The following is a 70345-nucleotide window of genomic DNA, read 5'->3' on the forward strand; positions in this document are numbered from 1 at the left end:
GATCTTTCATATCATTGACTCAGATATGGAATTGAATGAAACAGTTATCCTGACAGATGTTTAAAACTTACCCGCAATAACTTGCAAATTGCAATTCTTTTGTTTTTCCTTTTGGTTAATTATTCACGGAGGAGATTAAATTTAGTTTATTTCCGTGTAAGATGGAAATTTATTACATGCTTATCAGTGAATTATCGAAATTTTAGATTGAAATATGTCTGGTATATGCCTTATATATTTTTCATCGGTAAGAAAGCAGAAAAATGGGTAAATTTAGTCAAAACATGAGAGACAAAGAAAAATTGTTTGTTTAACACATAAGATCAAAATATCTTTCACTCATGAACACCATATCTTACATTTTCACTCCCTGGCTATTTCACTCGAGAAAATATTGTTTATAGTGTTCTGTCATGAAAGATAGTTCAATCTCACACTGAAACAAACAAATATCCTCCATGTCTTTTATTGAGTGTACAAAAGATGCAATATTTTCATGAGTGATATAACCACAACTGAAAATGAATGAAGCAAGAAACAATGTTCAGGGATGAAAGATATTTTGACCTTGCATGGAAATTTTCTTTTTATTTCATGTTTTAACTAAATTTTACACTTTTTTTATAGTTTCTTACTTGTGAAAATATAAGATACATTGAACTCTAGCATTTCACTGTTTCATTGCAAAACATGTTATTAATACAAGTACTGCCACACTATATCCAGGATATATTTGTAGAGCATTTGAGCCGCAGCATGAGAAAACCAGCATAGTGCATTTGCAGCCAGCATGGATCGAGACCCGCCTGCGCATCCGCGCAGTCTGGTCAAGATCTATGTTGTTCGTTAACGGTTTCTCTAATTGCAATAGGCTTTGAAAGCGAACAGCATGGATCCTGACCAGCGCAGGCTGGTCTGGATCCATGCTGGTCGCAAACGCACTATGTTGGTTTTCTCATGGCGTGGCTCATTTATTTATTTATTTATTGATTAGAACATAAAGGAATTCTTGACAGATAAAAAATAATAATGAATTGTGTTAATGAAATAAAACAGTTGTATTATAAGAATGAATAAATGACTTAAAAGTACAGTATTTGTAATTATCATTTTCTGTAAGTAATATTTTCTCTAAGACTGAAAGACTGCAATTCTGTAAACTGAAAATATGTTTGTTTCTTGAATAACACCTGTCCTTTTCTAGTAAAATTAAGTACAGTCTGCTGACCAGATTTGCGACATAGAGTTAATGTTTTATTAAGAGATTCTGTAAACATTAAAATTGGCTTGTTGGATAGAACGTTTTCACCCTTTTTGTAGTGCAGTCTGTAAATTACTGGATTTAGTGATAACATTATGAAAAAGAGCTTTCATTTTTATTAGTCTGGAGACTGAAAACATACATATTTTTATTCATGATTGTACTGTTTATAGTTCTTGTTTTTCAGCTCACTGCAGTGGAGTTTTATATTGTTGATAATTGCTCGGTTGTGTTTTGCCTGCATTTCTGTACCCACCCACACTATCATTCTCGCATGTCATTTCATTTGGTAAATTAAATAAAGCAAATTTTATTGTAAACTTGGCACTTAACCAAAATAAAATATTATTTGCCTTTATATGATGTCATTAAAATGATTGTGGCTGATATGAGATGATTAAATGAAATAATTAATCTTTTGATTTTTATGGTATAAGCATTTGAGTTTGAACTGTATATTCCATAAATGTAAACTTCTTTACAAATCTCTGTTACTATTTCTTAAAACACATCTCTTCTTTGGCCTTTCCTGACCCCACTTGCCCCTTCCTCAGTCCCTGTGTGGCTTGTAAGTATAAGGGCTAGATGTTAATATGTAATTAAAAGTTTATAATTAAACTACAGATGCTCAGCAATTTTCTATGTAAAGATTTGTAAATTAAGACGCATTTCTAAATATGAAAATTATTGAAGAACATTTTATCTCGCTGCAAATGAGCTGGAACGAGAACTGAGACAGTTGCAGCGTGAACATTTAGAGAAAATGTACGGGTTACAAAAGGAGCTTGATGATTTACGAATATTGCTGATGATGCAACGGAACCAGCCCCCACCGCCCCCACCCAACCAAACACGATAATCCACCAGGCTGCTCAGTCACCTGTTTCCTTGGTAACGAGTTACTTGTTTATATTTCTAACTGCTGCTATTTTTATAAAATGAATATGATCATTCTATTTGATTAAGATGGCAATACATGGATTGATATTTGACAGAAAAGAGTATTTGCCAGTCAGTTTTCTTTTTCGATCTAATTATCAAATTGTTTTGGAAAATAACTTTTTGCTTTTACAACTTTAACTGTACTGGAAATGTTGCTTTAATTAGAAGGATGCGTGTTCTTAAATTGTCATACTGATAGTGATATAAAATTGATGATGAAGATGATGATGATGATGATGATGTCAGCAACAACAGAAGCTGTGGTTGTTATATTCTAAAAGGAAAATTAGTGGTAATATACTCTGGGTAAATCACACGGGTAAAATAATTATTGAACATGGTATATGACAATTATCTTGTCATACCTAATGATGGTGATGATGATGATGATAATGACAGCAACAACAGAAGCTGTAGTTATTATATTGTAAAAGGTAAATTAGTGGTAATATACTCTGGGTAAATCACACGGGTAAAACAATTATTGAACATGGTATATGACAATTAACTTGTCATACCTAATGATGATGATGGAAATGATGCTAATGATGATGATGATTATGATCACTCTGGTGATGAAGAAGGGAAGAAACTGGTAACATATTGAAGGTATATCACTGCAAAGTACTAATTCACGTGTTTGATATGGCATAGTATATTATTAATATCACTTAAGTGTCTTAAAGAAATACGTTTTTAGTGTAGCATAATTGTTAAAATTAGTAGCATTATATCACTGCATGTTTTCTGTGTAGCACATCATGTTTAAGTACTGATTCTCAATATAATATAATGAACGCCTCGGTAGCCTAGTGGTAGAGCACCCGCTTTGAATGCGGAGGTCGTGGGTTCGATCCCTTGCCGCTTCATACCGAAGACGCAAAAATAGTACTAGTAGCTTCCTCCCTTGGTGCTCAGTATTAAGAGGGTATAGTTCAAGGGCTGGTCAGCCCGGTGTCAGTATAATATGACAGGGTGGGGGTATCATGTCACATATCTACACTATGAAGTTGGGCATTGTGCTCACTGCTAAAAGTAGACACCATCGTTTATATGACTGAAAAAATTTGAAAAAGACATTAAACAAGAACACACGCACGCACACAAACACACACACACACACACACACACACACAGAATATAATAAAAGATAATGGAAGATAATTTTACTATATTTGTCCCTCAATGTATCACATCATGTCAGTGCAATTCTCAATATACTGGGCTCGACAAATTCTTTGAAAGCAACTGATTCTGCACGACAAGTGCCCATCCTGCTACAATCTGTATTGTCCTACAATTTTAATTTTACAGACAGGGTCTATTTTAAAGTCTGTTAAAAAATTATATATACTTGGTAGTCAAGCGTCTAACTTACGGGATTATTATGCGGTAAGTTACAGTGTGGGATAGATTTAAGGATTACAAACAAGAAATTAACTTCCATTTTAAGTCTTCCATTTTAAGTCCCCGCCGTTACATGACTGAAATACTGTTGAAAAACGGCGTTAAACCTAAAACAAATAAATCCATTTTAAGTCTTTCAGCAGTCCAGTTACTGTACCGCTCAGTTTTACTTAGATTTACTATATTTTTATTAAAAAATGGCCTTCGTCTTGCAGGAAGAGTACTTAATCATGTTCTACTCGCCTGAAACTGATTTCTGTTCATGCGCAAAAAGTGGATTTGCCGAGCCCTGAGATAATGTCACGATATTTGCCTCTCAGAGTAGACAATCATTTTAGTACATTATTCTCAATATAATATGTTTGGAGGATAATGTCACAATATTTGCCTCTCAGTGTAGACCATCATATTAGTACATTATTCTCAATATGATATGTTTGAAGGGTAATGTCAATATATTAGCCTATCAGTGTATAAGACTATCATGTTAGTACATTATTCTCAATATAATATGTTTGGAGGATAATGTCACTATATTTGCCTCACGGTGTAGACCATCATGTTAGTATAATTATTCTCAATATAATATGTTTGAAGGATAATAAAACTATATTTGTCTCCCAATGTAGTCCATCATGTTAGTACAAATATTCTAAATATAATATGTTTGGAGGATAATGTCACTATATTTGTTTCCCAGTGTAGTCCATCATGTTAGTACAATTATTCTCAATATAATATGTTTGAAGGATGATGTCACTATATTTGCATCTCAGTGTAGTCCATCATGTTAGTACAATTATTCTCAATATAATATGTTTAAAGGATAATGTCACTATATTTGTCTCTCAGTGTAGTCCATCATGTTAGTACAATTATTCTCAATACAATATGTTTGGAGAATATTGTCACTATTTTGTCTCTCAATTTAGAATGTTTTGCACAGCTGTTTCTTATATATATATCAAGTCAAAGTAATTACTCATCTCGTTATATTTAAATCATGTTCCATTAATGTCCCCTTTAGTACATAACCATAGTATAAATCAAGTTGTGATGAAATTATTCCCATTTTTATTGCTAGAGATTTTTTTCAACGAAATCAAATTGTAGCCTCAAGTTTCGTTTGCGTTTTAAATAGTTGAAGGGAGGGATTTAGAAATGCTGTTTATACAGCTGATGTCCATCCGTCTGTCTGTCTGCCACAGATTCTGGAGTCATAAATACACATCCATATATGTAGAGACTAACATTCTGTTCCTATTTTCCCTGCTTTATTTTTTCTCTAGAAAAATTGTTTTTTAATTATATGTTACATTTTTACAATCTGTTGTTTATTGTAATTTTCTTTCATTGTTGCAATGTTTTAATATGTTTGTGTGGTTTGTCACATATAAGAAATGAATTGGATTTGGTTAGCTTTGCTTTAGCTTAACTGTATTTGCGTTTGCTTTAGTTTAACTGTGTTTGTATGTAATTAATAACCATCTTTGCTTATATTTTTTTGGTCTTTCTATGCAGTTAAACATCTTCGCTTTAATTAAGTTTCTATGAAAATGCAGACTGTCTTTGCTTTAACTTAGTTGTGTTTCTGTGCAATTAACCATCTTTGCTTCAGTACACTATACTAATGAATTGTTGTTTTTTTTTTTCAATAAAAGTTTTCTTGTATGTCTTAAATAAATGTCTATTCAGAAGCTGTTTGTTTACAAGTAAAGTTGTTTAACTTATAATAAAGTTTATTTAAATTTACACAGAATTTACTGATTATTAATAAGTTGTGCTTTCTTTTCCATGCTTGTATTTTTCAACAGATGATTGACTGTAACTGCAAAAAATAAGATTTTGTTTGTTTCTGTTCTAGTTATTTAAAAAATTATCTAATTAACAAAATTTTTAAAATGTTTGAAGTATTGAAAAGCTCATTTATAAATTTTGTCTGATTTATTGTATTTTGAAAATTGAACTATTTTTCATCAAATAATTGTGTTAAAAGCTAGTAAGTAATGAAACTTGAAACAAATATTATTTTTCGTTGAATTTTCTTGCTAGTGTCAACGTTCATCATCCAAATACTTCATAGTTTCTGTTCTATCCTTCCTTACAGCTTTCTGTACTTACAAAGGTCAAGGTTATTTTGTAACTGTAGTAATAGTTTTTGGTTTATATGGACATTTATTTTCTTTTAACATTTCTATATTCAGCTCTCCTATTCAGCATATATTTAGAAAATGTCTATTTTTTTTTTCAAAAACATATTTATTTCTGATTCCTTTATGGTGTTTCGTTTTCCGTCTTAACCTTGCTAGAAGTTATGAAATTGTCCGAATTATAACTAAATTTCAAATGAACAAAAAAAAAACATCAACAGGAAAAAATATGTCGCTAAAGTGTCCATTTGTGAATATGTCAAAAGGTTGTACAGGTCACATGCAGTGTATCCGTAGGTTAGGACAGTTAGCTCTACCATATTATTTGGTAATATTATTAGGTTTTGAGATAATGCCAGCATTTTCCGAGTTGAAAATGACTTTGCCCCAACTGTAACAGACTTCAAAAACCCTAATGTAGTCTTGTTTAAAGGTTTTGATTCCACTATGTAGTCAGTTATTAAAGCAACATTTCCAGTATTAAGACACTTTTGGATGATGTATAATTGACAGTTGCGAGAAAAGACACCCTGGTTATTACAGAAACCGTATGTCGAAGTGGAACCCATGGCTCCTTATCACCAATAGTAAGTACATTTTCAATTCTTATGTAAAAAATAATATTTACTGTACCAACGTTTTTTTCTTAGGTTTCTTGTGAATTGATTACAAACTGTTCTCTATTTTTGAAAACATGAAAGCCCAGGTGTAAATCCTTTAGCAGGTATCCAGAAACATGTTGATTATTGCAAGCTCCAGACATTTGATTGAGGTTGTGTGTTTTATCATACAATATTACATGCTTTCTTTCAAAATTGATATTAGACAAAAGAGTTTGATCTTGCAATATGACATTTTCTTTTCAACATTGACAGAAGACAAATATGTTTGATATCATAATATGACATGATTGTATTCTTTCAAAATTAATAGAAAATACAAAACTCTCTTCTAGCCTCCTTTCACTTGCTGAATAAATCTTACTTTTCACCAATAAATCTAGTAGCAGCATTTGATAAAGTAGAGAAAATGACATCTAAAAATATAGTTTTATTTGAAAAATGTACATGTAAATTATTGTCTATGGTCATATTCAATGCTTCCACTGTTTATTCTACTCTTAAAACATTGTTACCATGGATCCTGTTACTATATTTAAAGCATTCGCTCTTTAAATGTAAGTAAAGTGCTGTCCAAAAGATAGTTCCAATCTTAATATTTGAAGGTTTGAATTAAACTGTTGAAGTTTGACTTAATATCTTCACTTTGTATATGTTATTTTTTTAAAAATGTCTTTTTCATTTTGTTCATATTTTGTTAATATTTAAGCACAACTTGTCTCATAATACAAATCAATGTCCTTACTGTTTGTTAACCCTTGCCCTGCTAAATCTTTATAATGAACTTGCCCATCTTGCAATTTGGGCAGTGCCATTAACTGTTAAAAGGGGTGCTTACCATAAAGCTACTGACTGAATGGACAAAGTGTTCAGACTGTACGGCAGAATCATTCGTGTTCAGCATGATAAGAGTTAAGTTAACTTTAATTTAAAACATGATAAAATACTAAAGAATACACATATTTCTAAAATTGTCCTTTTATGAAAAATAAAAAAGCAACATGTTTACTTACTTTTTAACTAATTTTGTTCATTTAACGTATTAGTAAGGCCAGGGTTTCCAACTTGTTTAGTTTCTCGGCCAATAAGGAAGATTGTGCTTAGGCCAGTCTTTTAGAAGGTTTCTTAATTGTATCGGAATGAAAAGTTGTAAGAATATACCATCCATCATTTTATTTCACTAATGTAGGCTGTTTTAGTTGGCATTGATTTTGTTTCTTTGTATTGAATTAGTTTAAGTTTTTCAATATGTTTAAAGGATGTTTTGATATATGCTTTAATACCACAGCAGTGTTCATTCCAAATTAACAGACCTTCTGAATGGCAAGTAAAATTCAAAAAACATTTTGTTCGAAGTGTAATTGAGACATCTTTTCTGTATTTTTTAACTACGATTTTACCGATTACTCAAAAGAAAATGAAAAATGTAGGCTATTTAAACAAACCATAAATATATAATAAATCAGTCAAAAAATGTTTTGGCATTTAAAAACTGTTTTTTATCATTGTTTACTTGTAGAAAAATGATTTAAAATATGATGAAATCGTGCAGTTTAACAAATAGGGAGTTTATTATCCTTTTCCTGTTATAGGGACAGTTGTACACTGTGTTAGGGACAGTTGTACACTGTGATAGGGACAGTTGTACACTGTTATAGGGACAGTTGTACACTGTGATAGGGACAGTTGTACACTATATTAGGGACAGTTGTACACAGTGTTAGTGACAGTTGTGATAGGGACGGTATTATCACAAACGTGATATTGCATATTATGCATATTATTATCTATCCATTTTAAGCAATGGTTTTCCTACTTACGTTATATCTTCACGTTCAAGGAGAGTCAAAGATTAGAGATAATCCACAGTTTATCCCTTACAGTATAGAAGGTTTGTTGTCTTGGAATGAAAAGCAGTTAGAATTTTATATCTATATCTAACAGTAGTGTATGATATGCTATGTTCCATTTCTGAATTTCATGTAATGTACTTCACTCAAATTTGCTGAATGCACCATCTTCCAGTTTTATATTTGAACGGTTTACAAATATTATATTTTGAATTCAGAATATTAGCTGTCTTTATAGAAGATTGCTATTCATTCCAGATAAACAACTCTTCAGAACTTTGTAACTGTTTGATGCTTAGCATTTATTTTTTCAAAGTTATAACTTATTAACGAACTTGTTGTTTCAGCCCAAAACCTCCCCCAAGTTTTCACCACACATGGAATTATACCCAGTATTATCGGCCCCAGGCTATACCCCAATTACCACCTCCAAGGAATATTGATTCCTCTAAGGATGCCCCTCAAGGACCTCTTAAAACTGATAGAGTTGACCTGTGATTTCAAGGTCAAAGGTCAGGGTCATTCATGGTTCAAATGATATGGAGAAGTAGTTTTATATGGAATGAATACAAGTCATTTGAACCGCGCCATGAGAAATCCGACATAGTGGCTTTGCGACCAGCATGGATCCAGACCAGCCTGTGAATCCACGCAGTCTGGTCAGGATCCATGCTGTTCGCTAACAGTTTCTCCAATTCCAATAGGCTCTAAAAGCGAACAGCATGGATCCTGACCAGACTGCGCGGATGCAGAGGCTGGTCTGGATCCATGCTGGTCGCAAAGCCACTATGTTGGTTTTCTCATGGCGCGGCTCATTTACTTTTGTGGAGGCTGTATCTGCAGATGTTTCGAGACATGTGATATTTTATCTAGTATCCAGATCATTTAAATTAAACGAACAAAATATTTTCAATATGAATCAAGGAAATAGCTTAAAATTCATGGGAAGTGATCGATGATTTATTAGAATGGCCAACGTAACAGTGACACATTTTCATTTAACTTTATAACCGCTTTTCATTCATGTATCTATACCTTTGTTAACAAAAAATAGCGGACAGGTCGGAGAATATTAATGAAAGTCGGGTACTTTATGTGTACTCTTTGTGATCAGTCTTCAAAATGGAAATGGTGACTATTAACTTCAGCCCTTGTAACTACGTGCCAGCATTTCACCATACATGGAATTACAATCAGATATACAAGAATAGTTTGATTCCTAATTTTCCACGGTCGAGGAATATCGATACAGCAGATCCTGGGTCAGATGGATACCAGCCTGCTCCGGGCTCGGAATAGTACATAGGAGAATGTTAGAAAATGTTGCAAATAAATTAACAGTCTTTGAACTTGCTTGAGTAGAGTTAAATGTATTTCTTTTAACCTAAGCAATTAACACAGTTGCAGAATTTCAAACAGAATAGTACCTTGCTGTATAAATGTCACATATGGAAATATTCGAATAGGCTTAATGAAATATATCAAGTCCTATGCTTTTTAGAGATTAAAAAGTGGAACATTGTATTTTGCAAAAATTTATACATTTGAAAAGGAATGTGGTATTGACGAAAGCATTTAGTAGGATACTTTTTTGACTGAGTTCAGCGCCTTGTATAGAATCATATATTCATAGTTACCATAAACTCTTCCCTCACAAGCATTCAGATAATTTTAATTTTGTGCATTCCTTTATCCATTTGCAAAGCATTTTACTTCACCAGGTGACCTCCTTCAGATGATTTCTACCAGTTTCATTTGGGGGTTGGGGGGGTGGGGGGGGGGCGGGCTTTAGCCACAGATACACTGAGATTTGTACGAGATGTATGAATAAATAAAGAATTTAGGCCATCACTGTAACATATATAAACAAAATAATGAAATGCGTGGTGAAAACTTAGGGGAAGGAACACTGAGTCCTTGACAACATTGAGCATTGCTCCTTTCAGTTTGAACAGGCAGGTAACTGCAGCAGCACGAACATGGGTTGCCGCTCAGCATGTAAAGGTACATGAACGTCAAATGTACCCACTGAATAAAGATGAATTTCAGGATCAAATCCAAGCAGATGATACTAACTTCCTGGTTCCCAATGACTAGCAAGCTCTGCAGAGATCCAGATTAAGGTTCCAGACTCCAGCTCTTCAGTATGATCCGGCCTATCAGAGAACTCCCATGTTAACAGAGTATGCTCATAACCCACAAAGTGGAGTTGTAACGGACTCACTGATTGGTCAGTCAAATACTCATGGGCAGACAACTCCAGCTGCCCCACCAACCAGATCCCCTTAGAAGTGACACAGCAGATGCAAGGACCAGCAGGTCAACTTGGGGTCAGCCAGTTCAGTTTTTTTTACTGTAAGGGGTTAAGTCTTATAGGCCTGTACTAACTTAGATTTTCGGAGCTTTGGTAGCTTTTGTCGCTCTGTCCTTTGCAACATATATCTGAAAATTTTGTAGATTAAAAGAAAAACAAAGAAATGAACAGCTGAGAGAGCCTAAAACTGGAAATGAGAAATTTTGCCCGCTATATCAGCTAAGTAAGTAATCATACAAGACGGGAGGAAGCACCTTTGAATCAGTGGCAATGAGGTAGACACCAAGAAAAAAATAAAGGATCACTGGTTAGCAGTACTAAGATGAAAGAAAATATTAATCCCAATAAATGAACAAATTGTTGAAACTTGAGCTGAATGGATTGAAGAAGATAAAGCATTGCTTCTGTTTCACTTGTTTATTTTTAGTCTTATCTCCATTGTCATTATGGATTAAGATACCATGCAGTTAAAATAGTCTAACATTGAGAGATCGCTGATCTGCTCATGGGTTTTATACATAGAGACTAAGAGAGGAACTAAGTATTACGCTGTCCTTTTTGAAAATTCTGCCACAACAATGAACGCAGATGCTAGAAGAAAGTATTAACTGATATAGCATGTTTTGGTCAACAACACTTGGAAAAATTGCAGGAGGAAAAGTAAGTTGGGAACCAGTAGTGGTGGTACTGTTACAATGCTGGTGATTATTCATATCAGGCTACAGTTACATTCAGTTGTCCATTTCTGTTCCGGCTACAGTTACATTCAGTTGTCCCGTTCTGCCTACAGTTACATTCAGATGTCTGGTTCTGGCTACAGTTACATTCAGATATCCTGTTCTGGCTACAGTTACATTCAAATGTTTATTTCTATAAAGATTATAAGAATCTTTCACTGGTTGAAGATACGGATGGAAATATCTGGCTTTAGGGGAACTTTTCAGGCTGTAATGAATCTCAGCTGAGTTACCGCAGAACAATTACCCAAGTGAGAGATATATCCACTTGCACTTAAACTAGTGATAGATTCTTTTTCGTATATGCTGTATTCCTTAGTTACTACAAGAAATGAAGTAAAAGGAATACTTTTCTATTGAGCACTATCTTATTATATTAGTTTAAGAATATACACATTCATTAAAAAATTGCAGCACCTGAGTCATATTACACCCCATGGGTGTAAGATGATTTTTTCCTTGCACCGGCAAAAATATGGGAAAATCATGTAGAACATGCAAAAAAGAAGGTTTTTGCTTGTTTTACTTTATCAATATACAGTGAAGGGTCTGCTGGGTTAACAAGCACTGCTGTGCACATGTTTGCCCGCTGTGACACCAATAGAGTTACAAAACAAGAAAAAACCGCCTCGGTAGCCTAGTGGTAGAGCGTCCGCTTAGGAGTTGATTATGACTTTATTGTAGAATTTTATGATAGATATTTTGTATTACAGATTTATACAAAAGATAATTTCTTTTTTACAGATTTATACAATAGATAATTTCTACAAGACCCTGACTGTGATAGGGCATGTTACACTCAATGTATTTGTAGAGACTGGGACGGAGAGACAACCTGTTGTTGATAAACCTATGCAAGTAATTTTCATACATCAGCTCTGTTGATCAATTAAACCTTACCCTGCTAAATATCTATAATGGACTTGTCCATCTTTCAATTTGGACAGTACCATTAACTGTTAAAAGGGCTGCGTTTACCAAAAAGATACTGACTGATTGGCAAACAGTGCAGATCATGATCAGACTGCACGGATGTGCAGGCTGATTATGATCTACACTTGTTGCAAAGTTAGAATCAATCGTATCAAGCATGATAAGGGTTAAACCACAGTTATTGTCAGAAGATGCAGTCAGACTTGCCCCAGAGACCATGTCTATTTAGAGACCACTTGCATTAAGAGACCGCGTTTTCAGTTTTCTTTTGTGTTGTAAAAGATAAAGTATGTTGTTTTAAGAAACAGTTTGTGTTAAGAAACCATAGTTTGTCGTTCCTTTAGGTGATATCTTAAGTCAAGTTGCATTGTATGTTGATAATCCAAGTATCTGTAGTATAAGGAGTAGTTCTTCAATGTATTTTGTTTAGTTTTTGTAAGCTATATTTCCTTGGTGTGCTAATGAAATACTGATTGGATTGTAAATTTTTGAAGTAGAATGAGATAGCACAGTTCAAGCATGTTCCGTTAGTTATATGTTTACTTCCATACAGTTTGTGAGAAAACCTCCAATAATTCGGAAAGCAGTAAAGCTTCTTCTTTCTTTTTTGTTAGAGATTTACTAGTACAAAAGATACTCTAACTTAATGCGTTTTATAGAAATACTAGACTTTTTTATTGAACTTCAAGAACGTTACTTATATGAAATAAATTTCTGATTAAGTAAGGTGTTTTTGGTAGTGGTATATTAGTATTTTGGTTGAAGTTTGATCTTCATTTAAGGGAAATGGTTTTTGTTAAAGTTTATGGTGGAAACTTGTTTTCATTACTGTTTAAGGTCCAAAATGGTTTTCATTACTGTTTAAGGTCCAAAATGGTAAATGGTTTTCATTACTGTTTAAGGTCCAAAATGGTTTTCATTAGTGTTTATGGTCCAAAATAGTTTTCATTACTGTTTATGGTCCAAAATAGTTTTCATTACAGTTTGTGGTTCAAAATGCTTTTTGTTCAAGTTTTGTAGTCCAGAATGATTTTTTTTTTCAAAGTTGACTGTACATAATAGTTTAAGTAAAGTTGATGGTCCAAAATTGTTTTCATGTAAGTTTTTTTAGAAACATACAAACTTAAACTTAAGGAAGAAATGACAATTAAAATCAATTAAATTATTATTGTCAGATGTAAATTGCTTTCAGTAATGATTTAAATGCTAACCGGTTTTATTTTCCTATTAAACAAAGAAACTGAAAGAGGGATATTATTATGGTGATAAAGTCATGGTAAATTGATGTTTTAGTATTATACATCATAGCAGTATGCTGAAAAAATGAATACAACACAATACAGGCAAATGTTACTGAAAATGAACAGTGTTTGCTGTTCAGATGTATATCTTTTTTCATTTTATGTTTTTTTTTATGGTTTTGTATTATATTTGAAACTTTTAAAGTTTCAAACAATGGAATTGTCATTAAATAAAATTCACTTTTGCAGAATCAAACTCTTGAAAGCAAAAGAATGTAAATTATGAAAAAATGAATACAACACAAAAAAGGCAAATGTTACTGAAAATGAACAGTGTTTGCTGTTCAGATGTATATCTTTTTTCATTTTATGTTTTTTTTTATGGTTTTGTATTATATTTGAAACTTTTAAAGTTTCAAACAGTGGAATTGTCATTAAATAAAATTCACTTTTGCAGAATCAAACTCTTGAAAGCAAAAGAATGTAAATTATGAAAAAATGAATACAACACAAAACAGGCAAATGTTACTGAAAATGAACAGTGTTTGCTGTTCAGATGTATATCTTTTTTCATTTTATGTTTTTTTTATGGTTTTGTATTATATTTGAAACTTTTAAAGTTTCAAACAGTGGAATTGTCATTAAATAAAATCCACTTTTGCAGAATCAAACTCTTGAAAGCAAAAGAATGTAAATTATGAAAAAATGAATACAACACAAAACAGGCAAATGTTACTGAAAATGAACAGTGTTTGCTGTTCAGATGTATATCTTTTTTCATTTTATGTTTTTTTATGGTTTTGTATTATATTTGAAACTTTAAAAGTTTCAAACAGTGGAATTGTCATTAAATAAAATTCACTTTTGCAGAATCAAACTCTTGAAAGCAAAAGAATGTAAATTATGATTAATAGTTATTTACTACCAAAGTTTACAGCAACAGAAACAATTCCCATATCTCTGATTTGAATTTTGACAGAGCAATGCCCATTACTTAGCATTTTTAGTTTTATAGTTTTATATAACTTTTTCTGGCAAAGCTAAAATTCAAAGACAAACACCGTGAAAGGTCGAGTGTGCTGTAGTACTTACAGCTCTTGTTTTAATTACGTTTTATTATATAACTTGTATAATTGTTTGTTCACAAAAATAGGCAAGTTGGTCACAGATAAAAATATATAATATATGCTGTATCTCATCTGTAGATTGTAGAAATTCTTATTTCTTGGTCAGCCTGTCTGGTGAGCTCATCAGATAGAAAACACTTTCCGTTGAGAGATCATAGGTTGGATTTTCAGACAAGGTATATGTTCTAATATGACAATTGTCTTCAACATCTTATTTATATAGGGGAAGTTATCAATCACTTGTAGACAACTAGTAAAGGTTTATATAGGGGAAGTTATCTGTCACTTGTGGAGAACATGTTCATAATGGTTATATTCATACATGGAAAGTTTATTAATCATTTATGGCAAACAGGCCGACACTTGATTTGGATTCATATAGTGAAAGTCACCAGTCACTTGTTAAAACAGGTTATCATGGGGGAAGTTATCAATGAATTGTGGAAAATATGTTTATACTTCTTTGGATTCATATAAAGTATATTATTGATATGTCTCTTGTGAAGAATATGTTAATACTGGTAAGGAATCATGTAGGGGAAAATATCAATCCAGTGTGGAGAACAGGTTATTAGTCCCCTACTGGTTGAAAACCAGTTTCGGGGACTATAGGAATGCGCTTTTCCGTCATTCTGTCATTCCGTCAGTCCTTCCGCAATTTCTTGTCCGGTCCATAACTCTGTCATCCATGAAGGGATTTTACTTAGCACAAATGTTCCCCATGATGAGACGACGTGTCATGCGCAAGACCCGGACCCCTACCTCAAAGGTCAAGGTCACAATTGGAGGTCAAAGGTCAACAGGGCTTTTCTCCTGTCCGGTCCATAACTCTGCCATCCATGAAGGGATTTTAATATTACTTGGCACATCTGTACCTCATAATAAGACGATGTGTCATGCCCAACTTTCAAACCCCTAGCTCAAAGGTCAAGGTCACACTTAGCAGTCTAATGTTAACATGGCATGAACAGGGTCTGTTTCGTGTCCGTTCCATAACTCTGTCATTCATTAAAGGATTTTAATATCTCTTGGCACAAATGTTCCCCATGAGGAGACGACGTGTCATGCGCAAGACCCAGACCCCTAGCTCAAAGGTCAAGGTCACAATTGGTGGTCAAATGTCAACAGGGCTTTTTTCCTGTCCGGTCCATAACTCTGCCATCCATAAAGGGATTTTAATATTACTTGGCATAAATGTTCCCCATGATGAGATGACGTGTCATGTGCAACACCCAGAACCCTGGCTTAAAGGTCAAGGTCACACTTTGAGATCAAAGGTCAATAGGATTTTTTACCTGTCCGGTCTATAACTTTGTCATGCAAGACATGATTTAAATATCAGTTGGCACAAATATTTCCCTGGATAAGACAACATGTCATGCGCAAAATCAGGGCCCTAAGTCTAAGGTCAAGGTCACACTTAGAGGCCAAAGGTCAGATACAAAAATGACTATGTCTGGAGCATTTCTTCTTCATGCATGGAGGGATTTTGATGAAACTTGGCACAAATGTTCAACACTATGAGGCGGATTGCCGTGCACAAGGATCAGGTCTCTAGGTTTAAGGTCAAGGTCATACTTAGAGGTCAAAGGTTGAATTTAAGAATGACTTTGTCCAGAGCATTTCTTCTCCATGCATGGAGAGATTTTGAAGTAACTTGGCACAAATGTTCATTGCCATGAGGCACCCTATCTTTTAAGAATCACCTCCCTTTGTTGTTACTATAAATAGATTATATTGTTACTTTTTTTATTACTGGCCGTAGGGAAAAATCGAGACCACTTTTCTGTGGTACAACATGCATGTTACATTGAATTTTTAGATGTATTTTGACCTATTTCTACCTGGTAAAGAGTTTTATGTGCACTTGTAATATATTTTTTTCTAATAGATTTTTTTTATTGATTTCCCTTTGTTGTTGTTATAGATAACTTATATGATAACTTTTTCGTAATTGGCCAAAATAAATACATATGAAGGCAACCATAGGTTTTTCATGTATGCAAATTTTAATCCAAGTGTTTTGTTATAACATATTGTATATATAGTACAATATTGTTTATACATCATTGACATATATCAATTCATTATGTTATACTGCTGTAGAAACAATAAGGTGCCTTCCAGTAGGGGACTTTGTATTGCATGGCAATACTTCATTCACTTGTTTGTAAGGGAAGTTATCGATCAATTGTGGAGGACGGGTTAATACTGGTTAGCATTCATGTAAGGGAAGTTATCAGTCACTTGTGGAGAACAGGTTACTAGTTATGATAAATTTAGTTATATAAATTTCCCTCTGGTTATTGTTTTAACATGGTAAATATAAGCTAATACTTAATACCTACTTATGTATATTACTGAATACTATAAAACTGCTGGTACTGATATCCCCGCTCAAGATTCTATACCCAAACCCTGAAGTCCAAAATTGTTTTATACATTTACCAGTAATAATTATTTGCCTGAATCTTTTTCTTATTTTCTGTTTACCATTATTGAATTTGAGATTTGAACAGCAGTTATAGATGTAATATATGGTCTAGAGATTAAGGTGTCAACAAATCACAGTTTCAAGTACTACAACTATGGTCAAGACAGATCATTCTTGCATGTCACTAGCGATTTCCCTATGTTTTTGCCAGTGCTGAAATGAACTCACCTTACACATTGTCGTGTAAGATGGCTCAAATACTAAATCTTCTAAATGGATGCGTAAATCAGTATGCTGCTGTAATGAAATACTGCTTATTGGCGATGGCGTTGGGCAGGTAGATGGCGGAATGGATTGATGTATTGGCAGCATCAAGGTTTGGTGTCAGCTTAATATTTTAATTTGGGTTGAGATATTGAAATGAAACTTGGCCTTCAGGTAGCTTATAGTAAGAACAAGATTAGGGTCGAATTTAGGGTCAGTGAAAAGGTTTCTGCTCAATAACTTGAGTAATTCCAGGGACGTCCATGAAAAGTTTTCCAGAGTTTTTCTTTGGATGTCCATGGACAGTTTTTGCAGCTGTCTAGGAAGTTATGCTGACAGTATTATTCAAGAGCAATACATGTAATTTATGGGACTTTCTTGCTGTATATTTGTATCTATATAGTGAGCAATAACCCTTACAAGCAATATGATTTTGTTGCTTGGGATCACTTTTGCAGTTCCAAACAAATAAGTTACAAATTTTTGCCATTTAAAAGTTTGTGATATATAATCTTCTTGAACCATACACATTCTTATGGACAAAAATTAATTCCAAAATAATAATGATGAAATAATTCAAATAAAAGTACCTTAAGTCATCTGCTTGAAACGGAAACCTTTGTGAAACCAGTTGTTACTGTAGCATTGTTTATGCTATGTAATTTACAATAAACAAAGATACAGTCATGTGTGTAATTAGCATAATTAAAAATATATGTATTGTTTCATAGTATAATAATGTAAATACACTTACTTGAACAATTTATAGAATCCTCAGTATCAACTTTGAATTATATGACCGCTCGTACTGAAGTTTTGAATTATATGACCACTCGTACTGAAGTTTTGAATTATATGATTGCTTGTACTGAAGATGCACAAATTTATACACAACTTGTTAACGTCAGACTTTCAGTTACACATTTTTAAAATTCCTTCTTGAAAGAGCAGTTGAGCTAATTGGCTGAAAGTGGTCGTATGGTATTCCCCATCTAAAACTAATTGTTTTCTATTGTGTTTAAAATCTCTTAGAAAATTACAAACGTTATTTTCCGGAGTTAAATGACTCATATTTTTCTAAGTGCTACCTTTCTGCGGTGTCATTGAACATTTCATGAACATTTTGAAACATATAGTGATTTCCAGAGATGTCCATGAAAGGTATTTGCAAAAATTCTGGACATGTAATAAAACAGGTAACTTTTCCATACTACATGTACCTACTTTCCATGGAAATTTTGCATTTGTCCGCAGTTTTTCCACAGTTACTCTGGAATATGTACAGACTGGTGTGGTCTGGAGCATTGGGCCAAAGCTACATTTTGTGCTGTACAATGGATGTGTTAGGGTTCAAATCCATTTGAACACGTAACATTTTTTGTGTGATAAAAACCTCATTTTAATGCCATTGGATCATAGTCAAGGTCAAAGTTACTAAGAATAGATTTTATAGGTAGCTTATAGAATAACCACATGGTTAGGACAATATTTCTATTATACAGAGACAAAAAAGATGAGCATCTGCACCCGCAAAGTGGTGCTCTTGTTACGTCTCCCACCACACAGTAATGTGGGAGATATATTGATTTACTCCAGTCTGTGTGTGTCAGTGTGTGTGTCTGTGTGTCTGTCACAAATCTTGTCCGCACTCTAGGTCAAACATTTCGCAATCGATCTTCACCAAACTTGATCAATATGTGTTTGACCATAAGACCTCGACCAAATTCGATAACTAGCCAAATTGGTTTAGGTACTTTGTAGTTATGGCCCTTGAATTACTGAAAATTTGCCTTTTTACTCTTGTCTTCACTCTTAAGTCAAACATTTCTCATCCGATCTTCACCAAACTTGATCAAAATGTGTTTGACCATAAGACCTCAGCCAAGTTCGATAACTAGTCAAATTGGCCCAGGCACTTCGGAGTTGTGGCCCGTGAATTACCATAAAATGGGCCTTTTTACTCTTGTCCGCGCTCAGAGTTGAACATTTCTCATCTGATCATCACCAATAGATTTTGTAGGTAGATTATAGAAAAGCTAACGTTAGGATTGCATATTGGGTCAGTGGGGTTAAGTTCAAGGTACGCATATCTTATTTAATGTGCATCCTTTAAAAATTCCATTTCTAATATTTTGTGTGTAGATCATATTGCTTGTAAGAGTTATTGCTCTATATATAGATACAAATGTACAGCAGAAATGTACCATAAATCACAAGTATTGCTCTTGAATAATACTGAAAGAAAGGTTAGGGAAATGTTGTGTTTTCTTTTGCCAAAATCACTTTTAGGTCAACTTCAGTGTTACTTAAAATAGAAAATGTTTGAAAAACTTGGTTTTCATGGGAATTTTCACATCTCTTGTTTCATTTCTTATTTTATTGAAGTGTTTGGCATGCAAGAAAAAGAATCGATCACTAGCTGAAGGTGCAGATGGAAATATCTGGCTCTCAGGGTAACTGTTTCGAAGTCACTCTGCAGAGCCTCCTTACTGCATAAACATTTACCCATGAGCCATTTATTTCCATCTTCAAGCAGTTAAAGATTCTTATTATCCCCCGCCAAAGGCGGAGGAATATAGTTTTGGCATTGTCTGTCCGTCTGTCGGTCTGTCCGCACTTCCATGCGTCTGGAGCAATATCTTGGAAACGGTTTCGAATATTTAAATAAAACTACACATGCATGTTCACCATTAGAATGTGGCACATCAGTTTCAGTCAGAATGCCCAAGTAACAATAGACTGATTGCCATATGGCAATTTCTGCTTCATAACTTGTGACATATTTGACATAGAACTATGAAACTTTAATTGAATTTAGATCACCATAATTTGGTAGAGCACACACAAATTTGTCAGGATCTCTTTAGAAACTTTAGAGTTATTGCCCTTTAATTGTTTAAAAATCCACATATTTGTACATGAAAAAAAAACTAACCAATTGGTAGAATTTTATTAAACTTCTTTCAGTTTTTTTCATGAACATTTATTATCAACATGTGAAGTTGTGTACCCACAACCAGTCACCCCACCACCCTGGTCACATACCCTCCCCTCCCCTCCCACAGGTTTTTTTTTTTTTCATTTATTTTTTTTCAATTCTTAAAGCTTTCAGAAATATTTATCAACATTTACCCCATCCCCCCTTCCAAACGCTATTTTTTTATTTTTAAGTATTTATTTTCCTTCAATATTTATTATCAACATGTGAAGTTTTATACTCTCACCAGACACCACCAACACCTTCTCCAATTAACCCCCAAATGTTTGTTTTTAATTCAAAGCCTTCTATGAATATTTATTTACATGTGATGTTGTAACCTTCCCTCCATTCCAGCCTTCACCACTTACGTTCAAGATTTCTTACTTGATTATGATCTTTTAAGGACATCTGTTCTTTGAAATTCAAATATAATGAAATAATTGTTTCTTAGTAACATCCTTAACTTTTTGCCGGATACATTTCTTTGTCATTCCTCACCACAAACCTATTCGGGGGGATGCCAATTCATCGAATTTGCTGGTATTCATATGGTTTATCCAGTAAGTTTTTTAAACAGAAAGTTTATTTAAACAGGAAAATTACTTGACAGGAAAATCACTCAGTGGAAACTTAACTTTAGAGTGTTCAGTTATGGTATAATCAAGCTTAAGGACACACTTACAGGTCCCAGGGGGAGTGGGTGTGAGGGGTGGGGGAAGGTGTTGGGGATGACCTGCTTTAACATGATATTCCTCCACATTTCTGAAGAAGAAACATGATGTATGGTTCCAAAAATGAAGGTGAAAGATTGAACTATACCATAGTACTATTTCCGTAACATTTTATGCATCATGAGTCTTTTAAGATAAAAAATATATAAAGGCTTATTGTTATCTTCAAACAGATTCAACTGTCTCATCAGTATTTAAATCAAATGTTGTGGGCAGTATTGGCCGGAGGCCCATAAACTACCAAAGTGTACCACATATTTTCCCTAAATTGCCAGAAAAAGAGTTACAGACACATCTATTATTTATCCAAATGAATTAATTTAAAAAAGTGATAAATTTCACGAATGGGTTCATTTATTAAAATTCTGTGATACAATTTTATTGAATATCCTTCAAAGGAACTGAAGGCCAATTTTTATGCAATTTCAGTCATGAATAAAGGGATTGAATCACGTCACACACTTCATTTCTGTTCTGAGAAAACAAAGAAAATTTATAATGAGAACTAAATCCTTAAATTTATCCACTACCTGAAAGCATGGACTTCCCTGATTTTCTACCAACGATTCAGACTACTTCATTTTTCCTTTCCATGTATTAATCTGTCCAGGATTTGAACATAGGGAATAGTTATTCACAAATATTTAACTCTCTCCTTAGTGACAGCCATTTAAGATCAGTAATATTTACCTGATGAAAATCACCAGTAAATTTCAATTAAAACAAGGCAATATAGCTCCCATTAACGCTCCCTCTAGAGCCTTAAATGACCGTATTATATTTATTGACACTGAGGAAATTAAATGCTAAGATGATGGTCCACAAATACTGTCACTAAATTTAAAGCTTGGCTGTTCTTTTCAGAGGGTGTTTTTGTAAACAACTGCCAAATATCTACAGTTATTTCTGGAAATTCATCAACATTTGTAAAGATTTTATATTTGAACTTTTAAATTCATTCGTTTTCGCATCTGACAGAGGAAATTGTGGTGAATTTGTATGAATGACCAGTAAAAAAATGCCCCAAAAAAGTCAATAGACCCCTAAGTGTGTCCTTAGATATATCAGTAAGAATGACAATGTCAGGTATAAACTATCTTAATGTTTAGGACTAACAATCATCAGTATAGTAAGACTGAAATTTATACCAAACCCAAGACTTGCAACTATTTTCTGTATCTTACCATATAATGTGTTTACCATAAATAAAGGTAAAGACTGTCCTTTTGAATCTCCCTGCCTGCGTTATTTCAAAGTTGGTTTGTCCACTTATTTTGATTTGGAACAAACTGAAAGTATAGTTACATTGAGCTGATCAAAATTTCTAAACACATACTACATTGTATTTGTTTCTATAGTATGGCCCTTTGCATGAATTTTTGAAATAATTCTTTTTTCAAGGATACTTTTAAATTCAGACATGTTTTAAATCAAATGTTATTCAAAACCTTCATTTAAAGGTAAATCAGCTGACATTTTTAGAGGAACAATATTTGTATGTGTTTTATGGTAAAACTATAATTTTTTCAGGTGTCCTTGAATGAGGGAGCCCATCAACTAAGGTTGTATGCCCAGGGACCTAATGGCGTGGAGCCCCTGACAGAATCCTGCCTGCGTGATGCTGGTACAAGGATCATACCCTGTGCCTCAGTTCTTGTTAGACTTGTCAAAGGCTCCGGTGGAAAGGCCCTAGAAGTAAATATTTTTTAATTTTTTTTTACCATTTGGAGCCAATAATACTATTTTGATAGTTCAGTCAAGCTGTATAATTGACATAAATAACAATGTAAATATAGGTGACATGTATATCAATATTTATCTTGTGAAAATGGAGATGTATGGTAAAATGGTTAAAATATGAGGCAGATCAAGCTATATAGATGGCAGAGCTTCCTGATGATAGGCAAAACTTACACGTCATATAATATGTATCATTTCAGACGTGTAACTAATTTCTATGAGTAACACAACTAGAACAACCTATGAAACAAAACAATAATTGGTGTTAATAGAACTGAATGCAATTAAATGATTTTATATCATCATAACATATCTATTCCGCAAGTTAACTTGCTATTCACTTACGTTACATTAAAATATTTATCAAACAGTCGAGTAAAGTCCCAAAGGGAGATTGGCTACGTATGGGATTATGGCAGCCACGTCCAAAATACTCGGACCGTGTGTACTACTCTACAAAGGCCATGCCAACACGCGGGGAGACTCGGCTATTCCACAGTATGATGAGGCGGACAAGGAGAACGATTCGAGAAGTTATAGCCCTCGTTGCCTCGGCTAAGGAAAGCTTCCTGAGAAGTGATAAAAACGGAAGAATATACCAGAGTAAGTTGTCAGGAAATAATGATTATTTTTAAAAGTTTTGTATGTTGTTTTTGTGATCGCTCGATGTCTGTCGTCTGTCGTCTGTCGTCTGTCTGTTGTCTGTTTGTCAACATTTAGCTTGTGTATGCGATAGAGGCTGTATTTTTCATCTGATCTTCATTAAATTTTGTCAGAATGATTACCTTGATGAAATAACCTTGATGAAATCTTAGCCAAGTTTGAACATGGATCATCTGGGAGTCAAAAATTAGGTCACTAGGTCACATCAAACAAAACCGTTGTGTATGCGTTAGATGCTGTATTTTTCAACTGATCTTCATGAAATTTTGTTAGAATGATTGCCTTGATGAAATCTAGGCCAAGTTTGAAAACGATACATTTAGGTTTAAAACTAGGTTACTTGGTCAAATCAAAGAAAAACCTCGTGTATGCGATAGAGGCTGTATTTTTTCAATTGATCTTCATGAAGTTTGATCAGAATGATTGCCTTAATAAAATCTAGGTCGAATTTGCATATGGGTAATCTTGTGTCAAAAACTAGGTCACTAGGTCATATTAAAGAAAAAGCTTGTGTATGCAATGGGGTCTGCATTTTACACCGAATCTTCATGAAATATGATCAGAATGTGTGTCTGGATGAAATCTAGGTCAAGTCTGAATGTGGGTCATCTTGGGTTAAAAACTAGGTCACCGGTCAAAATAAAGATAAACATTGTGTAGGCAATCGGGACTGCATTTTACACTGGATATTCATAAAATTTAGTCAGAATGATTGTTTTTATAAAATCTAGGAGGAGTTTGAATATGGGTCATCTGTGATCAAAATGTAGGTCACTAGGTCAAAACAAAGAAAAACCTTGTGTATGCGATAGAGACTGTATTTTTCAATTGATTGTCATGAAATTCGGTCAGAGAATGATAGTCTTGATAAAATTAAGGTCAAGTTTGAATATGGTTCATCTGGGGTCAAAAACTAGGTCGCTAGGACAAATCAAAGAAAAATATTTTGTATGTGATAGAGGCTGTATTTTTCAATTGAGGTTCATGAATTTTGTTCAAAATGATTGCCTTGATCAAATCTAGGTCATGTTCGAATATAGGTCATCTTGCCTAAAAACTAGGTCACTAGGTCAAATTGAAGAAAATACTTAAGAGACCACATTTTTGGTCCAATCTTATTGTAAATTGGTCAGAATATTTGTTTCCTTGAAATCACTAGGTCAAATATGTTTACACTGTTATGGTGTGCTTGTCAGGTGAGCGACCTAGGGCCATCTTGGCCCTCTTGTTTCTTTTCTGTTCATACTTCTTTGTATGCTCTTCAAGTTTTTGTCTTTAATTTATAATGTTTAGTTTCTGGGCTTTATGACTATAAGACTTTTTTAGGGTTTGTCAGTCAGTCTGTTCTTGCTTGTTGACAAGTTAACTTATGTGTTTTTTTATTACTGTCATCCTACTTTGTTATTGACACTGGTCTAACTGTCTTGCTGAAAGCCTATATTGCTACCTAGGTGAACACCAATGCTTGTAATTTTGTCCAGATTGACATCTAGGGTTTTCATCAATCATGAATAGCTGGAAAATAGATTGTTGACCTAAACTTTACTGAAGGTTGAAGTTGAAGATCACACTGACACCAAGAAAAGAACACATTTCATACCAATAACTGGAGGTCATCTTTACTCCATGTTTGTTGTTGTGGGAATGAAATTGTTCCATGTCATATTTTTGGTATTGCGCTATTGTAGTATCATTTCGATGTTGACGATGTTTCATTTAGAAGTTTTCGTTAAATTGACTATATCAGCAACAGGTCAGAAAAGAACAACTTTCAGTGTTTCAGCAGAAAACCTAACATGATAAGATCTACATTTGTCTCTTTCCACGCTGAATTTATGAAACTACAATAAAAACGATAAAATTCTTAGCGCATTTTTTTCATCTTGTTTCCCAAAACATAGCTACATGCAGCTGAAAGGAGCAAATACCTGAGAATGTTGATAAGCAGGATCCTCTCTAGACTGTTTTGTTCAAAGTCACCCTTTCCTCCAACGTCAATGTGGGTTTGAGCCTCACTTTGGGCGTTAAAGTCTTCATGTGACGTAAGGTCGATGGTTCTACCCAGGGGCCAGCTCGTGATGAAATAACGCAAAGAGGGGCACCTTGGGTTTCCTCCACCATTAAAGCTGGAAAGTTGCCATTTGACCTATAATTGTGTCGTTGCGACGTTAAATCCAACAAAAAATATTACAGGAAATTCGATTCTGCAATATAGTATTGATAAGCTAACTTTTGTTTTGCATAACATTTCAGAAGTTGTCTGAAGCAAATACTATAGCATAACATTGATTATATAAAGCAGTTTTTTAACTTTTATTATAATTATGTCCCATACCACACAGTGGTCTGCAAGACATACTGATATACTCCTGCCTGTACGTGTGTGTGTCTGTGTGTACGTCTGTCACATAGTTTGTTAGCACTCTTTAAGTCGAACATTTCGCATCCGATCTTCACCAAACTGAACAAAATGTGTTTGCCAATAAATCCTCGTCCAAGTTTGATAACTAGCCAAATCTCTCCTTGAAACTTGTTTTGATCATCTAAATCAAAGCACTGAAAGTCTGGTAAGGCAGCTGAGGTCTTGAGGCATGGTTGACTCATATACTTTCTACTATTCAGATGATTAAGCAGTTGTGGGAGACATGTGCTTTTCTAAAAAGTTTATTACTAATATTTTGTGACCATCATTTTTTTTTCAAGTATGCAAGATATGATCCAATTTATCATGCAAATAACTTGTAAATATTTGAGAAACAGAGTAAATATGTTCTGCTTATATAGAAATTATATCTATATTACAGAACCAGTTGACCAAAACACCAGATACAAAAGCATTGGAGCAAGATCTCAACTTTGTTTGTAAGTATAGTCCTAAACATGGAATAACGGTTTGATATATTCAGTCGAACTTCGTTCACTCGAACGTAGATATTTCGTAAACCACCTTTCACTCAAACACATCATCAGATTCTTTAGAAATCGCTATATTGTGTATATTGTTCAATAGCTCGAACTGCCAGTCATTTGAACAAATTTTGACAGTCCTGTCTAGTATAGGTGAACAAAGTTTGACTGTACTATCGCATTTCTTCCCAAACGGATACTATTTTTTGACTGGGTACATGCATTTCAGACTCCCGTCCCTAGATTTGCCATTTTAATGCCACCCTTTCCAATGGTTGAGTATTTAGACAATTTTTCCACCAAAATGCCAACAAAATGGTGAAAAAATGCCAACAAAATGGTGAAAAAATGAACAAGACAGTGGCTAACCTGTTTTCCAATAAATTCCACCTTTTTCCACTTTTGTACACCTTTAGGTGGCAATAAGTGGAGTATTTAAACAGTTACACACCATTATGCCACCATTATGGTGGAAAATTTGTTTGCCACTTAATTCCATCAATAGCCACCTTCATGGTGGCAGTAAGTGGAGTATTTAGACAAATTACCACTATAATGCCACCATTATGGTGTAAAATCTATTTTCCACTAAACGCCACTTATTTTCACCAATCGCCACCTAACAGGTGGCAGTACGTAGACAAAATTTCACCAAAACGCCACTATGGTGGCAGTCCTATTTTCCACTAAATGCCACCAAATAGCTGGCAACAGGTGGAAAATACGTGGCAACTAGTGGAAATCGGCTGCATCTGCTGAATCTGAAAAAAAATCAGTAGTAAGCAAAAATCCAATTATATTAATATATTTTTTATTTTTTGCAAAAATCAAAGACCCTTCACAAGAAACCACAAAAGATCTGAACACGAGGATCAGAATGTTGTCAATGCAGTCTTATTTTTTCATATTCCAGGATGACTTAAGTAGATGGCGAATGACTCCAAATTTCACTCCTTTGGATGTACGGTCATTTTTCCAGCACTCAATCTGTAACAGTAAACCATACATCTATTAATAGATATATTTTTCTAACATTCTGATTAATTTTGCAGAAACTTGTAAATTTCCTAGGAAATATAAAATCAAAAGACTAAACTAACTCAGCAACATAACAACAAACTCTACAAACTTAATCTATGACAAATAATATGCAACATCTTTATTAAAACTGTGAGAAGTTTCATCAAAATCTACATTGTAGAAAAATTTCTATGCACTCAAATGTTACATTGTTTTGTGGGAATATATGCATCTTGAATCAATAAAAGTGCAATGACACTGCAAGAACTTGAGAATTGGTGAAAGATGTGGAAGCACCATTGCTCTAAGTGTTTTACACTTGTGTCAAATTTCATGAATTTCAATGGACTACTTGTTATGTAGGAATTTATGGATTAAAAAAAAACAATTAAAGGGCAATACCTCTGGTTACTGAAGTGATCCTGACTGAAACTGCACATACAATGCTGTCCTGTAGTGTTCTACATTTTTTTTAAAGTTTCATGAAGATCCATCAATAGATACAGGAAAAATCCTTATTTTTTACCAAATCAAGGGGAAATACTTCTTTTACCAGATAATAATTGAGCAGTGTTAATGAGCTTATAATAATTACATTAGATTTATTGATTCTATAGTCAAAGCTATAAAAATTCTTTTCCAATCAATTAATCTGACGGACAGATAAAAAAGAAAGGACAATGCCAAAAATAATATCCCTCCGCCTTTGGCAAAAGGTAATAATAGCACTTTGGTTTTTCATCACATTTATTAGTAATCTGTATCATATAATATGTCAGGAAATTCTATTAATCGGTGTATTTCTTTAAAAATTAAGGGTTATTTAAACATTAGCTTTTATAAAAACATATTATATTTACCTGATTCAGAATTAACTTGATATGTTTCTTTTATGCAGTAATAAGCTGTATGTTGCTCGGGTATATACAGTCAGGAAAGCAGATCATTTCACAAAGTTGCTCTTTTTTCACAGAAGGTTCCTGGTATGAACAATTTAAAGTACATATTGTATTCTTAGTGCTAATCAATAATGTAAATAATACAAAATGATACAATTTTACAAGCAGTGTTATAAACATGATTGAACTATATTTCAGAAAATATATCTGGGATTTATCCATCTGCAAAACTTCCTAAGACATAAAAGGAGATTTGTTTATTTTAATTTAAAGCAGTTTTGAAAATGTTGTTTCGTATTCAAGTATTTGTTAAGAGTAAGTAATTAAGACATTGTTAAAGACAGTAATAATTTTAAAAAATAAACAGTATAATATTGTTACCTCTCACAATGTATTACCATTTTCTCCTTGACTGACTCATCAAATGCCAGATTTCAAATTTTGGTATTACTACACATATATTGATTCCACACATACACTTTATTGGTCAGCTAAAGAAGGTGTCGAATACTTAAGTTGAAAAGCTATTGTAAAAACATCCTTTTTATATACACTTCTTTTTTCAATTAATGAATAGAATTGGCAAGAACTATTTCTTTGCTTCTTACCTCATGTTTGCCTGCATATAAAAATCTTACCTGACCCAAATTCCACCTGGGGTTGTTTCTATACATAAGTGTGTGAGCTTCTAACTTGATCTATCATTAATCTTATCTTTAACCAACTTTCACTCATGCAGAAATAATACACTGTAGACACATTCAAACATGATATTTCCAGATTCAGCTAGTACAGCCAATTTCCACTTGTTGCCACCTGTTTTCCACTTTGTCTGTCTTTCAGAATTGTTGATTGAAAAAGTGACTTATTAATATTTACATTGAATATGATACAAATATATAATAAATAATAAATATTCTGTCTCACAAAATAACCAAAATTCAAATTTTCTGTATACCACTCTGAATATTATTTTTTCCAGCTAGAGTCAGCATAGACTTATTCTCATTTTAACGAAACCCTTCCTGTACGAAATTTTACAGCTGTAAAAGACCTGTATTTTTGTTCAAAATAACAGTCATGCTTATTCCATATTTACACCTGTAGATTTTATATAACAACATTGATTTTACAGCTGTAGATTTCAATTTACAGCTGTCAAACGACTGTAAAACAGTTCGAAATATGCAAATGAGCTATAAAAAAGTTTCAGCTGTAAAAATGAAAAACGTTACAGCTGTAAAAAATGCCCAAAAATTACAGCTGTAGAAATATTATAGGTGTTGAAAAAGAGGCATTATTTTAAGGGACGAAAGTAGAGGTGCAAAAAGTTTTAGGATGAATTGCAATTCTCTAGATAAGGTAGCAATGGCAAAATAAATGATCTAGTACGTAAAGTATATCTGGTATGATTACAGTATAGCAACAGCAAAATTCAAGAGTAGGATACAAAGTAGAACATATGCAGATCTTGTTTATAAAACTTTCTTTGTCAGTCATGAAAACATATTCATGACAATCTTGTAATTATATTTTTTAAACTTATAGGCTTCCAGTATAGAGTAAATAGTTAATGTATGTACTTATACATGTCCTTTTACAACTATAATAGATAATTAAACATCTGTACTTACTCCATACCGCTTTAAATTCCAAAATTTTACAAGACGTGATGTCAGTGTGTGAATTTCAGTTATATCCCGCCAAAATGCATTAAAGATGGCTGACAATACTCATGTTTCCCTCCAAAAATGTTACAGCTGTAATTTTGAGACATGACTATTTTACAGCTGTAACTTTCAACAGTAATTTTTTTACAGCTGTAAATTGAGACCTTCATATTTTACACCTGAAAATTTCAACTGTATTTCTGATCATTTTTCTGCTTACAGGTCTTTTACAGTTGTAATTTCAAAATACAGATCTTTTACAGACGTTTTACAGCTGTAAAACAGCTCCTTTTTTCATACAGGTTAAAAGTTTGAAGAAGGAGCCTGGGTATACTGTTTTGCAGATGTCGTTCAGTCTGTCGGTTGTTCGGTATGTAGACAAATCGGTTTCCAGATAATAACTCAAGAACGCTTAGGCCTAAGAGCATAAAACTTTATAAGGAGGTTGGTCAAAACCAGCAGTGACCTCTGTTGACTTGGAGGCCAAATAGGTCAAAGGTCAAGATCACAGTGACCTTAAACAGTTAAACAGTTTCCAGATGATAACTCTAGTACTCTTGGGCCTAGGATCATGAAAGTGCATGGGAAAATTGATCATAACTAGCAGATAACTCCTACAGATTTTAGTTCAGTAGGTCAAAGGTCAAGGTCACAGTGAGCTGGAACAGTTAAGCTGTTTCTGGAAGTTTATGTGAGAACTCTTTGACCTAGGATCATGTTACTAAATAGGAAGGTTGATCATGACCGGCAAACGACCCCTATTGATTTTGAGGTCAGTTGGTCAAAGGTTTAGGTCACATTGACCCAGAACACTAGAACATCTTTTGCCCAATAACTAGAGAATGCTTTGGTCTAAGATCACAATGACCCATAGTTATTGATTTGAGGGCAGTACATCAAACGCCCAGTGCACAGTCACCAAATGAGTTCTGTTTCTTGTACAGTTACTGAATGCATCAGGGGCGGGGGCGCATTTTGTGTTCTACGAGCTGTTGTCAATGTAGAGTTTTAGCAAAGTCAGGTTCGGTGTCAATTAGGCCTGAAGTTTAGAGTTTAGTGTCCATTACACCTTGATTCCAACCTGTGTCCATATGAAGATTTTTGTACAGGGTAATCCAATGTCTTAGAGTTTGCTTTTAAGGTAGTTCTGCACGTTAGGATCGAAATGTTTTCTACAATGTAGAATTTGATTAAACTCTGATTTTTTAAAACTTCCGCATATACTAAGAAAATTTAGCAAATAACAAATAGGGTTGTGTGCTTGATTTTTTGCTAGACTGATTTGAAAAATTTCGACCTCACGCATTTTTTCATAATGGGAGTCTATGGGAAAAACGCAATTTTCAAAACATTTTCGCGAATAGAAATTTTTCTACAATGTAGATTTTAATGAAACTTCTCACAGTCATAAATAAACATATGACCTATAATATGATAAAATAAAATATATAGGTCCGTGTGCTTATTTTTGAGATATTTGACTATGATTAAAGTGGAGCGTCTATTTCAAGCTAATTTTAAGACATTATTTTGAATTATTTAACGTGTAAGATGTTTAAGTATAATATTTTAACTTTAGAAAGATTGTAACAGAGCCATTTTAATACATTTACTCACGGGTTGCCCTTAACTCATAAACTGATTTTCGTTTCCGTACGCCAAATCCAGGCATTATTCTACGTTTTCCGGATAAATGACGTTACGCCATCACTTCCGGTTTATCAAACGTGCAGAACTACCTTAAATCAAATATCACAAAAATTTCTATTTTTTTTTTCCACCCATTCGCCACCAAGTCCCTATTTTCTACTAAACGCAACTCTTTTTCCACCATGAAAAAAAAACTAGGTTCTACTTTCCACCAATTTCTATCTTTTTGCCACCGTAAAGAAAAACTATGTCCAAATTTATACCTAATGCCACCTAAACGCCACCAAAATAAAGTGGCTTTTGGTGGAAAATTTACCACTTATGTGGAAAAAGAGTTGAATTACACCAAACGCCAGCTAATGCCACCTATTTCCACCAATTACCACCTTTTTTCATGGAAATAAGTGGCAAAGAATGGCATTAGGTGGCAAATCTAGGGACGGGCTGACTCTTTGTGCTAGTAAAAGCATTAATTTGCACATCATGTTCCTCTTTTTTTAAATGCAGTACTAAATATTTCAAATGACTCGATCCTCTGGTGAAAATCAGAAAATTTGTTTTTCTGTGGAAAAAGATCAGGAATCACAATTGAATACATTATATATACATATTGTAAAGCAAAATCAGCTGAGGCAGCAATGCTGTAAAACAGCAAACTGATGTAATGTGATAAGAGACCAATTATTTTGGGACCATGTTATTTGATTGCCATATGATTTTGATAATACAATGTATGTGTAAATATATAATTTCTGTTTTTCAGGTAGCATTAGACAGTGCAGTAAACCTGCCATGGTCCAACTTCACCCATGCTCACATGTGTCTCAGTCCACCAGCAGCCTTCTATCTGGTTAGTATGGCATCTGCTGTAAATTATATTGTCCAAGTGACTGACAAGCTCCATTTTATAAAGGGGGTCAAGAGCGGGACAAAATATCCTTTGACAAAGCACAGCTTAGTGCGTTTTGGAACACTGCTCTGCTGTATCTTTCCGCTACAGTTTTTTTTTAGCTCACCTGAGCACGAAGTGCTCAAGACGAGGTTACTTAACATTTGGTTTTGCTATAACTCTGTGATTCCAGCAGGTATGCAAATTTTGATTCCACATCTCCTGTTTTTATTTCGATGTAATTGAGATGTGAAACCAAAATTTGTACTCCTGTTTGGCGCCATATAACCTATACTGTGTTGGTGCACCGTAAAACCCAAATAACTAAATAAATACAATTGTGACTAGTCATTGTTCGGCGTCCGTCGTCGTCCATCGTCAGTCGTCCATCGTATTTTGTCCGTCAACATTTGCCTTGTAAAATGTTTGTCTTGATAATCTCTAGATCAGGTTTGAAACTGGGTCATGTAGGGTCAAAAACTAGGTCACTAGATCAAATCGAAGGAAAAGCTTGTGAACACTCTAGAGGGCACAGTTGCAACCAAATCTTTATGAAACTTGATCATAATGTTTGTTTTGATGATCTCTAGGTCCGGTTTGAATCTGGGTTATGTGGGATTCAAAACTAGGTCACACGGTCATATCAAAGGAAAAGATTGTGAACACTCTAGAGGCCACAGTTATGACTCAATCTTCATGAAACTTGGTCAGAATGTTTGTCTTGCTGACCGAGGATTTTTACATTAAATAAAGAAGGAATTAGATCGGGGAATTGAAAACTGTTCCTTATAACCGAGTGTTCCTTATATCCGAGTTCCTTATAAGTGAGGTTTACTGTACACTCTCAAGGCCACTTTTTTTGCTCCAATCTTCCTTTAATTTTGTCAGAATGTTTGTTTTCAAAATGTTGAAATCTAGGTCACATGGGATCAAAACCTAGGTCACTAGGTCAAAGCAAAGGAAAAGCTTGTATACACTGTTGAGGCCACATTTTTGCTCAAATCTTCCGTAACTTTGTCAGAATTTTTGTTTTCAAAATGTTCAAATCTGGGTCATGCGGGGTACAAAATTAGGTCACTAGATCAAATCAAAGAAAATGCTTGTTTACACTCAAGAGGGCATTTTTTTTTGGTTCCAATCTTAATGAAAATTGGTCAGAATATGTGTCACCATGAAATCACTAGGTAATACATGTTTACACTGTTATGGTGTGTTACTCAGGTGAGTGACCTAGGGACATCTTGGTCCTCTTGTTTTCTAATAATTGGCTGTAGCTGTATTTTCTGTACTAAATGCTTCTGAAGAGTCTGCTCTTACCCTTCGATTTTTGATGATGTGAAGAAAACATCTGCTTTTTGTATACTTTATTTTTATTAGGTAGGACTTTTAATATTGCTAGGCAGATAAAGCTCTTCCCTTGAATTTGATCAAGTATGGACCAAACCCTTCCCTTGATTTTGAACAAGTGGGGGGAAAATCCTTCCCTTGATTTTAAACAAGTTAGGAAAAACCCTTCCCTAGATTTTGAATAAGAAGGGTTAAAAATCCTGATTTTGAACAAGTAGGAGAATAACCTTTCCCTTGATTGCGAACAAGTAGGGAAAATCATTTCCCTTGATTTTAGATAGGGTGGACAAAACCACAGTCTTTATGTAGAACGGTTACTATTATTATAAAGAAAAATTGTGTACGACTTCCAAGGAAAGCACTATGAGAGTATTGGCCTAAAAATGCCAAGGTGACTAATTTTATGTCCAGGTTATGTTAATATCAATCTAGGTACTTTGTCTAGGTCATTAGTCTACAACCTTGGTTTTCTGTGTGGAAATTGTTAGTTCACTTTAGAAATTAATGAAGCATTAGTTCAGCGTACAAGAACACTGGTGAATTGACGTTTTTTACATATTTGAAATGCAGTTAAAAAGAAACATTTAACAATACAACTTGTATGTTAGAAATTTGTAGCTGTAGTTAAGCAATTTGTGTGATTACCAGGTATTTTCCTTGTATGATTTGTGTTTTGATCTCTCAAAACACTGTATGACTTAAGCATTCTCCTCCTCCCATTGTTAGGGACCTCCTTGGCTGAATGATTAAGGTTGCTGACTTCAAATAACTTGCTCTTCACCAAAGTGGGTTTGAGCCTCACTCAAGACAATAAATAATTCATATGAAGAAGCCATCCAGCTGGCTTTCGGAAGGTTGATGGTTCTGCTTAGATTCCAGCTCTTGATGAAATAATGCACAGAGGGGCACCTGGTATCTTCCTCCACCATCAAAAGCTGGAAACTCGCAATATGACCTATAATAGTGTCAGTGTGGCATTAAACCCAGGGGAAAAAAATAAATAAAAAAACAAAGCTTGCATCAATTATTGTTTTACTGTTTATGACAATTACTAGCATATGGCTGTAACCAAGACTGCACTTCATTGTGCGGTTATATATTGACAGTGTGCTCCTCATGCAACTTACGACAAGTTGACATTTACAGAACTTCTGGATGTCCGCAGTACAAACACCTCACCCCAGTGGAAATATGGCTTCAAGGTACTTTTTCCCTTGGTTATATACATGCAAATGTTTATTATATTAATTACAAATTACTACAAGTCGATAAAAACTTACATGTATATTTTATCAATGTCTCATTGTAAAGTGAGTTCATTATTCTGCACATGAGTGGACACTACAAGGGTGGATCAGTTGTTGTAGCCACTTTGTGAGAGAAACTGCCAAATTGAAGCTGAATTGCTGAAATTTAGTCAGACTTTAATAAAATTCTTGTAGCCACTTTCGAAAATCTGTAGCCAGTTTTTTTAATTTGTAGCATTTGGCAACATTGGCTAATGGTAGAGGAGGCCCTGAAAATGTCTGCTCGTTAAGACAGCTATTCTTTAGTAGTTACACTGTATTTGTAAAGTTTACAATAAGTGCAGATGTAATATATTCAATGAAACAAAGCTCACTGCATGAATGTTGTATAGTTTTTGTGTCTGAGATATAAAAATGTAAATTTTAAAATGAGCAGTATTGTTTCAGCATTTTCCCCGCTGTTCCTATCATCGTTTTCCACCATGATCATCCATCTACAAGAAATCTCACTCAGTGTAGCGAAGGAAAGTTACAAATATGGTCTCCTATAGCAGGTACATATGTTATAGTTTATATTTTAATTTGACACTTAGCGGCACTGGCCTCCAGTTGGCTCAGAAGGTCGTTGGTTCTACTCAGTGAGGTGCCTGACGGTGACGAAATAATGCATAGAGGGGTCTTCCTTCAAAGCGGAAAGTTGCCCTATGGTCTGTAATTGTGTTGGTGCAACATTAAACCAAAACAAAATAAAAAAGAACTTAGCAGTTCAAATGAAAATGATGTTAATGAATAACTCTGCACTGGAAATAGTGAAATACTAGTAAAAATAATGCACAATGGGGTACTTTGGGTTTTTCCTCACTCATTAAAACTTAAACATTTTCAATAATCTCCATCATACCTTTATAACCAATATTTATTTTTGTTAAATAATTTTATGACATTTTACAGGCTTGGACAGCAGTGCAAATATTTACGGATAAGTACTGTACAACACAGGCATTCCAACTTCCTTTGTTTGCTGGTTCCCACTCAGAGACGATACCCAAACAGTTGGCACGGGAACCATGCAAGGAATGGATGGAGAGGAACATCAGAAATAATGGGGTAAATTATTATACACCATTTATTAGGCAATGGCGTGCCTTTAGTAGTCTTATTTGTCCGAGTGCCAAGATAGGCTAAGGAGTGTTAGTAACCCTATATGGCACGTCATTTCTGTCTTTTTTTAGTTGTTTATTATATACCTCAATCCAATATTGAGAACACGTAACAACACGGATATAAAAATGATGTCACAAACCAGTGGCGTTACAGTAGCTAGTTACTGTGTATGTTTCCAGTTGTAGGGAAGGGTTATAGGAGTCTGTTCTGTACAGATTTTGTTAATATTTATTATTAGGTATATGATAATTAGATTTATTATTGTCTTTCTGTTAAAGGTAATAGGATATAAGTACTAGATGTCCAAAGCAGGTATTCTAGTTTATCACATACTTAAAAAACATTTTCATCAGTCACACTTCTTTGACAGTATCTACATGAAACATTGAAGGACAATTTTCATTGGTTGCAATTTTCACTGAGAATATTTGCCATAATTTTGAATAAGGTTTTTGCAAAAGATGCCTTGAGATTACAAGATTGGATCTGTTTAAAACATTAGAATCAGCAGTGACTAATATGAAGTAGATAAAATGATTTTTAATTTGCTGGAGTTAAATATTAAAAAATCCTTTTAATAGAAGATATTGTTTCAGTTTAAGTTTGCAGTAGTTTTCAATGAGTGAACACCACATACCACATTCCAGCTGATTGTCGATCATTAGTGAAAAGTAAAATGTTTATCTGACATTAGAATTGTCTCCTTTCTTTACCAATACAATTATTAGAAAATAACAAACAACATATAAATCTGGATTAAAAGTTTTTGAAATTTTTCTTTAGCATTGCATATGCTTAACTCCTATCAAGGCAAGAAAACATATGCAAAAACTAAAGGACTTGTTTCGGGGCCTCTGTGGCAGAGTGGTAAAGGTCGCTGAGTTTGAATCGATGTTGGTTCAAGCCTCAAACAGAATGTTGTGAGGATGCCGTCCAGCTGGCTTACAGAAGGTCGATGGTTCCGCCCAGGTACCTGGGTGTGATGAAATAGTGCAGAGAAGAGCACCTGTGGTATTCCTGCACCATCAAAGCTGGAAAGTTGTCATATGATCTGTTATTGTGTCAGTGCAATGTTAACCCCACCCCTCGCCCCCCAAAAAGAGGCCTTATTTCCCAAAATAAAAGTTTTAACAGATTTCGAGAGACTTCAGTTTTACCAAAAAATGCCGAATGAGTCATTTTACGATGCAGGCATTGAATTCCAGATGAGAATATTTTTAAGCATAATAACGTAAGACTTTGTTCCTGATATTTCTGAATATATTTTTTAAATGTTGAATAAAGCTTACTGTTTTGATGTTTCTATCATATCTTTCTAGTTAATGCTTCTGATTTCAGATACATTTGTTAGACGGATCTGCTATATTTGTACGTGTAGCAGATGCTCGGAGAGACGATGAACTTGTTTCAGATATTTCGCACAACAAACTTGTATTCATACATCTCTTTTACACAGACTTTGATGTCAAGCATGATAAGAACTAAGAATTAAGATTTTAAAGATTTCCTACTTAGTTTATGGTTAGGAAAACAACATATTTGTTCCAAGATAAAGACAGGGTGAAAATTCATCTGTCCCAGCATTATAAGCTGAAACCTGTTTCTTTTTATTACAACTCTTGTCTTTTCTTGCCCAGGTAGTGTGTAATTTTGAAAAAAAAGAACACCTGGTATTCAATCTGACTAAAGTACATATCCTATAACGCTACGCATAGGATCTGAGAACGACCTATTCATTGCCTCGTTCTGACGACCCTTTCGCTAACGAATCAGAGCCTAACTTACAACATCTTGCAAATCTACCTGTAGCCTTGACTTTTGATATTTACAATTCTTATATCATAATCTATCAGATAGCCGGTTAGCTCAGTCGGCAGGCCACTTGCTTTGTAACTTGCTTTGTAATCGAGGGGTCCAGGGTTCGAGCCCTGGAATGATTGCACATTTTTCTTACTCATTGACATTCGAACAAGTCGTCTGATTGGATAAAATAAAAATAGCAATACTGGAAATCCAAAATATACAGAAGACGAATGTGAATGGGTCGTTTTCAGATCTTCGTTTAGAAGATCGAGTACTTAAGTCAGATTGACCTGGTATTGACCATAGTTGTGGAAAAAGAAATCTATGTTATGATCGAGGTTAATTAAAAACTATGTCCGATTGCCTGAAGTGATAAGAGAGATTATATATCTGCTTAAAATGAAATACTAGTATACAGGGGCCGTCAGAAGCTTTATTAATTTAAAGATATAATTTGTTCACTAATTTTACAAAACACCGATGCTTACTGAAAACATTATTTATTGAAAGGATTCTGATGCAATTATTGTTGAAGTAAAGGTTGAAAATAACGCACGGTGGATCAAATGTAAATTAGAATTTACGTACATTATGTTATTACTGGTATTTCGGCTTGTATTTGAATTTTATACAGTAGTTTTATCAATTGTAGGAATATACTAAACCGCTTTAAAATGAAAGTTAAATTAAACTTATATTCAATAATTTAATATCTCACTATATATATATATATATATATATTGTAGAATATTTTTATGTTGATGCATCATCTTCTTAGCTCCCTTGAGCCAGGTTCATTGTTAACCCTTAGCATGCTGGATGGGATTGATTCTCACTTTGCGACCAGTGTAGATCATGATCAGCCTGCATATCTGTGCAGGCTGATCGAGATCTGCACTATTTGCTATTCAGTCAGTATCTTTTTGGTAAGCACACCTTTTAACATTTAATGACACTGCCCAAATTGAAAGATGGACGAGTTCATTTTAGAAATTCAGCAGAGTAAGGATTAAGGTAATGTTTTTGTTGGCTTACAAAAGAAGTTCACCCATGATTGGTACTTGAGCTTCAGGTTTGTAGTTTATGTATTTCTACTGTGCTTTGGCCATTTTTGGTCTGTCAGTGATTTGTTATTGTTGCAGAAATTAAAGTTTCATATTACATAGATTTGTTATCTTCACTATTTTATGGCAATTTTGGGTCAGTTTTACCTGTAAGTTTTTCCCTCTGTTTTACCGAGCTGGTCATTTCCTCATTTTTCTGTTTCGGATCGCTAAACTGTGATGGAATCATTATTCCTGTATCAAAAATATGACCTAATTGCTAGCACAAGGCATCTTCTGCTTTGTTTATATACATGGTGAGACCAGTGCTAAAGACCATCTGTGAATACAGATTATCTCTGAATACAGACTACATGGCATTCCACTTTCTGGCAGCCATATCCCTATCATACTTGAACCGTTTTCCTGAACATACTTTTTTTCTGGTTATAGGTGAATACTGTATGTACAATTTTGGTTACTTGAGATGCACTTTTATATTTCATATTGACTAGTTTTAGCTTCCCGAGAAAGCGTCTGTCTCATTTGCCTTATCAACCTGTTCACCAGAGGTGTACTTACATATATATTTTGCCTGGTTTTGGTGTATGATATATGGCGGATCTGCAATATCCATTTATAACATCTGTGTATGCTTGTTTCGTTCTGTCTCAGACTTTCTCCGCATTAGAAGATGTTTTAGTTAAAGCACTAAATATTGTTGTATGCTTGTTTGTTATTATTAGTAAAATGTTTATTTCGTTTTGTCTGAATTAAACTATTCCCTCTGTAGAACATGTCTTTATCAGAAAATAACTCTTCTTGAAAAATACAAAGTTGTCTTGAATACATGTTTCTAAAACAAACAAATATCCTATTTCTTATTGGCAAACAAAAACAGTCTACATTATAAATACTGTAGGATTTATGTACCACATGTTTTATGTATTCTATATCAATGCTAAAAGCTATGATTTATTTCATTTAAAGTTAAATCATAATGATGTTTGTATTTCTTAAGAATGACAGTTACCTTTTTTTTATCCTGCAATGTCAGTTATTATCTTGAACGTTTTCTCCCATGTTTATGCATGTATCTTTTTGTTATTTCATATTTCCAAGGAGTACATTGCACTTTAAGTAAATTGTCACCATTTATTAACTTTACTCCATCCATTTATCTGTATTTTGTGTGAATGTCAATTTCCTAAATCTGTTCCTGAAATTTATGGAGGCTGCCATGTTGTTTACTGCAGTGTGTAGAAATACATCCATTTTCATATTCTAATGCAGCATATTTGTATCATTTTGTGTAATGTTCATTGATAGGATGTTAGAAACATATTTTAATCATTAACTGTCACTGAAACTTTACATTATTGTTCATTTTTGTGAAAGAAGTGCGTACTATTTGTTAGGTCATTCGCGGTGTAAATTTGGAACTTTCAATCACCGGAATTCTCCATTTTATTGCATCAATTACATTTTATCTACCCAAATGTTACTCATCATTTGATTTAATACCATAAAAGATACATTGTCTTTGTGTATTATTGCTCACATTTTATTGTATGTCGTATTATTCGTAATTTTACTTGGAGATTCCGCTTAGCGTATTTTAGGATGAGATTTCCTACCCAACTCTGATTGGCTTAGAAAATTCCTATGTGCAATCTGATTGGATGAGACATCTCTCCTAAATTCCTAAACGGGTCAAAGCTTATAAATAGAGCGATCTGCCTCACTTTGGAAGAACAGTTGCGAAGGCGCCATTATTCAAATCATTATTGGTCAAAACAACTAACGTACAATTCCTAAATCCAAATTTTAGTAAGTATTTAGGAATCTTTCCTAAATATCGGTTATCCAATCTTAGGTTCATTGAATTAGTATTATATAAATACAAGTATAGGTATACTTGTATACGAAATAGTTTTTAGTACGAACTTTAGGAAATAAAATCCTAAACTTAGGATTTTATCTTAGTTTTTAGGAATACGGTTTAATATATTTACTTAGGCAACTGTCCCCATTTGAGAGCAGGCGCACTTCATGAATATGATTATTTTTAGGATTTAGGATTGCTATTAAGTATTTGTATGTTATATATATATCAGTTATAATGCATTATTGCATTTAATACAGAGTGTTAAAACTGATATCGTTGTCGTCCTCTATATTGAAGTAATACTACTGCTGGTGTATTGAAACTCCAGTAGTCCTGTATATTGTAGTGTATTTCATCAAGGCATCCTGACCCCCTGGCTGAAGTACGCTACAAACTGGTGTCAGAAGTACGGTATTGATGCCAAAACATACTGTTTAACGAACACACAGTCCTAATTTTATGGTCACAATTCAAGGACAGCTGTACCTCATTACTGCAAAACAATTTATTTCTTTTCAACAATCAACCAGTGACGTACGTCAATGATGGCTTCACCAGATCCTGAAGTCACATTTCAGGCACCATCTAATGTAGCAAGAGGCGACCCGGAAGACGAACTTCAGGTAGAAAATAGTCTTTCTGATCATGATATGAGTGACAGAGGGAGTGTAACTGTTTCTGTCAACAGTCAACAATTACCTGAAGGCAGACGATATCTCCATCAACGGGATGGTAATAGAACTAATAATCACTGTGGTGACTATGTTCCACTACCACCTCCGCATCACAGTATAACACACACAATTAAACCTGACACATATGATGGTTCACAGAGTTTTGAGCAATACCTTTCTCATTTGAGGATTGCTCTGAACTAGCTTGCTGGTCTTTACATACACGTGTTCTAACCTTGTCTGCCAGCTTACGTGGGCCGGCTCGAACCTACTACATGACTCTGTCAGTGAGTGAGCGCAGAAACTACGACACACCCTTATTGCTAGGTTACAAGATAGGTTTGGTCATTTAAAGTATCAAGCTTTGTGGCTGCAAAAACTAGACAACAGAAAACGTCAAAAGGGTGAAAGTGTTGCATCTTTAGGAGACGATTTAAGACAGCTGGCACAAAAGGCTCACTCAGATCTTGGAGCTAGAGCACAAGAAAAGCTAGCACTAAATCAATTTTATAAATCATTGTCTACCGACATGAAATGCCGGTGTGTTGACAATGAGTGTACTACGGTAAATGAGGCTGTAACTGTAGTAGAACGTTATGAAAGCATTTTAGGAATTCAGAATGCAGCCCCCATTAGAGCTCTTGATATTAATTCAAAGCAGAAATCAGAAACTGAAGAACTTAAAACAATGATTAAAAAGCTAGAGGAAAAGTTAGAAAAGATTGAGCGCACCTGCAGTAGTAACTCAACTCAGACCTCTAGCAGCAACGCCAGACAGTGTTTCGGTTGCAACTCTGCAAATCATTTGTGGAGAAACTGTCCCCTTAACACTACCACTGACCGAAACAACACTTTCCGTAACAGACAAAATTTCCGTCGCTCTGAAAATTCTCAACGTTACCAGAACCGCAATAATCAAAGTACTGAGAGGCTGACTTCTAAGCAAGGGGAGTCACAGGGTCTCTCTACTAGCTTTCAGGAAAACTAGATGTGGCTGATTCTGCGGGCAAAGAATCAGCAATAGTCAAAGAGCCCAAACAAAGTACCGAGATTCATACTGCTCGAGCAGGTTCGGACCTAAATAAATTTGATAATGGTTTTTATACTACATGTTACGTCAATTCTGTTGCTGTAGATTTTCTTGTCGACTGTGGAGCGACATCCTCCCTTATTTCAAAGAAAAAACTCTTTGAAATTGATCCTCATCAAACCTTATTTCCTGTTTCACCAGTTACACAGACCTTACATGCAGTAAATGGTGAAGAAATGTCTGTATGGGGTAGCGTTGACCTTATTGTTAAACTTGGAGATCAACGTTATGACATAACATTTATTATCTGTGACATGGATACTGGGGGTATCCTGGGGCAAGACTTCCTAAAGCGGAACGTTGATAGCATCAACTACAAGCAAAACTGTCTCCAGATGGGGAACAATATTGTACCTCTTTGGAGTGGTGGTAAGGCATTCCAGATTTGCAGGGTAGAAGTGAAAGATACTATACGCCTGCCTGGTCAATCTAGGATGTGGATTCCCGTAAAAATTCCACATTCTGAACATCTCAGTGAAAACGGATTCCTTGAGCCGTCTACTAATGTAATGGCCAAAAATGAAGTCATTTTAATGAGTGGAGTTGTTAAAACAGAGAAAGAGGTTGTTGTTAATGTCGTAAATTACGGCCAAACTTCAACAACCTTATATAAGAACATGAACATTGGTACATGCGAATCCTATTTTGAAGAACAGAAGCGAGACTCAGCTAGGGTAGCTCACGTGACTGAAACAAACGCAGAATCAACCTTACCAGACCATTTAAAAGATCTATATGAACGAAGTTCTAAAGGTCTTAATGAAACTGAGAAGCAAGGTTTGGTTAAGCTACTATGTAAATATTCAAGTACCTTTTCCAAATCTCAAGAGGATATAGGTTTAACTAACATAGTTCAACACTCTATCAATACTAAAGATGCTCTGCCTATTCGTCAGCCGCCACGTCGTCTACCTTTAGGTAAGCGGGCAACAGAGAAGGAAGAAGTCAACAAAATGCTTGAGAGAGGTATTATAGAACCCTCTAATAGCGCTTGGGCTTCCCCTGTTGTTCTTGTTACTAAGAAGGACGGTAGCCCCCGTTTCTGTATCGACTATAGAAAGGTCAATGACGTAACGGTCAAGGACGCCTATCCGTTGCCTAGGGTGGATGACTGCATCGATGCTTTATCAGGTGCCAAATATTTTAGTTCACTTGACCTCAATAGTGGGTATTGGCAAGTTGGTATGAAGCCAGAGGATAAAGAAAAGACAGCCTTTGCTACAACGGTCGGTCTTTTCCAGTTCACTGTTATGAGTTTTGGTTTAGCCAATGCCCCTTCTACATTCGAGCGGCTTATGGAAAATGTCTTGCGAGGCCTTCAATGGGAAGAGTGCCTGCTTTATATGGACGACATTATAGTTCCAAGTAACACCGTCACTGAGGGTCTCGTAAGACTAGAGCACATATTTCAAAGGCTCAAAGAAACTAATCTTAAACTTAAGCCATCTAAATGTATTCTGTTTCAGAAACAAGTTAAATTCTTGGGTCATTTAGTCTCTGAATCTGGTATAGCTACCGATCCAGATAAGATTTCGGCTGTGCAAAATTGGCAGAGACCTAAGAATGCCAGGGATGTCAAAAGCTTCTTAGGCCTTTGCTCATATTATCGCCGTTTTGTTGAGGGCTTCGCAAAGATTGCCAAGCCCTTACACAAAGTCGCTGAGAAATCTGCCAAATTTATATGGACCGATGAGTGTGAACAAGCCTTTAAAACCTAAAAACAAGCTCTAGTGTCATCACCAATTTTAGGATATCCTGTACCTGGATCACAATTCATTCTTGATACAGATGCTAGCCACGTATCCACAGGTTCTGTACTTTCACAGGTTCAAAATGGCAGAGAGGTTGTCATTGCCTACTTTAGTAAAACCCTAAACAAGCACGAAATGGCGTATTGTGTCACTCGAAAAGAGCTTTTGGCTGTTGTGCATGCGCTTAATGCCTTTCATCATTACATATATGGCCAGAACATTGTCCTTCGAACTGATAACGCAGCAGTTAGCTGGATGAAAAATCTGAAACAACCAACTGGACAAGTAGCAAGATGGCTCGAAGTTCTAGGTACTTATGACTTGACAGTGAAGCATCGACCTGGTATACAGCACAGGAATGCTGATGCATTATCCAGGGCACCCTGTTCCAAATGTGCCAAGCAACAGAGTAATAATGAAGTACTTGATGGAACCAATGACATTGCACCAGATGTCTCTGCGACAAGAATTAATCCTGATGATCAGTCCCTGAATATAGACATCTGTGCTGTCCAAAAGCTAAACAGCACTGAAGAAGATGTCTGTAATTCCAGTCACTTCTCACGAGCTGTAACAAGAAGCCAAAAAGCCCCATTTCATGAATCACTTTGCTCATTGCCTGGGTGGAGCCCAAGTGAGATCTCTGATCAGCAAAAAGCTGATCCGGAGCTCAATTCTATCATGCAAACCTTAGAAAACTCTTCTGGTAGACCTAGATGGCAAGATATAAGCTCACAAACCTCTTCAGCAAAATCACTCTGGAGAATGTGGGACCGTCTATCTTTAGAAAATGGTGTCCTAGTCAGAACATGGCATGACGATGTCAAACATCGTCATAAACAGATTGTGGTTCCAAAACTAAGATGTGCTGAAGTTATTCACTATATGCACGATGTTCCTACAGCTGGCCATCTTGGTGCTGAGAAGACTCTGGAGAAAATACGCCAAACTTTCTATTGGTCTGGCATGAAACAGGATGTTCAGGCCTACTGTAAACGATGTAATCAATGTGCATCTAGAAAGCCAGCAAAGCCAAACAGGTCACCTTTAGGTTCGTCTTATGTCTCAGAACCTCTAGAAAAATGTTCTGTAGATATTTTCGGACCTCTACCCAAAACAAGCTCTGGCAACTCTTATGTCCTAGTTATCTGTGACTGTTTTACTAGATGGACAGAAGCAGTTGCCCTGCCTAACCAGGAAGCATCTACAATAGCAAAAGCTTTTGTTGACCATTATGTGTCTCGGTTCGGTGTACCTTTGACTATTCACAGCGATCAGGGTCGTAATTTTACATCAAAACTTTTCAGTGATATGTGTGAACTCCTACATATACATCACACAAAGAGCACGCCAATGCATCCGCAATCCAATGGTACTGTTGAGAGATTTAACCGTACTCTTGCTGCTATGCTGACCATGTACTGTGCTGATAATCAGCGGTCTGGGACCAGTATCTCCCACAGGTCATGATGGCCTACCGATCTTCCAAAAACTCGACCACTGGTCAAACACCAAACAAAATGGTGTTTGGGCGTGAAGTAGTTTTACCATTACAGGCCTGCATTGGTCTGCCGCCATCAGAAAACGTCCCTGATGATATCAAGGTGTCACCAGAGAATTATGTAACAGAACTTCAAGAAAATTTTAGTGTTATACACAATAAGGCCCGTGAAGTTCTCAAAACCAATGCCGTATACCGTAAACGCCATTACGATCTTTTTGCAAAAAGAAGGTCATTCAAACCCGGAGATCTTGTATGGGTTCATGACCCAACACGACGTCCAGGTGTATGCAGCAAGCTATCTGTCCGTTGGAAAGGTCCGTGTGTAATCGTAAACAAAATTGACGACTTGGTTTATCTAGTTAAACGGTCAGCAAAAGCACCGGCCTCGCCGCTGCATGTTGACCGCCTTATGAAGTACGTTGGCTCTCAGCTCCCCTCATGGATAAAGAAAGAACTGCCTAGTAATGATGCTCATCCGCAGTAAATTTTTAACAAAGCAACAGAATGTCAAGGAAATGTGGTTGTCTGCATCTGGTTTAGCTGATGTTGGTGGCTGGTCCATCCGACAGTGTCTGTGCAACTTTTAATTCGAACCGAGAGATCTCTCATTTGAGTAATGAAGGTGAATTGATCACTCACCAGCGATTTACTCCTTGGCGTCGTGTAAAATCAACGAAGAGATGCAGTTAGGTTACCTTGACATGTTTTTGCTTCACCATTGATGTTTTCTGTTGGATATTCATCTTTAGTTATCTGAGGGTTGAGTCTGCATGTCTTTCATATAATAAATCTAGTCCTAACTTTTTACTTAATCTTTGCATTTCTTTACACAGGAATGAACTGGGGTGACATAAGAAAAGTGAAGTCAACCTTAGGCACATTCAGCTGCCAAGAGTGCCCATCAATCTTCCTGTCGAAAAATGACTTGAAAAAGCATAAGAAGACAGCTAAGCATGACCTTGATCTTGATCGTGTTATCTGCGCATTCTGTGTGCAGAAAGAACAGAGGGAGTTCCGGCGTGTGGGCGATCTTCGCTTTCACATTAAAACAAAGCATGCAACAGAGCTCCTGGACGCTCCAGAGGGACTGCTTACCACACGCACAGTCTTCTATTTCGCTCTGGAGCCACTGAATTATCTTAAGGAACACAGAGCGGAAAAGTTCGATGACCCGGCTGCGGTGTATGCAAGGCAACTTGTGACCCGGTGGTGTACTGGTAGGACACCTGGTGTGTCCAAATGGTTAGCTGGGTGGGAACTGGCGAAAGGATCTCCAAACACTGGCGAAAAGAGACCCTCAACGTCCTTGGAGTTGATAGATGTCTGTATTGCTCCCAAGGAAATCAAAGCTCACTTCAGCCTAGGAGAAACGTACTTAATGGCGAAGGTGGACCTTTCAATCTCGGAGGATTTTCGAGGGATGGACAGCCTCTCACGAAGGCAGAGGGCAATCCAATGTTCAACTGAAATTCCAAGTGGCTCTTGGAAGGTGCTTAACAACCCTGAGACCAAAGCTGAGAGTGCTGCCCTCCTTGGTATCCAGGAACATTACATTTATGTCCTTTTACATAAGCCTAAGCCAAGTTTTCATGCTAAAGTTCAAAAAGTGTCTGAGACTCAGACTCATGTCTCTCCATCAGAAGCACCAGATGCGCCAAATACACAACCGGCCAGCCCAGAGGGAGCTAATGACGACCTCATGCAGGAAGTAATGAAATCGTGTGGTATACTTCCACCGTTTTCACCAATACCATCACCACCACCAATTCACCTGGGCCCTGCTGATGAAGGCACTTCCAACGACACAGAAGACCCCTTTCCACAGGTGACAGTGCTCTCCACATCTGCCAGTTTATCTCCAGCTCTCCCTGATGTCATGACATCCTTTCCAGATGCTAGTGTATCTACACCTGTAGCTTTGCTTCCATCAAACAAGTCAACTCCACCTCCAGAGGTACCTACTGTTGAAGTGGTCCCTCCACCACCAGCTGTATCCAGTGATGAAGTGGTCTCCCTGCCTCCAGTTGTAAGCTCTAATGTTGATGTGGGCCCTCCATCTCCAGTTGTTTCAACTGTTGAAGTGGTTCTTCCACCTCTAGCAGTATCCAGGGATGAAATTGTCTCCCCGCCTCCAGCTGTAAGCTCTTGCAGCTCTTATGTTGAAGTGGTTCCTCCAGCAAACACATCACAGGAAAATTGCCCTTCAGTTGTCAGCATGTCTACTGTTTCACAAGTAATGACTTCAAGTGCAATTGACTCTTTACCACTGCTCAGCTGCAGCAGTAACTCACGCTCGCTTTTCACTGGTACCACTCCCGTTTACTGCTGCTCAAGTGTTGCACCTACTCCGACTTATGAGCCGACTATGATTGGTGGTCAGAGGCCGTCTGAAGTCATCTACAAACCAACACCTATACTCTCCTCCGATATAGTTAGACAGAGAGCTAGAACTTTGCTGACAAAGGGTTGTATGCCCTTACTTCCACCAGCACGCCGTGACTGGAATGTCATACCAGACCAGAGCATCCAACTCTGTCCTGGTCTGTTATGGCCTCCTGCTAACTGGAAATCAATGCTGGCAGACCAAAGGTCATTAGCAGTCGAATTTGCTGCCCTCACTCTTTTGCGCCGGACAGGTACCACCAGTTTCTTCCCAGACCGATTTCCACTTGTTCACCAGTATAACTTTCTGGTTCTTCCTGGAAGTGGGCCTTATAAGACCGATATCAGAGGGAAGGCCCGTGTTTACAATTACGAAGCTGTATCCAGAATCATCAATGGACAAGATATGTCACCTTTATCAGATCAGATGGACTTCCTGAGCTGTTTCAATCCTGGCAGTGGCATCGTCAACCAAGATGTACTTCAAAAGATCAGTGCTGTGCCATTAAGACTAAAATGAAATATTGATAATTCATGATTATGTGTGATAGAACTTTAAAGAAATTGAAATAGTGTTCGCATAGGTATTCGCGCAATGCCAGCGGAATTTTTAGTCTTAATTGTATACAGTAATCACTTTTAATGTTTTACCCGCATTTAATTACAAATGTACACATTTTTTTATGTCAGGTTACTTCAGGAGAAGTAAAACTTTTAAGGTAGGGAGAGTTGTAGGATTTATGTACCACATGTTTTATGTATTCTATATCAATGCTAAAAGCTATGATTTATTTCATTTAAAGTTAAATCATAATGATGTTTGTATTTCTTAAGAATGACAGTTACCTTTTTTTTATCCTGCAATGTCAGTTATTATCTTGAACGTTTTCTCCCATGTTTATGCATGTATCTTTTTGTTATTTCATATTTCCAAGGAGTACATTGCACTTTAAGTAAATTGTCACCATTTATTAACTTTACTCCATCCATTTATCTGTATTTTGTGTGAATGTTAACTTCCTAAAACTTTTCCTGAAATTTATGGAGGCTGCCATGTTGTTTACTGCAGTGTGTAGAAATACATCCATTTTCATATTCTAATGCAGCATATTTGTATCATTTTGTGTAATGTTCATTGATAGGATGTTAGAAACATATTTTAATCATTAACTGTCACTGAAACTTTACATTATTGTTCATTTTTGTGAAAGAAGTGCGTACTATTTGTTAGGTCATTCGCGGTGTAAATTTGGAACTTTCAATCACCGGAATTCTCCATTTTATTGCATCAATTACATTTTATCTACCCAAATGTTACTCATCATTTGATTTAATACCATAAAAGATACATTGTCTTTGTGTATTATTGCTCACATTTTATTGTATGTCGTATTATTCGTAATTTTACTTGGAGATTCCGCTTAGCGTATTTTAGGATGAGATTTCCTACCCAACTCTGATTGGCTTAGAAAATTCCTATGTGCAATCTGATTGGATGAGACATCTCTCCTAAATTCCTAAACGGGTCAAAGCTTATAAATAGAGCGATCTGCCTCACTTTGGAAGAACAGTTGCGAAGGCGCCATTATTCAAATCATTATTGGTCAAAACAACTAACGTACAATTCCTAAATCCAAATTTTAGTAAGTATTTAGGAATCTTTCCTAAATATCGGTTATCCAATCTTAGGTTCATTGAATTAGTATTATATAAATACAAGTATAGGTATACTTGTATACGAAATAGTTTTTAGTACGAACTTTAGGAAATAAAATCCTAAACTTAGGATTTTATCTTAGTTTTTAGGAATACGGTTTAATATATTTACTTAGGCAACTGTCCCCATTTGAGAGCAGGCGCACTTCATGAATATGATTATTTTTAGGATTTAGGATTGCTATTAAGTATTTGTATGTTATATATATATCAGTTATAATGCATTATTGCATTTAATACAGAGTGTTAAAACTGATATCGTTGTCGTCCTCTATATTGAAGTAATACTACTGCTGGTGTATTGAAACTCCAGTAGTCCTGTATATTGTAGTGTATTTCATCAAGGCATCCTGACCCCCCTGGCTGAAGTACGCTACAATACTATAAAGTGAAAAAAGTTCTTAATTTTTACTGCATAGAATCCGTCCACATTGCTATTAAATGTTTGCTTCATTTGCTTTAGTCCTCAACGTACTGAGATAATGTCATGTGTATTAATTTACTAAGTTATTTTTTATATAACGGTATTTTGGTATAGATAAATGGTATTTTGAATTTCACTTTTGTTTTGTTTTATCATATTCATAGTGTTTATTTTATTTTCAGAGTTTAAATATTTGAGAAAAAAAGAATATACATTAGACTTTAATGTTTGTGCCATGGGGTTTCTTCAGTATGCAATTTAAGTTTTATTTACACTCCATGTTTGATCTTAGTTGAAATACAGTACATCTAAATACATGTATTTATTATCATTATTCATTATTAAAGTTGTTGTTATTCAGGTATTTTTTCTTTTACTTTCTTTCTGTTTATCCTAACACCCAGCAACGATACAATGTTGTGATTATTATAAATTTACCTCTGCCTACGTAACTGTACCAATTGTACGCCCTAAATTTTAACTAAAATTGAGGACCCTGTTATTAAAATGGTGAATATCGTTTATTGATGAATAGGTAAGCAGGGGCACTTCCTAAAAATGTTGCTAGTCCAATAAGCTTAAATTTATACATTTGAAAAAGAAAATCAAAGTCACAAAACGTTACAGATGTATTTGCGAGCATATTAAGTTGTGCACGTGCAGAGTGAATCCGCTGCAGTAGAAGTATAGTGTTTAACTTTATCAAACATGCCTGGTAGTTTGTTAATATTTGTTCAAAAAAATGGCACAAGGAAAAATGTAAATCACAAGATTCATGTGCTTTGGCAATACGATAACTTGTAAACACATAGAAGCTTTCTTGCCGCCATTACATTCAAAGCTTAGCGCAGAAGATGAAGATAAGGGAAAGTGTCTGTGAACATCACTGTGTTCTGAAATGCGTTCCCAGTAATTGATAGTCAAGGGGCCTCCGTGGCCTAGTGGTTAAGGTAATTGACTGAATTTCTTCTCACCGGTGTGGTTAGAGTCGATGGTTCTACCCAGTAGCCCGCCCATGATGAAACAACGCACGGAGGAGCACCACTGGGGCCTTCCTCCACCATCAAAGATGGAAAGTCGCTATATGACCTGTAATTGTGGCGGTGTGACATTAAACAAAACAACAACTTTATTATTTTACTATTTAGATAACAATGTGATGAATATTTAACTCTCTGTTGTGTAATTGATCATCATTTCTAAACATGCTGCTATATAAGCAGAACAAAGTCACGTAATACATGTCTATATTCAATGTCGAGGTATTTCAGTTGTCACTGTGTCTTCTTCAAAGGCATTGATTATATACTTATATGGTTCATTTATATTTTTTACCAAAGTATTTTTGCTGCTTATAAGCCTATTTATTTAGAGGTAGTAATTTTAGATGCATTGTCCCATAACTTCGAGCGTGAGGTTTGTGCACCGACTTAAATTCTTGTTTTACCACGAAACGTTCAAAGGCAGCATACGCTGTGTTTCTGTATATGTCTATTGTAAGTGTCTAGGGGTACGGATCCGTAGACACTTCCTTGTCTATTTTGTAGGCTACTTGCTGTCCTTGCTGTCTAGCTTTTATACTACTAGTATATAGTTTTGTGTGTCAATTATGTATACATGCTTTAAACAACTGAAGGTATCCTTACGAAGCATACAGAATGCATCCAAACAAAATTATCTAGTTGAGTTACTGAAAAGGGCAGCATTAATACCGACCAAGCAGAGTAATATTACGAGAATAATAAAATATTGAACACATGGCAACATTAACAACGAATTATTCAATTGTAAAACAATGCATTATTTTGAAGAACTAAAATTATAACTATGTGTATTTAAAAACACATATACAACATTTAGCCGGAATGAAGCGTTCGACAAGAACCTCACAATATTTCGTAGCGTAGTTTCTTGCTCTTTCGTTAAATTTTTGAACATTTGGTTGTTTCGGATGATATGTATCTAAAACCTCAATTTTAGTCAAATCTAATATTTTTCCAGTTTTCTTTTCAAAAGGAACGGCTTTTTTCCAGAATCCATTGCCGCAAAATGTCTCTTAATGTAGTGGTAAGTCCTGTTCTACACTCAGTTCACATTCTTTTGCATAATTTTCAAGTTTTTTTCCTATTTATCTTGACAACTCTGCACACTGATCGCCTCCCGTGTTTATATACATATATAATTGAATAACTCTGTTGATATACAGAATAATGAAAAAAATGAAAAAAAGTTGAAGTATATCAGTCAAACACTTAATTTATATGTCTGAGGATGAAAAGTAGTAACACTTACATTTCATAGGAAGACTTGTTTCAAACATAAGCAATTTTGTGTAGTCGGTCTTTTGGTACATTTCTATATCTGATAAAACCACAACGCTGGTATCCTGAAATGAATAGAGCTATATGACGAATAAAACTTTAGTTGGTTAGGCGAGATTAAATACGTCTGATGTAGACTTGCTCCCACTTGAGCCGCAAGAGACAGTTCTCAAATTCTTACCAGAATGATTTTGTAGATAAAATAGCTAGATGGATTCAGTGTTTTTATATTTTCTGGTCCTTTGGGATCATGGAGTCCATTCAACATATGTGTGATAGAGTTCCGCTTAAGCTGGTGCTAGGGGGGCGTGAGAGGTGTTGCACATTTCATTACCTCTCATGAACAGACTCAATTAAATCGAGTCTGCTATTATTGTTCTTGGTTGCATTCTTTGCTTTCAAAGGATCTTTTTACAGATTTTATTACAGGTCTGTATGTTTGTTTTTATAGTGAAGTACAGATTCTTTTTCTTTGTTGTTGTTTTCTGTTGTTTTGTTTTTTTTAGGTGGAGAGGGTTGTGATTACTCGCAAATAGCATTTAAACTACATAAAATGCTCAGTACAATCATAACAGCATACATAAGAAGTTAAATCCATTCATGAACATCGTAGACAAAATAGGCAAGCCGGTGGTTACATCACAATCTGCATTTTCAGCAGCTTTTGGTAATAGATGAATATTTTGGCATTAAATGATACTATTACAAAAAAATGTAGACACATCATTATGAGGCTATCGTTTTTACTTTTTCTCTAATGTGTAATAAGTTTGTTTCTTTTCTTGAGGTAAAATGTGTCGTCTGAAAGATATAAACAAATTTTGTTGTATTTTAAACTAATAACATGGCATGACCTAACAGCCACACTGTAATTGCATTTGTTTTCTGCTTCACGTAAACGGTTGATTAGTAGCAATTATGCACGCAGTTAAAGACATAAAAGAAAAGTAAAACCTACCAAAACTAGCCCCTTCAATCCCCTTTGGCTTCAATTCCTATCAGTCTGACTATGCATGTGCGGGGTTTGTTACCGTATTTCATGTCGTTTGACTTAATACTTCAAGTAAATATATCATGTAAAGGAAAAAACAGTAGGGAGGGAGTTAACACTTTCTGATAGTACAAGACTTTTTGTCTATGAGTTAAAAGTCACTTTTAACTAGACTTAAAGAATAAAGTAGAGGCTTCGTACATGCGAAACTGCGTTCATAACCATTGATACAATCTGAAATAGAAGAACACTGCTTAAAAGCAAAGTCTAGCACTAACAGTTTGCATTCATTTGAGTACGGACAGCGAGTATTTCTCTAAAAGAGGAATAGAATATATTTAACTTTCTTTAAAAGCTAACAATATCATTCATATATGCATGAGTAAAAAAAAGATCTAATTTATGAAACGCTATGAATAAAGTAGAAAGTAGAGGACAATTGTACAAAGTACCTCGTTATAGTTTATATCATTTTAGGTACTTAGAATTCTGTTCTTCTCATCTTCCATCATTGTATAAACCGTTGAGTTTGGGTCAGCTTTGATGTCCATCTGCAAACCTTCCCTTGGTTTCAATACAGTCGTATTATAGCTGACAACAACCTTGAACAATGAACGCACCATGAATGCAACCTCTGAATACAAAATCTCAGCAGCGTATTATGTAATACAAGCAGGCAATAATTTGCCTTTCAGCAATGGAATAGAAATAAAAAATTGATACAAGTAAAAACCGTTATTTCTTACAAATATATTTACCTGATTTTTGCATGGGGGTCCATCTACTGTGAGAGTTATACGATCTGAAAGAAGACTTCCAGATTTAGTCACGTGGGTAGCTACATCATCCACATACGGTACCATGTCAACAGTGATGACCACGTCGGTATGCGCACGCTTTGCATTTACTAGACCGCTAATGAGTGTCTCCAGGAGTATTTCTCTGGCATAAACCTTTGAAAGAAAACAATAGTTAAGTGTAATAAACAACAGAATAGAGAAAACAAGTATTTGCGTTCTTTTATAATGACGGTTATCTCAACTTATTTCCGATTGCAACTATAGAAATTAGGTAAATTATTAAATGAATGACCAGGAGCAGTGGCATCACAGAAATGTTTTGAAGATCATTTAATTTTGTACGAAATAAAACATAACATATTTTCCAACATCTTTTGTCCGACCCAGAGATCATCATTCATTTTAAAACCCAAGAATGAGCACTTATCTGTATACTCACACTCAAGAAAATTTGATATACTTTTTGTTATAACAAATGATTTGCAAAGTGTAAGGAATATGTGTTGATCAAATAATCAGGTAACGGAAACAGAACACTTTTTATCTACTCATGATCAAGGTATTACAATTTTGTTTGTTACAGAATGTCTAAACAGTTCAAATACAATAATATGAGAATACTTATATAAGGTTTATCAGGTAATCATGTTAACTGTACAGAGAGTTCTTAATTTTTTTCAACCCATTTTTTGTGATCCATAGAATCAGACAGCTGCCGACTTACATCGTATGAAATCAGACCATCAAGCTCATCTGTTGCCTCAGTAATAATGGTCATTTTTCACCAACCTTATCGGAGTTAATAAGAGAATAAGAATACTAAAGTGCTACCACATTAATGTTGAAATATACATCTAATGAAGTTCAGTGCACTGGAAGAAATACAGGTAGATATCTCATGGTCGTTTTATTCACAAATGTCTACAAAATTTAGGCACCATTCTCATTTAATCACTTTATATAAACTTGTTATCGAACATTTGTATCTCTTGTTAATTATTCATAAGATATAAGGGAAGAAATTACTACTTTGGTATACTAAAGAAATGACCTGACCCTGCCAAAAGTCTGAAACATACATACGCTACAACTAGTCTCGTTAACATGCATTCGTAGCAGAAATACGGGTTGACTTGACACGGAGTAAACTGTGATTTCCTTCTGTATATTCCCATAGTGCAACTGTAATCCAAATATATTTATTTTGGACCAATCAGTCTAAATGTTTTATGTTTATATGCAATATCAAAAGGCAAAATATAGAAGAATTTGATATACATTTGTATTTTATACGATTATTAAACGAAACCTTTCCATATCCAAATTGTAGCACAGTTGTACGCTAAAGAATAATGAATGCAACACTGCCATGCTCTAATACCAACACAAAACCGATTTTGTTTTACCTCAAAGACCATTTTGTCTGTGTGAGCAGTAACTGGGAAGTTGAGAACTGCGTAACCAGACCCGTCAAACGCTATAGGATAACTCTGAAGTGTTATAGTTTTTATATCAAGCCATTTTGTCGGCGGATTATTGAAAAGACAATGTTTTTTTCTTCGGATGTTGTGACTGTAGGTGTTACGTTAATAACTCCCGCCTTGCCGATCGGAACATCCCCATATCCAACAAATATCTGCAGTTGCACGATGTAAGAGTTCAAAATAATTACTACAGACAATCATACCTTCAGAATGTATATAGTTATGACAAGAAAGAATATAATTATTAAAACAAACTAAACTAGAGCTATTACAAAGGGTAATTATTATACCCAGGTATATTTTTGATACAGGGCAAGTAAAATGTTGTGATCATGACGTTTGGCCATCATATACTGTACTTCTGAACTAGAGATATAAAATACGTGCGAACTTTAATGACTGATATAATATCATGTAAAAATATGAGTACGTTAACATAAAAAAATGAGAGTAAAAGGACAATTTTGTAATTATTTTTACCGGTATATGGAATGCCATTCCCGGAACAAAGGTGTCGCGCATGACAGTCTCTGCAATGGACAAATAATTGTTTTGTGTCTGGTAATTTTGTGATAAATCAATAAACTTCAGCAATCCTTCTGCAGCTATAGTCAGATCGGTTGCATAATCAGTTACCAAGGCTCTAATTATTAATCCTTGCCATTGCCAGCTGTAGAATCTGCTGATATCTGTCATAGGTACAACGAAATTTACTTCCCCTTTAATCTGTAAAGTCGAAAAAGAGCGTCTCATAGAACCAGTTTTAAGCAAATTAATTTCATTAATTCTACTATACTGCTTTGTTACAGGTTTGGGTTGTATGTATTCTACTTGTCCTTAAAGATAAAGATAGCACAAATTTTGAAGTATGTGTATGATATCTATCATCCAATTCGCGCTCGTGAAAATATTAAAACTTTATCACCACTCGATGAGATATATACCATATCCACTCAAAACAAATGTCCTTTCCACTTCATTGTGTTTCTATGATGGTCTGCCTTGAGACATGTGGTTCTGATTGCGTTTCCTGAGCTCAAGGCTTCTAGGAATTTTACTCTTACCTTTATATTTTAATATTTTTGCATGCAGCTGCAGTTTAATACCATTCTGTAGATGTTGTAAATAAAAGAACTCATCACATAGCTATACATATCTGTTTCCGATATTCTACAAAGTCATAGATCGAGTTTTTGTTATATATTTGAATTGTGCAGTTTCCAAGAACGTCCGCATTAAACGTAATTCTAACACGATCCACAGCAATTGCTATATAAATATATAGCGAAATCGCCTATACATGAATCTACGATAAAATATGGTTGGCTGTTAAATTTTAACCCCTAAGATTGTGACCTAAGAGATTCTACTTCTGTTCCATTACATACGAATTATTTCAGGACCAAACGGTTGAAAATAACATTTCAAAAACAAATTATGATAAAAAGTCATACTGACTTATGTGTAGGACTGTAAAACACGTTTTGATCTGTACGAGCGAATTCAATTAGCTCAATTATGATTCAGCGGTGACGTCATAAATGTATGACATAAAGTATGACGTCATAATAGTGTGACGTCATATAAAAGTTAAACTTGTAATCAACTAACCTATTTTGATTATTCTGTTCATAAATAATTTGCGAGCTGTTAGATAACTAGTTTATAAATACTTCTCAAAATTCTAATAAAAAAGGAACAAATATCTATACGTTCCATTGGCTATGCAACACTTTCTAACCATGGGGGTAAATTGTAACTGCATATGATCCGAATGACGCATTACGCTGAAAATGTAGTACTGTAAAATGCGAATTATTTGCGTTGTTAGAATCGAAATAATAAATATGTTCCAATAATTTTATCAGTTAATAAAATATGAGCAGTCGTTCGGATGCGAATAATTAAACCACTCGTGCTGCGCACTCGTGATTTAATTATTACGCATCCAAACTCCTGCCCATATTTTATTAACTGATAAAATTATAGGAACAGATTTATTATTTCTTAAATCTGTAATTGCAATTCAAGCATATACTTAAAATAGAAATAGTGGAAACTCCATAGGTCGCTCAACACGACAAAAACGAAAATGTTGCAGGCTCGATTTGATTGAGCCTGTTCATGGACGGTAGTTGAAATGCATGCTACCGTCCACGCCCTCTAGCCCCAGGTTGAAAACAAGCTATTATAAATTCAATCTATAGGAAGACCTTATGGTAGCTGGAGCGCAATTTAGCAAAGTACGTAAAAGTAGAAGCGTCTTGATGAGACAGTTCATTACAAGGTCTTCCCACAAGCCACAGACAAAATGATGTTTTAAGAAAGTAATATTCAAAGAACTCTCAAAAGACCATAAGTTGAAAACAACATTTAGAACGAGTGTGTTCCAAACAGAAAAGAGACAGACATCTCTGCAAATACTTGTAACACACATGAAACGACGATTGAAACGTGTTCTTTCTTACAGTGTAAGAACGTCGATTGTTTTATAGAACATTGAGGTTCGTTTAATGTATTTAAATACTACCGAATCTATAGGCAAACGTCAGAGCTTGGCTGTTGCAAATCCTTTCAAATAACATTGAGGTTTGTATAATGTATTGAGATACTGCTGCATCTAGCTGAAAACCTCAGAGCTTGACTGTTGCAAATCCTTTAAGAGCTCGCCGAATTATGTCACATAATTTATAAGAAGTAAAGATACAATCAAATACATGTTTAGGAATACAAATGTATGGTTGTGAAATATCTAAATTGAACAAAAAAGACGGAAAACTGTTTTGAAATTCGTAATTAAACAGAAACCATTTGCCGATATATGAACAGAAGTTGAAAGAATCCTAAATCTTTGCTACGTTAGTTCGACAGATTATCATTAGAAATAAATCTATGATATTATATTAGGCTGTCTTACTGTTTCTGTCTTCAAGTATCACGCAATTACAAAAGTACGTATACCTCTATATCGTTTAATTCGAAATAAAGTATAACTCACCTCGCTTTGATGTCGATGATCTTATAATAGCTTTAGGTAACGCTATTTCCACGCTGAATCTTGGGACAACTGAATACATTGTATAAAGCGTTTTAAATGTTAATGTTTTATCCTAACTAACATTTGTATTATCTATCAAACGTGTATCGGGTTTTCCCGTATATAAAGTCGTACGTTTAGTAACTGGCTATATGTATAAGCTCGTTAAGGGCAAATTTACAAAGGTACCTCTCTTGTGGACTATTAAAGGACATATTTTGTATACTAGTAAATGTAAAATAAACATACCTTGATTGAACAATCACATGCGGACGAAAGAAACAAACAAGGGAACACAGTGGGGCACCACCTTGGAACGGTCAGTGGCAAAAACACCACTGGGAGCTTAAACCGGTTCATTGTGCGCACCCAGCCTCACTCTTACCCCCACCATGTTTCAAAACACGGGACAGTGTAAATAAAAGTAATCCCCTCCAGGTAAAACATTTCAGCCTGAATGTACATATTTTGTTCTTTACCCTATACTACTTTTGTGTTTGTGTTTCTTAAGCGGAAATTTTATCACAATACTTACAAATGGAATATATACTTTCTCAACATTTTATATTATTTTGGTTTTTATGTTAAGCAAGATAATAATTTGAGAGCAGATTTCCGCGTGTCCTGTTTTATCTCAATGTAGACGCGACCATGATGTTTGAAAAAAAAGTACGGACGTTATCTCCCTACCTCCAACTTAAGTGATTTCAAGGAACTCAAAAATTGTAACATTGGAAGCATTTCAATGAAAACACGAACTGCACCGTGGCTGTATGTAGATTCAAATTTATAGAAGGAAAATGGTGTTGATATCTTACCGTAATCATATACTTTAAAGTGTTTTGTCAATGCTCTCCCCTGGAAAAAATATATATCAATGATGGAGGTATAAAAATGCATTGAAACAAATAAGTGCAAATGTATAAGTTTCGGGGTTTATTTCTTAATTTTGATTATCAGACTAAATTTTATCTGGGTTAATACATCTGCAAGGGGGCATTTTCGTATCAGATTTATTTCAGTATGAGAAAGCATGGAATATTTTTCAAAAGCAATTGCTTGCTATGAAGACAAAAGTACCGACCGTTCTAATTATTCGAAATATCAAATGATCCGTCAAAATACTTTTTTTTGAAAATTTGATAAGGAATAATGTACCACAGGTCTGAAAATGTAAAAAGAAAAATATACCGCGGCTCTGATATATATCTTCCATGAACCAAAGACAGGTTCCCGGCTTAACTGTAATTTGCCACTAGTAACTCCATCATTTGTTTTCAAATAGTTTATGACTTCGATGTTGTTACCGTTACCGTCCTATAAGTGAAATAAAACTTTTCAAAATGATTGCTTTCTATTACGAGTTTATAGTAAATATATTATGCTATCAGCTTAAAAAGTTGTTTTATTTCGGCGTATAAACAAACATGTTCTACCTTCCTTTTTAAACCAAAAAACAACATAAAAATTCATTGTAATATGTATTCACAAGATGCAATAAAAGCGACTTGTCAACAAATGTTATTTCGCAAAAAAAAAATATCAAAATATAACAATCATACCTACACGCCAAGGAAATTCCTAGTACTTGTACACATTATCTATCTATTTTCGGTTGGGCTGTAAACAATGATAAAATATAGAGAGAACAGTGCTCAAAATAACAACATGAACGACATACAAACTGTTTGGATCCTTTGCAATGATTAAAATCTGTCAGATGGGTACAATTGGAATACGGTGGAACATTAAAATTAACTTTCTTTTCAAAAAGAAGATAAGGAGTCTAGATCTTACCTTCCTGGCCGGCGGAATAATGAGTCTTATCTGTCTGTAGAAATATGTATAGATTGTTATTTTCATAATGGATGTTAGACTCGTAGCTAAAATTCAGTCCTCCTGAGCCTTTTATAGAAACTTTGTACTGCGACGACGCCAAGTTTTCTGGTACCTGGAACACGTGGAAGTATAAGAATCAAACAATTTTATTCGTTAACATATCATGATGTCATTTTATATAATAAAAGCTTCACAGGAATATACCTTACGAAAACAATGTATTAGCTTCCCGGAATTTTTACCACCTAGATCTATATAGTCTGCAAGCGCCATTTGACTAACATTTTACTGCAGAGGTAAGAACTGCTGTGAACTTACGCAAAAGTATATCTAATCAAAACAAATTACAGTTATTTCGAGAAGGTGAAATTTTAAATACACGTAACAGTGAAATATCAAAACTCAACTTTTTATTAGATATGGTCTTTTACAGTTGCTTTCTTGAAAATACGTTTTCCTGTAATGTGCAGGACTCACTCTGGGTGCTCGTTTCGGGTGACTGTAATTTTACAACATACAAGCCGTGAAGGACACTGAACGTGTAGTGCGAACAAGCAGTACAAATAAAATTCTGTTCGGTCGGAGATGTCTAATACTTCACCCCCCCCCCCCCCCCCCCCCCCCCCTTCTTCACGCAAATGACTTCAAAAGTTAAATAAAAGATATGTTATCGAAGTTGGTCCCACATACGTGTTACTGGCGACGTATCTGACTGCGTGACCTCTAGGACTTCGATCAAATGGTGATGTGGAGACCTATCTCATCATCACGGAGCAAATTGAAATATTCGGAATAATTTATAGCACTTAAGCTAAAATACAAATTTGTCACAGTTTATAACTTCCACGTTGCCGTGTTTGCAACATCACTTGATGTACCTCCCTGGTAAACGGATACTCGGAAAAAAACCCTGTTTTCAGCATGAGAGAAAAAAAAGAGGTTTTAAAACTATTCAGATGTATGGGAAGTACGTGGGACAGAGTTGAAGCAAGCTGCAGTGTTTCAACTTGTTTTGTCACTAAAGGGTATCTACCAGGTGCCTTTTAATTATCATTTTATAAATTAGTTCCATCTATGAAGGGCACTGTTTTAAGTCTTGATATGTAATCGCAGATCAGGGTCTGCATTGAATGTTGATCTGTCATTACAGATCCGGGTCTACACTGAATGTCAGTCTACGATCTGAAGCATTTTAAAAGTTCTTTTATGATTGTAGATCAGGTTCTATATTAAATGTCGACCTACGACTTGATTTTTGTGTTTTACAATGCCATGCCTTTTTGTTTCCATTACGTGTTTTAGAGATTCAACTGGAGGGGATTACTTTTATTTACACTGTCTCGTGTCTTTGGAACATGGTGGGGTAAGAGTGAGGTTGGGTGCGCACCATAAACCGGTTTAAGCTCCCCAGTGGTGTTTTTGCCACTAACCGTTCCAAGGCGGTGACCCACTGTGTTCCTTTGTTTGTTCGTTTTGTCCTTTTGTGTAGGCTTTGTGTGTGTGCGCGTGTATGTGTATGTGTTCCTTTGTTTGTTCGTTTTTTCCTCGTGTGTTGGCTTTGTGTGTGTGCACGTGTATGTGTGTGTATTTGTGGTGTGCACGTCTGCGTGCTGTAGGTTTCGTTTTGGGGAGGCTGCGATTTTGGTACGTGGCATTCCCTGTTTGATATTTGTCTTTGTTTTTTTTTAACAATTTTGAAAATACACTTGTCGATCTCATAGCTTGTTCAAATAATAAGACGTTCCGGGCAGCGGGATAATTTTTGACTGTCACTATCCTGTCAGGAGGGATGACAACTATAAAATATCGAATCGCAAAATATGTAATCCCTATAAGCCAAATGAATAAGGCTTCCTATTGGCCAACTTTAGGCCCTTGGTCAAGATTAGCGCAATTCTCACAGGTCTTAATTAACATGTATTTATATTTAATGCATATGCCCATGTGCAAGAACTTATAAATTGATTTGCATGTTACTTGTTTTGTTATCTATGTCGGTAAGTAGATATATTTACCGTTGTTTTTACCGTTGATGCCAAGTCTTGAATACGCCGAACGTGTAGTGACCGATTCACATCCTAATTTTTCAAATTGCATTCGTCTTTAAAGTCATATACAAATCTATTGAACTTTTGTTTCCAGGCAACATTCAAACTGTCTTTAATAGTATTCAAAATTCTACTATTCACACTCTCGATGGGTAACTCGTTCCATCGTTTCTCAATTCGGGCAACAGATGAGTTCATAGTGCTCTTGAAGTTCTAACGTTTCTTCTCCAGCTTTTTTCTCGTGGCATCTTGTTGTGACATTGTGGCTTAAGACCAACGTTTTCAGATGCACTTCATTGAATTCATTCATCACTTTGAACAGTTGTAACATGTCCGCCCTTTCACGTCTGTATATCAATGTAGGGAGTCCAAGTTAAATAAGTCTCTCATTATATGAATTGTGTTGGATATCTTTGACGAGTCTCGTAGCACGGCGTTGCACTTGTTCTATAGCCACTATATCTTTCTCATCCAAGGTGACCAAATGATAGTAGTATATTCCAAAGTGGGGCTGATTAAGATCTTGTATAGAATCAAAAACATTTCTTTGTCCATGAATTCAAAACTCATTCTAATAAAAAGACCAACCCTCTGATTTGCTTTATTCACAATGTTAGATATATGGACATCACATTTTATGTTCTCGTCAAATGCCACTCCAATGCTCTTTCTCATCTTTCACTTGAGCTATTTTTACTTCATTCCCATTAGCTTTCATATGGTATTCGTGTTTACTGTTCCCTTTTCCAATATGTAGTGATTTGCACTTGCCTGCTTTGAACTTTTAAAGCCACTTGTCTGACCAGACTGAAAGATTGTCTAAGTCACTTTGGATTTTATCACAATCATTTGAAGATTCAATAGCAGAATATAACATTGTATCATCTGCGAACAGTTTCACTGATGACTGAACAACATCTGTCAAATAATTTATAAATACCAGAAAAAGTATTGGCCCCAACACGGATCCTTGGGGGATTCCGCTTGTAACACTCGCTTGAGTAGATTTAATGTTCCCAATTCTAACTTGCTGTGTTCTTTCACTCAAAAAATTTTCAGTCCATTTCAGTATATTTCCGGGAATACCATAACTGAGCAGTTTATTCAATAGACGCTTGTGCGAGACATTATCGAATGCTTTTTGAAAGTCAAGGTAAATTGCGTCAATGCATCCTTTCCGATCTAGAATTTCATACCACTCGTCAATGACTTCAAGAAGTTGTTTGACACACGAGCGTTTGGACCTAAAACCATGCTGATACTCTATAAACAAATTGTTTTTATCCATATGACTTACTATTGCATCTCGGATGATTGCCTCAAATAACTTGCAGACCAAGTTCATCATGTTTGGTAGTAGGCAACAGCTCTCTAAATGTTCAACTGACAAAATATGCCTTGTAGGTGATAAAGTGAAATCAGTGAGCTTTATTCGATATCTAGGTGCATTCCTGGATGAAAACTTGAATCTAAAAGAGCATGTAAAACGAAAGTGTAGAACAACAATGCTCAACTACTTCAGAATAAAATGTATCCGGAAATATCTTACCAAAGAGGCTACTGAAACCCTTATCCTGTCATTGGTGATATCCCATTTAGATTATTGCAATGTGTTTCTGTATGGTATTGCTCAAAGCGAAGTAAACAAAATGCAACGAATTCAGAACATGTGCGCAAAACTTGTCCTAAATGGAAGAAAATATGACAGTTCCAAGCAAGCGCTGTATGATCTTCACTAGCTACCAATCAAAGCCAGAATCACATTCAAAATGCTCACCTACATGTATAATTGTTCAGTTGGAAACTCTCCAGAATATCTTTCTGAACTTCTCATAAAACAAACACAGACAAGGAACTTGCGTTCTTCAACTTCCGTTACTGGGTGTTTCGTTGTTCCTTTCAACAAGCGCAAAACGTTCAGCGACAGAAGTTTTGGTACTGTTGGACCTAAACTCTGGAACGAATTGCCTCTCGAAATAAGGAACTCAGACACAATAGATGTTTTCAAAAAGAAGTTGAAAACTCATTATTTTGGAAATTATTTTGCACTCTTTTAGAGACTGTGAGTGTAATTTTTAAGGGATTGAAGTAACGTGAAGTGGATGATTTTATTGTGTAAATATATACGAATATGAACTATTTTATAACAAATACAAAATACAGTTGTTTGTAATAACTTCCGGGCATGTCGCATTAACCCACTTATTCTTACTTAATAACAAACAGCTATCTTACTGTATCTTAATGTTCTTATATTTTATTAAACTTATCTGATGCCTGATCTTTTTTTAATGCTTACTAAATAGTTTATTCACAATGATATTTATGCTCATTTATGTCAAATATCTTATTTTTGTCGTATTTTTTATGTATAATTTAGTAAACGCCATTGAATATGTTTTGCGTAAAAATAGGCGTTTTATCAAATAAAACAGTTTCAGTTTAAGACAATGCTAGTAAGGCTCACTGGTCTGAAATTCTTAGTCTTTTTGTTGCTGCCTTTCTTATGAAGTGGATCGACAATTGCTGATTTCCAGTCTCTCGGTAGATAGCTACAAGACAATGATTTATTAAACAACACAGACAAATAATTGCAAAGCAATTCAGCACTTTCTTTCAGAATACGAGGGTGCATTTGGTCCTCACCTGGGGATTTCAATGGTTTTAGATTGAGCAGGGTTTTTTTTCAATACAATGTTTGGGGGCACAACTATGTACGAGAGTTTTTCACTAAAATCACGTTCTTCCAGGGTCGGTATATTGTCAACATTTTCCTGAGTAAAGACACTACAGAAAAACTGATGTAAAAGTTCTACTTTCACTTTGCTATCACTTGTAAGTGTTCCATCATCACATTCAATATCTCCAATGTTTGACTTTGTTTTATTTTGTGATCTAACATACTTCCAAAACGATTTCGGATTTTCCTTCACATTTTCACAAATCTTCTTTTCAAAATTTCTCTTCGCGGCTCTACATTTGTATGTGACAATATTCCGCTAATGTTTTCTGTTTATATATGCACCGATTTTAAAGAGGCACTACAAAATCACTGTATTCTTTTGTATTTCCATGATGGTAATTATACAAAATTTGCATGCTTCAAATATTTAGTTATAAATTGGCAGTGATATATATTAGGTCAAGACAATGTGTTTAATGTCTTAACATTTGAATTAATGTAGCAATATGTAGGCCTACAGAAATCAGTGGATTTAGTTAAATTTCAATCACAGTTGGTTTTTTTTTCTACAGTGTTAGATAAGTATTTATCTATATTCTTAAAACTATGCTAAAAGAGATTGACTGAAAAGGTTTGCATATGAAGTTGTAAAGGCCTAAATTGTCCACCTGAAAACTTGTAGCATAGCTGTATATTAAGAATGATGTTCATGAAATTTTAATGGGTAAAAAAAGTAGGTCACTAGGTTGTGGTGGGTCTTTAAACAAATTGTATTGTATTGATTGTATTGTATTGTATTGTATTGTATTGTATTGTATTGTATTGTATTGTATTGCATTGCATTGCATTGCATTGCATTGCATTGCATTGCATTGCATAATTGCACTGCATTGAATGCATTGTACATAGCTCAGTTTATAATCATATGCCTGTACAGATTCTTGAATTTCTACAACTTCATGGGTTGTCTTTTAACCAAAGAGCAATACAAGATATATTCATCCATTCTTCTGTTCAAAAAAAAGAACGTAAATAGGCATAAGACCACAGTTATTTGCCCTTGGTTGACCACAATACGGAAGTGGTTACGCGGAAAATAGTTCCTCTGTTTGATGGTGAATATTGGTGAATTTTTGAGTGAAAGACCTGCAATAAATGGCATGATTTAATAGAGGAGATATGAAATAGTAGGTACATGTACAATTTGACAGAATTGTACTGCCAGAATATGCATAACATGACTTTTTGATAGGGCCTGTTTTGCCTGTTTGTGGCCATCTAGAGAGTATTCTTCATACGCATGTGATTTGGTTCAAAATGGTGGAAAAAAGAGCCGGTCAACCCAATGTTTACTGTGGCTGGATTTTTTTTCTCTTGAATAGTTCTGTTGAGTTCAGGTATTTTTATGGGGTTTGGAATGCATGCAAAATTGCTATAGTGTCTAGTGACTATGTAGAACATATAGTAAAAATAACTGTGGTCTTAGGCCAGTAATTGCCTTGAGGCCTAACTAAACTAAAGGAACCAGCTTGGGAGCCATCTGGTCTAGTCGCATTATGGCTGCCAGGTATTTGAACACTAATTTTTCACTTGGCATGGCAACAGAGGTCTAAATAGAAGCTAGTTTCTGTTTAAATTTCATTGTGGGTGTATTTTTGACATTTTGGCAGGAAAAATGGGAGAGCAGGTTGTATTTGGTGAAGTCAAGCTCAATTTTAGTATGAGTAGTACTTCCAGGTCACAGCAGTGTGATTTTGATGTCAGTTTACAGTAAGCAAATGTGATCAGAAAAATCTCTCTTAGAAGATATATGACCCCTACTTTTCTCTTCATTTTATATCAGTTTTATCATAACTCTTTAAAATGAGGTAAAGATTTGTTCTCTGAAATGGGTCTAGTTATGTTTGGTAGCTCTTTAAAAAAGGTCAGTTTTATATAGAATATATAGGGAAAACTATTTAGCTTATTGTGACCTTGACGGATTTAACCTTATTATGCCTATCAATGCAGTGATTCTCACAAAAGTATATTTTTACAGCTGCAAAATGGCTGCGCCCATACGAATAGGACAATCAATTTCTCTTAATCGGTGTTTGTCATGCATAAAATCTGCAGTGTCAATGCAAATGCCTTTTCAGGCGTATTCTAAATTAAAACATTTTGTGTTTCAGCAAAAAAGGACATTTCGCCGTTGCACAAGTAAGTTGCGTAACAGACGTGGGGTGGGGGGAGAGGGTCTATGTCAGGGTTATTTATGGGACCGTGAGCTAGGTAGTCAGTTATTTACCGCCGGTCAGGGTAAACCAAGAATAGAAAAGTACAAATTTTTTGCTAAGTTTCTGTCTGAAAGTTGCCAATGCATATATTCCAGTGGTTTCCCTCAGAAAGTATTGAAAGGTCATCACGACTACTTAATTTAATTGTTTGGCAGTTTGGCTTTGGGCAGCCTGCTTTGGGGGTCATTTTCTGTTTTGAACTTTGGCAGTGACAGTGGTTAGACCTAACAGCTGTCCAGAGGTTCAGCTAATATGAAATTAGGCGCTGCCTATCTGACGGGAAAACCTAGTGATAGTGATACGGATTTTTTCTTTTTTTTTCTGCATTAAATTGTTCTTTCTGATATTTTCTGTTTGCCTTTCAGTTTTGACAGTAAGCCTGATGGTTTTGCTATTGTTATAAAAATAAGAAGGGGAAATGTTTTAAAAAGTTTTGTTTAAATGAACATATAGATCTAATCATTTCTTCAAATGTATCAAGACTAGACAGACAATGGAAAATATTGTTCATGAGTTAAAGATAATAGTGATATTTGGATGCACAGAATCTAGTCCCAAAATGCACCATTAGTGTTACTGATGATAAAATAGAGAAAAGTGGAAACTTCACATGTCGCTCAACACGACAAAAACAAAACTGTTGCATAAACCCGGACAGATAACGGGGTATTTTTGACCTGTCACTTTTTTATTTCTGCAAATTGTTATCATTTATTGGTATCAAAATAATGCTTTTGCTGAAAACTTTACATAATTCAAATTTATATCTAGTAAGCAAATTTTAACTCACACGAAGTGAGCACCGGAAAGGGGTATGTAAAATGGGGGCTGTACGAACATTAATAAATTCGAACACTTTGTCATTTACAAAATTTTTCTCATAGTATTATATATGGTGCAACAGTCATTCAAAAGTGACCCAATATCAGGCCTTTATGTGTTGTCAGTGAGCATTCTAAAACACACTCTTCCTCAGTAGTTTTGGATAAATATTTTATTATATACAGATAAATGCAAGTCATTTATTTATACATAATATTACCAATTTTGTTTCTGTTTACAAAGATCATGCCTTTGCTATCAATTTGTTTCTCTAATACAAATTTCTGAATCCGGAAATGCACATATTCTTTTCAGTTCATTTGTTACAAACAAATAGTTTCTAAAAACGACAAAACAATCCAAAAAATAAAGCACAACAATTTACACATTATACCTGCGTAACATCACATTCAATATCATCTTGTTCTGATATTCTTTTGTAGTATAGATACCGGAACTTACATAATCCTGCTATCCTAAACACTGACTATTTTAATTCTTTTAAATGCCATTATTATCAAATGACACTCTTTCAGCACAAATTGTGTTCCACTAATACAGCTATGGTAAAACTCGTGTATGTGAGAATGACAAACAACCATTTACTTGTGAAATTCTTATTTCAAATTCATTGTAAAAAGTTCTTGACCAGAATTTTATATATAACACAAACACTCTTGGTCGAAATTCAATTTATTTTACCTAACTTCTAACAGTCTGGGACCTTTTTTTTTGAATATGATTAAGGTTAATTTCTTAGCTTGATAGTGATCGTAGTGAGCCTCTCAAGTTTATAGCCAACATTTTTTTCCAAGAGTTATTTTACTAAAACTCTAGTCAATGAATTGACTTTTAGAAAGTAGTTGCAATGTATGTGAAAGATTGTGGAAGGGAGGGGAGATAAGCAATATCGATATATGCTTTTCCATGCCTTTAGTTTAAACATATTTTATTTCAGTAATACATGAAACATTTACAGAACAATTAATTAAGAAATTGGACAGAAAGCTATATCAGCTTACGGTTGTCCTCTCCTTCCATGCCTTTGAATATTTTGTTCAAAATTTACAGACAGAACATTGGTTAACTATACTTATTATTGATTTGTGTTCCAGTAATTGAAAAAAGTGTGATAAATATAAAGAAAAAAAATTAAATTGGGCCTAAGCTAAAAAAAAAAAAAAATTCAAGCACCTTACGAGATTACGAAATTCGAACTCGGACTTCGCGCATGGAAAATATATACGCTAACCACTGGACCACAGTGACTTGTGACATAAATGTGTGATAAAATTATGTATATAAATAAATTTTGTTAGGACAGCGTGTCTATATTCGTTTTACATTGACATTTTTGAAATTATTGGCTTTTCTGCATTCAAAGAAATAAATAAACAATGGTTTTGTTATTCAAACAGTGCAGTAATGTAGCTTACATCATAATTCATTATTGGAAACAAAAAGCGGGCCGCTTAAATCATCCATAAACTCGTTTCATGAAGAAACCCGAATAACACCGATTTCTATTGATACCGCGAATTTTAAACTAGATAGAATAATTTGTTTTAATAATACGGCGCCC

The 70345-nt window shown here is 35.0% G+C and overlaps 1 pseudogene; it reads left to right on the forward strand.

Moving 5' to 3' along the window:
- Window positions 1-11162: 11162 nt before the first annotated feature.
- LOC128553529 (uncharacterized) lies at window positions 11163-37672 on the forward strand (annotated as a pseudogene).
- The last annotated feature ends 32673 nt before the right edge of the window (window positions 37673-70345 follow it).

The sequence above is a fragment of the Mercenaria mercenaria genome, unplaced genomic scaffold, assembly GCF_021730395.1.
Source record: "Mercenaria mercenaria strain notata unplaced genomic scaffold, MADL_Memer_1 contig_3921, whole genome shotgun sequence".
Lineage (NCBI taxonomy): Eukaryota > Metazoa > Mollusca > Bivalvia > Venerida > Veneridae > Mercenaria > Mercenaria mercenaria.